The following is a 72,089-nucleotide window of genomic DNA, read 5'->3' as shown; positions in this document are numbered from 1 at the left end:
ATTTCATATGGACGCAAATCGTGTGTTAACTCGGCAATGTGAGGGAGCGAGGGATGCAGTAAAGGAGGATTAATACATCGGAAAAGAGATACTCGGAACCCCAAAAAAATCCTATCGTTTCCGTAGAAACGTATCTCGATTTAGAGGGACAATGCAAGGAGTCCAGTGTATTTCATATGGACGCAAATTCTGTGTTAATTCGTCAGTGTGAGGGAGCGAGGGATGCAGTAAAGGAGGAATAATGCATCGGAAAAGAGATACTCGGAACCCCAAAGAAAATCCTATCGTTTCTGTAGAAACGTATTTCGATTTAGAAGGACAATGCAGGGAATCCAGTGTATTTCATATGGACGCAAATTGTGTGTTAATTCGTCAATGTGAGGGAGCGAGGGATGCAGTAAAGGAGGAATAATGCATCGGAAAAGAGATACTCGGACCCCAAAGAAAATCCTATAGTTTCCGTAGAAACGTATCTCGATTTAGAAGGACAATGCAGGGAATCCAGAGTATTTCATATGGACGCAAATTGTGTGTTAATTCATCAATGTGAGGGAGCGAGGGATGCAGTAAAGGAGGAATAATGCATCGGAAAAGAGATACGCGGAACCCCAAAGAAAATCCTATCGTTTCCGTAGAAACGTATCTCGATTTAGAAGGACAATGCAGGGAATTTAGAGTATTTCATATGGACGCAAATTGTGTGTTAAATCGTCAATGTGAGGGAGCGAGGGATGCAGTAAAGGAGGAATAATACATCGGAAAAGAGATACTCGGAACCATAAAGAAAATCCTATCGTTTCCGTAGAAATGTATCTTGATTTAGAAGGACAATGCAGGGAATCCAGAGTATTTCATATGGACGCAAATTGTGTGTTAATTCATCAATGTGAGGGAGCGAGGGATGCAGTAAAGGAGGAATAATGCATCGGAAAAGAGATACTCGGAACCCCAAAGAAAATCCTATCGTTTCCGTAGAAACGTATCTCGTTTTAGAAAGGGAATGCAGGCAACCCAGAGTATTTCATATGGACGCAAATCGTGTGTTATTTCGGCAATGTGAGGGAGCGAGGGATGCAGTAAAGGAGGAATAATACATCGGAAAAGAGATACTCGGAACCCCAAAGAAAATCCTATAGTTTCCGTAGAAACGTATCTCGATTTAGAAGGACAATGCAGGTAATCCAGAGTATTTAATATGGACGCATATTGTGTGTTAATTCGTCAATGTGAGGGAGCGAGGAATGCAGAAAAGTGGGAATAATGCATCGGAAAAGAGATACTCGGAACCCCAAAGAAAATCCTATCGTGTCCGTAGAAACGTATCTCGATTTAGAAGGACAATGCCAGGAATTCAGAGTATTCCATATAGACGCAAATGGTGTGTTAATTCGTCAATGTGAGGGAGCGAGGGATGCAGTAAAGGAGGAATAATGCATCGGATAAGCGATACACGGAACCCCAAAGAAAATCCTATCGTATCCGTAGAAACGTATCTCGATTTAGAAGGACAATGCAGGGAATCCAGAGTATTTCATATGGACGCAAATTGTGTGTTAATTCGTCAATGTGAGGGAGCGAGAAATGAAGTAAAGAAGGAATAATGCATTGCAAAAGAGATACTCGGAACCCCAAAGAAAATCCTATCGTTTCCGTAGAAACGTATCTCGATTTAGGACAATGCAGGGAATCCAGAGTATATCATATGGACGCAAATTGTGTGTTAATTCGTCAATGTGAGGGAACGAGGGATGCAGTAAAGGAGGAATAATGCATCGGAAAAGAGATACTCGACTCCCAAACGAAAATACTATCGTTTCCGTAGAAATGTATCTCGTTTTAGAAAGATAATGCAGGGAACCCAGAGTATTTCATATGGACGCAAATCGTGTGTTAACTCGGCAATGTGAGGGAGCGAGGGATGCAGTAAAGGAGGAATAATACATCGGAAAAGAGATACTCGGTACCCCAAAGAAAATCCTATCGTTTCCGTAGAAACGTATCTCGATTTAGAAGGACAATGCAAGGAGTCCAGAGTATTTCATATGGACGCAAATTCTGTGTTAATTCGTCAGTGTGAGGGAGCGAGGGATGCAGTAAAGGAGGAATAATGCATCGGAAAAGAGATACTCGGAACCCCAAAGAAAATCCTATCGTTTCTGTAGAAACGTATCTCGATTTAGAAGGACAATGCAGGGAATTCAGAGTAATTCATATGGACGCAAATTGTGTGTTAATTCGTCAATGTGAGGGAGCGAGGGATGCAGTAAAGGAGGAATAATGCATCGGAAAAGAGATACTCGGAACCCCAAAGAAAATCCTATAGTTTCCGTAGAAACGTATCTCGATTTAGAAGGACAATGCAGGGAATCCAGAGTATTTCATATGGACGCAAATTGTGTGTTAATTCATCAATGTGAGGGAGCGACTGATGCAGTAAAGGAGGAATAATGCATCGGAAAAGAGATACGCGGAACCCCAAAGAAAATCCTATCGTTTCTGTAGAAACGTATCTTGATTTAGAAGGACAATGCAGGGAATTTAGAGTCTTTCATATGGACGCAAATTGTGTGTTAATTCGTCAATGGGAGGGAGCGAGGGATGCAGTAAAGGAGGAATAATGCATCGGAAAAGAGATACTCGGAACCATAAAGAAAATCCTATCGTTTCCGTAGAAACGTATCTTGATTTAGAAGGACAATGCAGGGAATCCAGAGTATTTCATATGGATGCAAATTGTGTGTTCATTCGTCAATGTGAGGGAGCGAGGGATGCAGTAAAGGAGGAATAATGCATCGGAAAAGAGATACTCGGAACCCCAAAGAAAATCCTATCGTTTCCGTAGAAACGTATCTCGATTTAGAAGGACAATGCAGGGAATCCAGAGTATTTCATATGGACGCAAATTGTGTGTTAATTGGTCAATGTGAGGGAGCGAGGGATGCAGTAAAGGAGGAATAATGCATCGGAAAAGAGATACTCGACTTCCAAAAGAAAATACTATCGTTTCCGTAGAAACGTATCTCGTTTTAGAAAGATAATGCAGGGAACCCAGAGTATTTCATATGGACGCAAATCGTGTGTTATTTCGGCAATGTGAGGGAGCGAGGGATGCAGTAAAGGAGGAATAATGCATCGGAAAAGAGATACGCGGAACCCCAAAGAAAATCCTATCGTTTCTGTAGAAACGTATCTCGATTTAGAAGGACAATGCAGGGAATCCAGAGTATTTCATATGGACGCAAATTGTGTGTTAATTCGTCAATGTGAGGGAGCGAGAAATGCAGTAAAGGAGGAATAATGCATTGGAAAAGAGATACTCGGAACCCCAAAGAAAATCCTATCGTTTCCGTAGAAACGTATCTCGATTTAGAAGGACAATGCAAGGAGTCCAGAGTATTTCATATGGACGCAAATTCTGTGTTAATTCGTCAGTGTGAGGGAGCGAGGGATGCAGTAAAGGAGGAATAATGCATCGGAAAAGAGATACTCGGAACCCCAAAGAAAATCCTATCGTTTCTGTAGAAACGTATCTCGATTTAGAAGGACAATGCAGGGAATCCAGAGTATTTCATATGGACGCAAATCGTGTGTTAACTCGGCAATGTGAGGGAGCGAGGGATGCAGTAAAGGAGGAATAATACATCGGAAAAGAGATACTCGGAACCCCAAAGAAAATCCTATCGTTCCCGTAGAAACGTATCTCGATTTAGAAGGACAATGCAAGGAGTCCAGAGTATTTCATATGGACGCAAATTCTGTGTTAATTCGTCAGTGTGAGGGAGCGAGGGATGCAGTAAAGGAGGAATAATGCATCGGAAAAGAGATACTCGGAACCCCAAAGAAAATCCTATCGTTTCTGTAGAAACGTATCTCGATTTAGAAGGACAATGCAGGGAATCCAGAGTATTTCATATGGACGCAAATTGTGTGTTAATTCGTCAATGTGAGGGAGCGAGGGATGCAGTAAAGGAGGAATAATGCATCGGAAAAGAGATACTCGACTCCCAAACGAAAATACTATCGTTTCCGTAGAAACGTATCTCGTTTTAGAAAGATAATGCAGGGAACCCAGAGTATTTCATATGGACGCAAATCGTGTGTTAACTCGGCAATGTGAGGGAGCGAGGGATGCAGTAAAGGAGGATTAATACATCGGAAAAGAGATACTCGGAACCCCAAAAAAATCCTATCGTTTCCGTAGAAACGTATCTCGATTTAGAGGGACAATGCAAGGAGTCCAGTGTATTTCATATGGACGCAAATTCTGTGTTAATTCGTCAGTGTGAGGGAGCGAGGGATGCAGTAAAGGAGGAATAATGCATCGGAAAAGAGATACTCGGAACCCCAAAGAAAATCCTATCGTTTCTGTAGAAACGTATTTCGATTTAGAAGGACAATGCAGGGAATCCAGTGTATTTCATATGGACGCAAATTGTGTGTTAATTCGTCAATGTGAGGGAGCGAGGGATGCAGTAAAGGAGGAATAATGCATCGGAAAAGAGATACTCGGACCCCAAAGAAAATCCTATAGTTTCCGTAGAAACGTATCTCGATTTAGAAGGACAATGCAGGGAATCCAGAGTATTTCATATGGACGCAAATTGTGTGTTAATTCATCAATGTGAGGGAGCGAGGGATGCAGTAAAGGAGGAATAATGCATCGGAAAAGAGATACGCGGAACCCCAAAGAAAATCCTATCGTTTCCGTAGAAACGTATCTCGATTTAGAAGGACAATGCAGGGAATTTAGAGTATTTCATATGGACGCAAATTGTGTGTTAAATCGTCAATGTGAGGGAGCGAGGGATGCAGTAAAGGAGGAATAATACATCGGAAAAGAGATACTCGGAACCATAAAGAAAATCCTATCGTTTCCGTAGAAATGTATCTTGATTTAGAAGGACAATGCAGGGAATCCAGAGTATTTCATATGGACGCAAATTGTGTGTTAATTCATCAATGTGAGGGAGCGAGGGATGCAGTAAAGGAGGAATAATGCATCGGAAAAGAGATACTCGGAACCCCAAAGAAAATCCTATCGTTTCCGTAGAAACGTATCTCGTTTTAGAAAGGGAATGCAGGCAACCCAGAGTATTTCATATGGACGCAAATCGTGTGTTATTTCGGCAATGTGAGGGAGCGAGGGATGCAGTAAAGGAGGAATAATACATCGGAAAAGAGATACTCGGAACCCCAAAGAAAATCCTATAGTTTCCGTAGAAACGTATCTCGATTTAGAAGGACAATGCAGGTAATCCAGAGTATTTAATATGGACGCATATTGTGTGTTAATTCGTCAATGTGAGGGAGCGAGGAATGCAGAAAAGTGGGAATAATGCATCGGAAAAGAGATACTCGGAACCCCAAAGAAAATCCTATCGTGTCCGTAGAAACGTATCTCGATTTAGAAGGACAATGCCAGGAATTCAGAGTATTCCATATAGACGCAAATGGTGTGTTAATTCGTCAATGTGAGGGAGCGAGGGATGCAGTAAAGGAGGAATAATGCATCGGATAAGCGATACACGGAACCCCAAAGAAAATCCTATCGTATCCGTAGAAACGTATCTCGATTTAGAAGGACAATGCAGGGAATCCAGAGTATTTCATATGGACGCAAATTGTGTGTTAATTCGTCAATGTGAGGGAGCGAGAAATGAAGTAAAGAAGGAATAATGCATTGCAAAAGAGATACTCGGAACCCCAAAGAAAATCCTATCGTTTCCGTAGAAACGTATCTCGATTTAGGACAATGCAGGGAATCCAGAGTATATCATATGGACGCAAATTGTGTGTTAATTCGTCAATGTGAGGGAACGAGGGATGCAGTAAAGGAGGAATAATGCATCGGAAAAGAGATACTCGACTCCCAAACGAAAATACTATCGTTTCCGTAGAAATGTATCTCGTTTTAGAAAGATAATGCAGGGAACCCAGAGTATTTCATATGGACGCAAATCGTGTGTTAACTCGGCAATGTGAGGGAGCGAGGGATGCAGTAAAGGAGGAATAATACATCGGAAAAGAGATACTCGGTACCCCAAAGAAAATCCTATCGTTTCCGTAGAAACGTATCTCGATTTAGAAGGACAATGCAAGGAGTCCAGAGTATTTCATATGGACGCAAATTCTGTGTTAATTCGTCAGTGTGAGGGAGCGAGGGATGCAGTAAAGGAGGAATAATGCATCGGAAAAGAGATACTCGGAACCCCAAAGAAAATCGTATCGTTTCTGTAGAAACGTATCTCGATTTAGAAGGACAATGCAGGGAATTCAGAGTAATTCATATGGACGCAAATTGTGTGTTAATTCGTCAATGTGAGGGAGCGAGGGATGCAGTAAAGGAGGAATAATGCATCGGAAAAGAGATACTCGGAACCCCAAAGAAAATCCTATAGTTTCCGTAGAAACGTATCTCGATTTAGAAGGACAATGCAGGGAATCCAGAGTATTTCATATGGACGCAAATTGTGTGTTAATTCATCAATGTGAGGGAGCGACTGATGCAGTAAAGGAGGAATAATGCATCGGAAAAGAGATACGCGGAACCCCAAAGAAAATCCTATCGTTTCTGTAGAAACGTATCTTGATTTAGAAGGACAATGCAGGGAATTTAGAGTCTTTCATATGGACGCAAATTGTGTGTTAATTCGTCAATGGGAGGGAGCGAGGGATGCAGTAAAGGAGGAATAATGCATCGGAAAAGAGATACTCGGAACCATAAAGAAAATCCTATCGTTTCCGTAGAAACGTATCTTGATTTAGAAGGACAATGCAGGGAATCCAGAGTATTTCATATGGATGCAAATTGTGTGTTCATTCGTCAATGTGAGGGAGCGAGGGATGCAGTAAAGGAGGAATAATGCATCGGAAAAGAGATACTCGGAACCCCAAAGAAAATCCTATCGTTTCCGTAGAAACGTATCTCGATTTAGAAGGACAATGCAGGGAATCCAGAGTATTTCATATGGACGCAAATTGTGTGTTAATTGGTCAATGTGAGGGAGCGAGGGATGCAGTAAAGGAGGAATAATGCATCGGAAAAGAGATACTCGACTTCCAAAAGAAAATACTATCGTTTCCGTAGAAACGTATCTCGTTTTAGAAAGATAATGCAGGGAACCCAGAGTATTTCATATGGACGCAAATCGTGTGTTATTTCGGCAATGTGAGGGAGCGAGGGATGCAGTAAAGGAGGAATAATGCATCGGAAAAGAGATACGCGGAACCCCAAAGAAAATCCTATCGTTTCTGTAGAAACGTATCTCGATTTAGAAGGACAATGCAGGGAATTTAGAGTATTTCATATGGACGCAAATTGTGTGTTAATTCGTCAATGTGAGGGAGCGAGGGATGCAGTAAAGGAGGAATAATGCATCGGAAAAGAGATACTCGGAACCATAAAGAAAATCCTATCGTTTCCGTAGAAACGTATCTTGATTTAGAAGGACAATGCAGGGAATCCAGAGTATTTCATATGGACGCAAATTGTGTGTTCATTCGTCAATGTGAGGGAGCGAGGGATGCAGTAAAGGAGGAATAATGCATCGGAAAAGAGATACTCGGAACCCCAAAGAAAATCCTATCGTTTCCGTAGAAACGTATCTCGATTTAGAAGGACAATGCAGGGAATCCAGAGTATTTCATATGGACGGAAATTGTGTGTTAATTGGTCAATGTGAGGGAGCGAGGGATGCAGTAAAGGAGGAATAATGCATCGGAAAAGAGATACTCGACTCCCAAAAGAAAATACTATCGTTTCCGTAGAAACGTATCTCGTTTTAGAAAGATAATGCAGGGAACCCAGAGTATTTCATATGGACGCAAATCGTGTGTTATTTCGGAAATGTGAGGGAGCGAGGGATGCAGTAAAGGAGGAATAATACATCGGAAAAGAGATACTCGGAACCCCAAAGAAAATCCTCTCGTTTCCGTAGAAACGTATCTCGATTTAGAAGGACAATGCAGGGAATCCAGAGTATTTCATATGGACGCAAATTGTGTGTTAATTCGTCAATGTGAGGGAGCGAGGGATGCAGTGAAGGAGGAATAATGCATCGGAAAGGAGATACTCGGAACCCCAAAGAAAATCCTATCGTTACCGTAGAAACGTATCTCGATTTAGAAGGACAATGCAGGGAATCCAGAGTATTTCATATGGACGCAAATTGTGTGTTAATTCGTCAATGTGAGGGAGCGAGGGATGCAGTAAAGGAGGAATAATGCATCGGAAAAGAGATACTCGGAACCCCAAAGAAAATCCTATCGTTTCCGTAGAAACGTATCTCGATTTAGAAGGACAATGCAGGGAATCCAGAGTATTTCATATGGACGCAAATTGTGTGTTAATTCGTCAATGTGAGGGAGCGAGGGATGCAGTAAAGGAGCAATAATGCATCGGAAAAGAGATACTCGGAACCATAAAGAAAATCCTATCGTTTTCGTAGAAACGTACCTCGATTTAGAAGGACAATGCCGGGAATCCAGAGTATTTAATATGGACGCAAATTGTGTGTTAATTCGTCAATGTGAGGGAGCGAGGAATGCAGTAAAGGGCGAATAATGCATCGGAAAAGAGATACTCGGAACCCCAAAGAAAATCCTATCGTGTCCGTAGAAACGTATCTCGATTTAGAAGGACAATGACGGGAATCTAGAGTATTCCATATGGACGCAAATTGTGTGTTAATTCGTCAATGTGAGGGAGCGAGGGATGCAGTAAAGGAGGAATAATGCATCGGATAAGCGATACACGGAACCCCAAAGAAAATCCTATCGTTTCCGTAGAAATGTATCTCGATTTAGAAGGACAATGCAGGGAATCCAGAGTATTTCATATGGACGCAAATTGTGTGTTAATTCGTCAATGTGAGGGAGCGAGAAATGCAGTAAAGGAGGAATAATGCATTGGAAAAGAGGTACTCGGAACCCCAAAGAAAATCCTATCGTTTCCGTAGAAACGTATCTCGATTTAGGACAATGCAGGGAATCCAGAGTATATCATATGGACGCAAATTGTGTGTTAATTCGTCAATGTGAGGGAGCGAGGGATGCAGTAAAGGAGGAATAATGCATCGGAAAAGAGATACTCGACTCCCAAACGAAAATACTATCGTTTCCGTAGAAACGTATCTCGTTTTAGAATGATAATGCAGGGAACCCAGAGTATTTCATATGGACGCAAATCGTGTGTTAATTCGGCAATGTGAGGGAGCGAGGGATGCAGTAAAGGAGGAATAATACATCGGAAAAGAGATACTCGGAACCCCAAAGAAAATCCTATCGTTTCCGTAGAAACGTATCTCGATTTAGAAGGACAATGCAAGGAGTCCAGAGCATTTCATATGAACGCAAATTCTGTGGTAATTCGTCAATGTGAGGGAGCGAGGGATGCAGTAAAGGAGGAATAATGCATCGGAAAAGAGATACTCGGAACCCCAAAGGAAAAACCTATCGTTTCCGCAGAAACGTATCTCGATTTAGAAGGACAATGCAGGGAATCCAGAGTATTTCATATGGACGCAAATTGTGTGTTAATTCATCAATGTGAGGGAGCGAGGGATGCGGTAAAGGAGGAATAATGCATCGGAAAAGAGATACGCGGAATCCCAAAGAAAATCCTATCGTTTCCGTAGAAACGTATCTCGATTTAGAAGGACAATGCAGGGAATTTAGAGTATTTCATATGGACGCAAATTGTGTATTAATTCGTCAATGTGAGGGAGCGAGGGATGCAGTAAAGGAGGAATAATGCATCGGAAAAGAGATACTCGGAACCATAAAGAAAATCCTATCGTTTCCGTAGAAACGTATCTTGATTTAGAAGGACAATGCAGGGAATCCAGAGTATTTCATATGGACGCTAATTGTGTGTTCATTCGTCAATGTGAGGGAGCGAGGGATGCAGTAAAGGAGGAATAATGCATCGGAAAAGAGATACTCGGATCCCCAAAGAAAATCCTATAGTTTCCGTAGAAACGTATCTCGATTTAGAAGGACAATGCAGGTAATCCAGAGTATTTAATATGGACGCAAATTGTGTGTTAATTCGTCAATGTGAGGGAGCGAGAAAAGCAGTAAAGTGGGAATAATGCATCGGAAAAGAGATACTCGGAACCCCAAAGAAAATCCTATCGTGTCCGTAGAAACATTTCTCGATTTAGAAGGACAATGCCAGGAATCCAGAGTATTCCATATGGACGCAAATTGTGTGTTAATTCGTCAATGTGAGGGAGCGAGGGATGCAGTAAAGGAGGAATAATGCATCGGATTAGCGATACACGGAACCCCAAAGAAAATCCTATCGTTTCCGTAGAAACGTATCTCGATTTAGAAGGACAATGCAGGGAATCCAGAGTATTTCATATGGACGCAAATTGTGTGTTAATTCGTCAATGTGAGGGAGCGAGAAATGAGGTAAAGAAGGAATAATGCATTGGAAAAGAGATACTCGGAACCCCAAAGAAAATCCTATCGTTTCCGTAGAAACGTATCTCGAATTAGGACAATGCAGGGAATCCAGAGTATATCATATGGACGCAAATTGTGTGTTAATTCGTCAGTGTGAGGGAGCGAGGGATGCAGTAAAGGAGGAATAATGCATCGGAAAAGAGATACTCGACTCCCAAACGAAAATACTATCGTTTCCGTAGAAACGTATCTCGTTTTAGAAGGATAATGCAGGGAACCCAGAGTATTTCATATGGACGCAAATCGTGTGTTAACTCGGCAATGTGAGGGAGCGAGGGATGCAGTAAAGGAGGAATAATACATCGGAAAAGAGATACTCGGTACCCCAAAGAAAATCCTATCGTTTCCGTAGAAACGTATCTCGATTTAGAAGGACAATGCAAGGAGTCCAGAGTATTTCATATGGACGCAAATTCTGTGTAAATTCGTCAGTGTGAGGGAGTGAGGGATGCAGTAAAGGAGGAATAATGCATCGGAAAAGACATACTCGGAACCCCAAAGAAAATCCTATCGTTTCTGTAGAAACGTATCTCGATTTAGAAGGACAATGCAGGGAATTCAGAGTATTTCATATGGACGCAAATTGTGTGTTAATTCGTCAATGTGAGGGAGCGAGGGATGCAGTAAAGGAGGAATAATGCATCGGAAAAGAGATACTCGGAACCCCAAAGAAAATCCTATAGTTTCCGTAGAAACGTATCTCGATTTAGAAGGACAATGCAGGGAAATTAGAGTAATTCATATGGACGCAAATTGTGTGTTAATTCGTCAATGTGAGGGAGCGAGGGATGCAGTAAAGGAGGAATAATGCATCGGAAAAGAGATACTCGAAACCATAAAGAAAATCCTATCGTTTCCGTAGAAACGTATCTTGATTTAGAAGGACAATGCAGGGAATCCAGAGTATTTCATATGTACGCAAATTGTGTGTTCATTCGTCAATGTGAGGGAGCGAGGGATGCAGTAAAGGAGGAATAATGCATCGGAAAAGAGATACTCGGAACCCCAAAGAAAATCCTATCGTTTCCGTAGAAACGTATCTCGATTTAGAAGGACAATGCAGGGAATCCAGAGTATTTCATATGGACGCAAATTGTGTGTTAATTGGTCAATGTGAGGGAGCGAGGGATGCAGTAAAGGAGGAATAATGCATCGGAAAAGAGATACTCGACTCCCAAAAGAAAATACTATCGTTTCCGTAGAAACGTATCTCGTTTTAGAAAGATAATGCAGGGAACCCAGAGTATTTCATATGGACGCAAATCGTGTGTTATTTCGGCAATGTGAGGGAGCGAGGGATGCAGTAAAGGAGGATTAATACATCGGAAAAGAGATACTCGGAACCCCAAAGAAAATCCTATCGTTTCCGTAGAAACGTATCTCGATTTAGAAGGACAATGCAAGGAATCCAGGGTATTTCATATGGACGCAAATTGTGTGTTAATTCGTCAATGTGAGGGAGCGAGGGATGCAGTAAAGGAGGAATAATACATCGGAAATGAGATACTCGGAACCCCAAAGAAAATCCTATCGTTTCCGTAGAAACGTATCTCGATTTAGAAGGACATTGCAGGGAATCCAGAGTATTTCATATGGACGCAAATTGTGTGTTAATTCGTAATGTGAGGGAGCGAGGGATGCAGTAAAGGAGGAATAATGCATCGGAAAAGAGATACTCGGAACCCCAAAGAAAATCCTATCGTTTCCGTAGAAACGTATCTCGATTTAGAAGGACAATGCAGGGAATCCAGAGTATTTCATATGGACGCAAATTGTGTGTTAATTCGTCAATGTGAGGGAGCGAGGGATGCAGTAAAGGAGGAATAGTGCTTCGGAAAAGAGATACTCGACTCCCAAAAGAAAATCCTGTCATTTCCGTAGAAACGTATCTCGTTTTAGAAAGATAATGCAGGGAACCCAGAGTATTTCATATGGACGCAAATTGTGTGTTAATTCGTCAATGTGATGGAGCGAGGGATGCAGTAAAGGAGGAATAATGCATCGGAAAAGAGATACTCGGAACCCCAAAGAAAATACTATCGTTTCCGTAGAAACGAATCCCGATTTAGAAGGCCAATGCAGGGAACCCAGAGTATTTCATATGGACGCAAATTGTGTGTTAATTCATCAATGTGAGGGAGCGAGGGATGCAGTAAAGGAGGAATAATACATCGGAAAAGAGATACTCGGAACCCCAAAGAAAATACTATCGTTTCCGTAGAAACGAATCCCGATTTAGAAGGCCAATGCAGGGAACACAGAGTATTTCATATGGACGAAATTTGTGTGTTAATTCTTCAATGTGAGGGAGCGAGGGATGCAGTAAAGGAGGAATAATGCATCGGAAAAGAGATACTCGGAACCCCAAAGAAAATCCTTTCGTTTCCATAGAAACGTATCTCGATTTAGAAGGACAATGCAGGGAATCCAGAGTATTTCATATGGACGTAAATTGTGTGTTAATTCGTCAATGTGAGGGAGCGAGGGATGCAGTAAAGGAGGAATAATGCATCGGAAAAGAGATACTCGGAACCCCAAAGAAAATCCTATCGTTTCCGTAGAAACGTATCTCGATTTAGAAGGACAATGCAGGGAATCCAGAGTATTTCATATGGACGCAAATTGTGTGTTAATTCGTCAATGTGAGGGAGCGAGGGATGCAGTAAAGGAGGAATAATGCATCGGAAAGGAGATACTCGGAACCCCAAAGAAAATCCTATCGTTTCCGTAGAAACGTATCTCGATTTAGAAGGACAATGCAGGGAATCCAGAGTATTTCATATGGACGCAAATTGTGTGTTAATTCGTCAATGTGAGGGAGCGAGGGATGCAGTGAAGGAGGAATAATGCATCGGAAAGGAGATACTCGGAACCCCAAAGAAAATCCTATCGTTTCCGTAGAAACGTATCTCGATTTAGAAGGACAATGCAGGGAATCCAGAGTATTTCATATGGACGCAAATTGTGTGTTAATTCGTCAATGTGAGGGAGCGAGGGATGCAGTAAAGGAGCAATAATGCATCGGAAAAGAGATACTCAAAACCATAAAGAAAATCCTATCGTTTCCGTAGAAACGTACCACGATTTAGAAGGACAATGCCGGGAATCCAGAGTATTTAATATGGACGCAAATTGTGTGTTAATTCGTCAATGTGAGGGAGCGAGGAATGCAGTAAAGGGCGAATAATGCATCGGAAAAGAGATACTCGGAACCCCAAAGAAAATCCTATCGTGTCCGTAGAAACGTATCTCGATTTAGAAGGACAATGACGGGAATCTAGAGTATTCCATATGGACGCAAATTGTGTGTTAATTCGTCAATGTGAGGGAGCGAGGGATGCAGTAAAGGAGGAATAATGCATCGGATAAGCGATACACGGAACCCCAAAGAAAATCCTATCGTTTCCGTAGAAATGTATCTCGATTTAGAAGGACAATGCAGGGAATCCAGAGTATTTCATATGGACGCAAATTGTGTGTTAATTCGTCAATGTGAGGGAGCGAGAAATGCAGTAAAGGAGGAATAATGCATTGGAAAAGAGGTACTCGGAACCCCAAAGAAAATCCTATCGTTTCCGTAGAAACGTATCTCGATTTAGGACAATGCAGGGAATTCAGAGTATATCATATGGACGCAAATTGTGTGTTAATTCGTCAATGTGAGGGAGCGAGGGATGCAGTAAAGGAGGAATAATGCATCGGAAAAGAGATACTCGACTCCCAAACGAAAATCCTATCGTTTCCGTAGAAACGTATCTCGTTTTAGAATGATAATGCAGGGAACCCAGAGTATTTCATATGGACGCAAATCGTGTGTTAATTCGGCAATGTGAGGGAGCGAGGGATGCAGTAAAGGAGGAATAATACATCGGAAAAGAGATACTCGGAACCCCAAAGAAAATCCTATCGTTTCCGTAGAAACGTATCTCGATTTAGAAGGACAATGCAAGGAGTCCAGAGCATTTCATATGGACGCAAATTCTGTGTTAATTCGTCAACGTGAGGGAGCGAGGGATGCAGTAAAGGAGGAATAATGCATCGGAAAAGAGATACTCGGAACCCCAAAGGAAATCCTATCGTTTCCGTAGAAACGTATCTCGATTTAGAAGGACAATGCAGGGAATCCAGAGTATTTCATATGGACGCAAATTCTGTGTTAATTCATCAATGTGAGGGAGCGAGGGATGCAGTAAAGGAGGAATAATGCATCGGAAAAGAGATACGCGGAACCCCAAAGAAAATCCTATCGTTTCCGTAGAAACGTATCTCGATTTAGAAGGACAATGCAGGGAATTTAGAGTATTTCATATGGACGCAAATTGTGTATTAATTCGTCAATGTGAGGGAGCGAGGGATGCAGTAAAGGAGGAATAATGCATCGGAAAAGAGATACTCGGAACCATAAAGAAAATCCTATCGTTTCCGTAGAAACGTATCTTGATTTAGAAGGACAATGCAGGGAATCCAGAGTATTTCATATGGACGCAAATTGTGTGTTCATTCGTCAATGTGAGGGAGCGAGGGATGCAGTAAAGGAGGAATAATGCATCGGAAAAGAGATACTCGGAACCCCAAAGAAAATCCTATCGTTTCCGTAGAAACGTATCTCGATTTAGAAGGACAATGCAGGGAATCCAGAGTATTTCATATGGACGCAAATTGTGTGTTAATTCGTCAATGTGAGGGAGCGAGGGATGCAGTAAAGGAGGAATAATGCATCGGAAAAGAGATACTCGACTCCCAAAAGAAAATACTATCGTTTCCGTAGAAACGTATCTCGTTTTAGAAAGATAATGCAGGGAACCCAGAGTATTTCATATGGACGCAAATCGTGTGTTAATTCGGCAATGTGAGGGAGCGATGGATGCAGTAAAGGAGGAATAATACATCGGAAAAGAGATACTCGGAACCCCAAAGAAAATCCTATCGTTTCCGTAGAAACGTATCTCGATTTAGAAGGACAATGCAAGGAATCCAGAGTATTTCATATGGACGCAAATTGTGCGTTAATTCGTCAATGTGAGGGAGCGAGGGATGCAGTAAAGGAGGAATAATACATCGGAAAAGAGATACTCGGAACCCCAAAGAAAATCCTATCGTTTCCGTAGAAACGTATCTCGATTTAGAAGGACAATGCAGGGAATCCAGAGTATTTCATATGGACGCAAATTGTGTGTTAATTCGTCAATGTGAGGGAGCGAGGGATGCAGTAAAGGAGTAATAATGCATCGGAAAAGAGATACTCGGAACCCCAAAGAAAATCCTATCGTTAGCGTAGAAACGTATCTCGATTTAGAAGGACAATGCAGGGAATCCAGAGTATTTCATATGGACGCAAATTGTGTGTTAATTCGTCTATGTGAGGGAGCGAGGGATGCAGTAAAGGAGGAATAATGCATCGGAAAAGAGATACTCGACTCCCAAAAGAAAATCCTATCATTTCCGTAGAAACGTATCTCGTTTTAGAAAGATAATGCAGGGAACCCAGAGTATTTCATATGGACGCAAATTGTGTGTTAATTCGTCAATGTGATGGAGCGAGGGATGCAGTAAAGGAGGAATAATGCATCGGAAAAGAGATAGTCGGAACCCCAAAGAAAATACTATCGTTTCCGTAGAAACGAATCCCGATTTAGAAGGCCAATGCAGGGAACACAGAGTATTTCATATGGACGCAAATTGTGTGTTAATTCATCAATGTGAGGGAGCGAGGGATGCAGTAAAGGAGGAATAATGCATCGGAAAAGAGATACACGGAACCCCAAAGAAAATACTATCGTTTCCGTAGAAACGAATCCCGATTTTGAAGGCCAATGCAGGGAACCCAGAGTATTTCATATGGACAAAATTTGTGTGTTAATTCTTCAATGTGAGGGAGCGAGGGATGCAGTAAAGGAGGAATAATGCATCGGAAAAGAGATACTCGGAACCCCAAAGAAAATCCTATCGTTTCCGTGGAAACGTATCTCGATTTAGAAGGACAATGCAGGGAATCCAGAGTATTTCATATGGACGCAAATTGTGTGTTAATTCGTCAATGTGAGGGAGCGAGGGATGCAGTAAAGGAGGAATAATTCATCGGAAAGGAGATACTCGGAACCCCAAAGAAAATCCTCTCGTTTCCATAGAAACGTATCTCGATTTAGAAGGACAATCCAGGGAATCCAGAGTATTTCATATGGACGCAAATTCTGTGTTAATTCGTCAATGTGAGGGAGCGAGGGATGCAGTGAAGGAGGAATAATGCATCGGAAAAGAAATACTCGGAACCCCAAAGAAAATCCTATCATTACCGTAGAAACGTATCTCGATTTAGAAGGACAATGCAGGGAATCCAGAGTATTTCATATGGACGCAAATTGTGTGTTAATTCGTCAATGTGAGGGAGCGAGGAATGCAGTAAAGGAGGAATAATGCATCGGAAAAGAGATACTCGGAACCCCAAAGAAAATCCTATCGTTTCCGTAGAAACGTATCTCGATTTAGAAGGACAATGCAGGGAATCCAGAGTATTTCATATGGACGCAAATTGTGTGTTAATTCGTCAATGTGATGGAGCGAGGGATGCAGTAAAGGAGCAATAATGCATCGGAAAAGAGATACTCGGAACCATAAAGAAAATCCTATCGTTTCCGTAGAAACGTACCTCGATTTAGAAGGACAATGCAGGGAATCCAGAGTATTTAATATGGACGCAAATTGTGTGTTAATTCGTCAATGTGAGGGAGCGAGGAATGCAGTAAAGTGCGAATAATGCATCGGAAAAGAGATACTCGGAACCCTAAAGAAAATCCTATCGTTTCCGTAGAAACGTATCTCGATTTAGAAGGACAATGACGGGAATCTAGAGTATTCCATATGGACGCAAATTGTGTGTTAATTCGTCAATGTGAGGGAGCGAGGGATGCAGTAAAGGAGGAATAATGCATCGGATAAGCGATACACGGAACCCCAAAGAAAATCCTATCGTTTCCGTAGAAACGTATCTCGATTTAGAAGGACAATGCAGGGAATCCAGAGTATTTCATATGGACGCAAATTGTGTGTTAATTCGTCAATGTGAGGGAGCGAGGGATGCAGTAAAGGAGGAATAATGCATCGGAAAAGAGATACACGACTCCCAAAAGAAAATACTATCGTTTCCGTAGAAACGTATCTCGTTTTAGAAAGATAATGCAGGGAACCCAGAGTATTTCATATGGACGCAAATCGTGTGTTAATTCGGCAATGTGAGGGAGCGATGGATGCAGTAAAGGAGGAATAATACATCGGAAAAGAGATACTCGGAACCCCAAAGAAAATCCTATCGTTTCCGTAGAAACGTATCTCGATTTAGAAGGACAATGCAAGGAATCCAGAGTATTTCATATGGACGCAAATTGTGTGTTAATTCGTCAATGTGAGGGAGCGAGGGATGCAGTAAAGGAGGAATAATACATCGGAAAAGAGATACTCGGAACCCCAAAGAAAATCCTATCGTTTCCGTAGAAACGTATCTCGATTTAGAAGGACAATGCAGGGAATCCAGAGTATTTCATATGGACGCAAATTGTGTGTTAATTCGTCAATGTGAGGGAGCGAGGGATGCAGTAAAGGAGTAATAATGCATCGGAAAAGAGATACTCGGAACCCCAAAGAAAATCCTATCGTTAGCGTAGAAACGTATCTCGATTTAGAAGGACAATGCAGGGAATCCAGAGTATTTCATATGGACGCAAAATGTGTGTTAATTCGTCTATGTGAGGGAGCGAGGGATGCAGTAAAGGAGGAATAATGCATCGGAAAAGAGATACTCGACTCCCAAAAGAAAATCCTATCATTTCCGTAGAAACGTATCTCGTTTTAGAAAGATAATGCAGGGAACCCAGAGTATTTCATATGGACGCAAATTGTGTGTTAATTCGTCAATGTGATGGAGCGAGGGATGCAGTAAAGGAGGAATAATGCATCGGAAAAGAGATAGTCGGAACCCCAAAGAAAATACTATCGTTTCCGTAGAAACGAATCCCGATTTAGAAGGCCAATGCAGGGAACACAGAGTATTTCATATGGACGCAAATTGTGTGTTAATTCATCAATGTGAGGGAGCGAGGGATGCAGTAAAGGAGGAATAATGCATCGGAAAAGAGATACACGGAACCCCAAAGAAAATACTATCGTTTCCGTAGAAACGAATCCCGATTTAGAAGGCCAATGCAGGGAACCCAGAGTATTTCATATGGACGAAATTTGTGTGTTAATTCTTCAATGTGAGGGAGCGAGGGATGCAGTAAAGGAGGAATAATGCATCGGAAAAGAGATACTCGGAACCCCAAAGAAAATCCTATCGTTTCCGTAGAAACGTATCTCGATTTAGAAGGACAATGCAGGGAATCCAGAGTATTTCATATGGACGCAAATTGTGTGTTAATTCGTCAATGTGAGGGAGCGAGGGATGCAGTAAAGGAGGAATAATTCATCGGAAAGGAGATACTCAGAACCCCAAAGAAAATCCTCTCGTTTCCATAGAAACGTATCTCGATTTAGAAGGACAATGCAGGGAATCCAGAGTATTTCATATGGACGCAAATTGTGTGTTAATTCGTCAATGTGAGGGAGCGAGGGATGCAGTGAAGGAGGAATAATGCATCGGAAAAGAAATACTCGGAACCCCAAAGAAAATCCTATCATTACCGTAGAAACGTATCTCGATTTAGAAGGACAATGCAGGGAATCCAGAGTATTTCATATGGACGCAAATTGTGTGTTAATTCGTCAATGTGAGGGAGCGAGGAATGCAGTAAAGGAGGAATAATGCATCGGAAAAGAGATACTCGGAACCCCAAAGAAAATCCTATCGTTTCCGTAGAAACGTATCTCGATTTAGAAGGACAATGCAGGGAATCCAGAGTATTTCATATGGACGCAAATTGTGTGTTAATTCGTCAATGTGATGGAGCGAGGGATGCAGTAAAGGAGCAATAATGCATCGGAAAAGAGATACTCGGAACCATAAAGAAAATCCTATCGTTTCCGTAGAAACGTACCTCGATTTAGAAGGACAATGCAGGGAATCCAGAGTATTTAATATGGACGCAAATTGTGTGTTAATTCGTCAATGTGAGGGAGCGAGGAATGCAGTAAAGTGCGAATAATGCATCGGAAAAGAGATACTCGGAACCCTAAAGAAAATCCTATCGTTTCCGTAGAAACGTATCTCGATTTAGAAGGACAATGACGGGAATCTAGAGTATTCCATATGGACGCAAATTGTGTGTTAATTCGTCAATGTGAGGGAGCGAGGGATGCAGTAAAGGAGGAATAATGCATCGGATAAGCGATACACGGAACCCCAAAGAAAATCCTATCGTTTCCGTAGAAACGTATCTCGATTTAGAAGGACAATGCAGGGAATCGAGAGTATTTCATATGGACGCAAATTGTGTGTTAATTCGTCAATGTGAGGGAGCGAGAAATGCAGTAAAGGAGGAATAATGCATTGGAAAAGAGATACTCTTAACCCCAAAGAAAATCCTATCGTTTCCGTAGAAACGTATCTCGATTTAGAAGGACAATGCAAGGAGTCCAGAGCATTTCATATGGACGCAAATTCTGTGTTAATTCGTCAATATGAGGGAGCGAGGGATGCAGTAAAGGAGGAATAATGCATCGGAAAAGAGATACTCGGAACCCCAAAGAAAATCCTATCGTTTCTGTAGAAACATATCTCGATTTAGAAGGACAATGCAGGGAATCCAGAGTATTTCATATGGACGCAAATTGTGTGTTAATTCGTCAATGTGAGGGAGCGAGGGATGCAGTAAAGGAGGAATAATGCATCGGAAAAGAGATACTCGGAACCCCAAAGAAAATCCTATAGTTTCCGTAGAAACGTATCTCGATTTAGAAGGACAATGCAGGGAATCCAGAGTATTTCATATGGACGAAAATTGTGTGTTAATTCATCAATGTGAGGGAGCGAGGGATGCAGTAAAGGAGGAATAATGCATCGGAAAAGAGATACGCGGAACCCCAAAGGAAATCCTATCGTTTCCGTAGAAACGTATCTCGATTTAGAAGGACAATGCAGGGAATTTAGAGTATTTCATATGGACGCAAATTGTGTGTTAATTCGTCAATGTGAGGGAGCGAGGGATGCAGTAAAGGAGGAATAATGCATCGGAAAAGAGATACTCGGAACCATAAAGAAAATCCTATCGTTTCCGTAGAAACGTATCTTGATTTAGAAGGACAATGCAGGGAATCCAGAGTATTTCATATGACCGCAAATTGTGTGTTCATTCGTCAATGTGAGCGAGCGAGGGATGCAGTAAAGGAGGAATAATGCATCGGAAATGAGATACTCGGAACCCCAAAGAAAATCCTATCGTTTCCGTAGAAACGTATCTCGATTTAGAAGGACAATGCAGGGAATCCAGAGTATTTCATATGGACGCAAATTGTGTGTTAATTCGTCAATGTGAGGGAGCGAGGGATGCAGTAAAGGAGTAATAATGCATCGGAAAAGAGATACTCGACTCCCAAAAGAAAATACTATCGTTTCCGTAGAAACGTTTCTCGTTTTAGAAAGATAATGCAGGGAACCCAGAGTATTTCATATGGACGCAAATCGTGTGTTAATTCGGCTATGTGAGGGAGCGAGGGATGCAGTAAAGGAGGAATAATACATCAGAAAAGAGATACCCGGAACCCCAAAGAAAATCCTATCGTTTCCGTAGAAACGTATCTCGATTTAGAAGGACAATGCAGGGAATCCAGAGTATTTCATATGGACGCAAATTGTGTGTTAATTCGTCAATGTGATGGGGCGAGGGATGCAGTAAAGGAGCAATAATGCATCGGAAAAGAGATACTCGGAATCATAAAGAAAATCCTATCGTTTCCGTAGAAACGTACCTCGATTTAGAAGGACAATGCAGGGAATCCAGAGTATTTAATATGGACGCAAATTGTGTGTTAATTCGTCAATGTGAGGGAGAGAGGAATGCAGTAAAGTGCGAATAATGCATCGGAAAAGAGATACTCGGAACCCCAAAGAAAATCCTATCGTGTCCGTAGAAACGTATCTCGATTTAGAAGGACAATGACGGGATTCTAGAGTATTCCATATGGACGCAAATTGTGTGTTAATTCGTCAATGTGAGGGAGCGAGGGATGCAGTAAAGGAGGAATAATGCATCGGATAAGCGATACACGGAACCCCAAAGAAAATCCTATCGTTTCCGTAGAAACGTATCTCGATTTAGAAGGACAATGCAGGGAATCCAGAGTATTTCATATGGACGCAAATTGTGTGTTAATTCGTCAATGTGAGGGAGCGAGAAATGCAGTAAAGGAGGAATAATGCATTGGAAAAGAGATACTCGGAACCCCAAAGAAAATCCTATCGTTTCCGTAGAAACGTATCTCGATTTAGGACAATGCAGGGAATCCAGAGTATATCATATGGACGCAAATTGTGTGTTAATTCGTCAATGTGAGGGAGCGAGGGATGCAGTAAAGGAGGAATAATGCATCGGAAAAGAGATACTCGACTCCCAAACGAAAATACTATCGTTTCCGTAGAAACGTATCTCGTTTTAGAAAGATAATGCAGGGAACCCAGAGTATTTCATATGGACGCAAATCGTGTGTTAATTCGGCAATGTGAGGGAGCGAGGGATGCAGTAAAGGAGGAATAATACATCGGAAAAGAGATACTCGGAACCCCAAAGAAAATCCTTTCGTTTCCGTAGAAACGTATCTCGATTTAGAAGGACAATGCAAGGAGTCCAGAGCATTTCATATGGACGCAAATTCTGTGTTAATTCGTCAATGTGAGGGAGCGAGGGATGCAGTAAAGGAGGAATAATGCATCGGAAAAGAGATACTCGGAACCCCAAAGAAAATCCTATCGTTTCTGTAGAAACGTATCTCGATTTAGAAGGACAATGCAGGGAATCCAGAGTATTTCATATGGACGCAAATTGTGTGTTAATTCGTCAATGTGAGGGAGCGAGGGATGCAGTAAAGGAGGAATAATGCATCGGAAAAGAGATACTCGGAACCCCAAAGAAAATCCTATAGTTTCCGTAGAAACGTATCTCGATTTAGAAGGACAATGCAGGGAATCCAGAGTATTTCATATGGACGCAAATTGTGTGTTAATTCATCAATGTGAGGGAGCGAGGGATGCAGTAAAGGAGGAATAATGCATCGGAAAAGAGATACGCGGAACCCCAAAGGAAATCCTATCGTTTCCGTAGAAACGTATCTCGATTTAGAAGGACAAGGCAGGGAATTTAGAGTATTTCATATGGACGCAAATTGTGTGTTAATTCGTCAATGTGAGGGAGCGAGGGATGCAGTAAAGGAGGAATAATGCATCGGAAAAGAGATACTCGGAACCATAAAGAATATCCTATCGTTTCCGTAGAAACGTATCTTGATTTAGAAGGACAATGCAGGGAATCCAGAGTATTTCATATGACCGCCAATTGTGTGTTCATTCGTCAATGTGAGGGAGCGAGGGATGCAGTAAAGGAGGAATAATGCATCGGAAATGAGATACTCAGAACCCCAAAGAAAATCCTATCGTTTCCGTAGAAACGTATCTCGATTTAGAAGGACAATGCAGGGAATCCAGAGTATTTCATATGGACTCAAATTGTGTGTTAATTCGTCAATGTGAGGGAGCGAGGGATGCAGTAAAGGAGTAATAATGCATTGGAAAAGAGATACTCGACTCCCAAAAGAAAATACTATCGTTTCCGTAGAAACGTATCTCGTTTTAGAAAGATAATGCAGGGAACCCAGAGTATTTCATATGGACGCTAATCGTGTGTTAATTCGGCAATGTGAGGGAGCGAGGGATGCAGTAAAGGAGGAATAATACATCGGAAAAGAGATACTCGGAACCCCAAAGAAAATCCTATCGTTTCCGTAGAAACGTATCTCGATTTAGAAGGACAATGCAAGGAATCCAGAGTATTTCATATGGACGCAAATTGTGTGTTAATTCGTCAATGTGAGGGAGCGAGGGATGCAGTAAAGGAGGAATAATACATCGGAAAAGAGATACTCAGAACCCCAAAGAAAATCCTATCGTTTCCGTAGAAACGTATCTCGATGTAGAAGGACAATGCAGGGAATCCAGAGTATTTCATATGGACGCAAATTGTGTGTTAATTCGTCAATGTGAGGGAGCGAGGGATGCAGTAAAGGAGGAATAATTCATCGGAAAGGAGATACTCGGAACCCCAAAGAAAATCCTCTCGTTTCCGTAGAAACGTATCTCGATTTAGAAGGACAATGCAGGGAATCCAGAGTATTTCATATGGACGCAAATTGTGTGTTAATTCATCAATGTGAGGGAGAGGGATGCAGTAAAGGAGGAATAATGCATCGGAAAAGAGATACTCGGAACCCAAAAGAAAATCCTATCGTTTCCGTAGAAACGTATCTTGATTTAGAAGGACAATGCAGGGAATCCAGAGTATTTCATATCTACGAAAATTGTGTGTTAATTCGTCAATGTGAGGGAGCGAGGGATGCAGTAAAGGAGGAATAATGCATTGGAAAAGAGATACTCGGAACCCCAAAGGAAATCCTATCGTTTCCGTAGAAACGTATCTCGATTTAGAAGGACAATGCAGGGAATCCAGAGTATTTCATATGGACGCAAATTGTGTGTTAATTCGTCAATGTGAGGGAGCGAGGGATGCAGTAAAGGAGCAATAATGCATCGGAAAAGAGATAATCGGAACCCCAAAGAAAATCCTATCGTTTCCGTAGAAACGTATCTCGATTTAGAAGGACAATGCAGGGAATCCAGAGTATTTCATATGGACGCAAATTGTGTGTTAATTCGTCACTGTGAGGGAGCGAGAAATGCAGTAAAGGAGGAATAATGCATTGGAAAAGAGATACTCGGAACCCCAAAGAAAATCCTATCGTTTCCGTAGAAACGTATCTCGATTTAGGACATTGCAGGGAATCCAGAGTATATCATATGGACGCAAATTGTGTGTTAATTCGTCAATGTGAGGGAGCGAGGGATGCAGTAAAGGAGGAATAATGCATCGGAAAAGAGATACTCGACTCCCAAACGAAAATACTATCGTTTCCGTAGAAACGTATCTCGTTTTAGAAAGATAATGCAGGGAACCCAGAGTATTTCATATGGACGCAAATCGTGTGTTAATTCGGCAATGTGAGGGAGCGAGGGATGCAGTAAAGGAGGAATAAAACATCGGAAAAGAGATACTCGGAACGCCAAAGAAAATCCTATCGTTTCCGTAGAAACGTATCTCGATTTAGAAGGACAATGCAAGGAGTCCTGAGTATTTCATATGGACGCAAATTCTGTGTTAATTCGTCAATGTGAGGGAGCGAGGGATGCAGTAAAGGAGGAATAATGCATCGGAAAAGAGATACTCGACTCCCAAAAGAAAATACTATCGTTTCCGTAGAAACGTATCTCGTTTTAGAAAGATAATGCAGGGAACCCAGAGTATTTCATATGGACGCAAATCGTGTGTTAATTCGGCAATGTGAGGGAGCGAGGGATGCAGTAAAGGAGGAATAATACATCGGAAAAGAGATACTCGGAACCCCAAAGAAAATCCTTTCGTTTCCGTAGAAACGTATCTCGATTTAGAAGGACAATGCAAGGAGTCCAGAGCATTTCATATGGACGCAAATTCTGTGTTAATTCGTCAATGTGAGGGAGCGAGGGATGCAGTAAAGGAGGAATAATGCATCGGAAAAGAGATACTCGGAACCCCAAAGAAAATCCTATCGTTTCTGTAGAAACGTATCTCGATTTAGAAGGACAATGCAGGGAATCCAGAGTATTTCATATGGACGCAAATTGTGTGTTAATTCGTCAATGTGAGGGAGCGAGGGATGCAGTAAAGGAGGAATAATGCATCGGAAAAGAGATACTCGGAACCCCAAAGAAAATCCTATAGTTTCCGTAGAAACGTATCTCGATTTAGAAGGACAATGCAGGGAATCCAGAGTATTTCATATGGACGCAAATTGTGTGTTAATTCATCAATGTGAGGGAGCGAGGGATGCAGTAAAGGAGGAATAATGCATCGGAAAAGAGATACGCGGAACCCCAAAGGAAATCCTATCGTTTCCGTAGAAACGTATCTCGATTTAGAAGGACAAGGCAGGGAATTTAGAGTATTTCATATGGACGCAAATTGTGTGTTAATTCGTCAATGTGAGGGAGCGAGGGATGCAGTAAAGGAGGAATAATGCATCGGAAAAGAGATACTCGGAACCATAAAGAATATCCTATCGTTTCCGTAGAAACGTATCTTGATTTAGAAGGACAATGCAGGGAATCCAGAGTATTTCATATGACCGCCAATTGTGTGTTCATTCGTCAATGTGAGGGAGCGAGGGATGCAGTAAAGGAGGAATAATGCATCGGAAATGAGATACTCAGAACCCCAAAGAAAATCCTATCGTTTCCGTAGAAACGTATCTCGATTTAGAAGGACAATGCAGGGAATCCAGAGTATTTCATATGGACTCAAATTGTGTGTTAATTCGTCAATGTGAGGGAGCGAGGGATGCAGTAAAGGAGTAATAATGCATTGGAAAAGAGATACTCGACTCCCAAAAGAAAATACTATCGTTTCCGTAGAAACGTATCTCGTTTTAGAAAGATAATGCAGGGAACCCAGAGTATTTCATATGGACGCTAATCGTGTGTTAATTCGGCAATGTGAGGGAGCGAGGGATGCAGTAAAGGAGGAATAATACATCGGAAAAGAGATACTCGGAACCCCAAAGAAAATCCTATCGTTTCCGTAGAAACGTATCTCGATTTAGAAGGACAATGCAAGGAATCCAGAGTATTTCATATGGACGCAAATTGTGTGTTAATTCGTCAATGTGAGGGAGCGAGGGATGCAGTAAAGGAGGAATAATACATCGGAAAAGAGATACTCAGAACCCCAAAGAAAATCCTATCGTTTCCGTAGAAACGTATCTCGATGTAGAAGGACAATGCAGGGAATCCAGAGTATTTCATATGGACGCAAATTGTGTGTTAATTCGTCAATGTGAGGGAGCGAGGGATGCAGTAAAGGAGGAATAATTCATCGGAAAGGAGATACTCGGAACCCCAAAGAAAATCCTCTCGTTTCCGTAGAAACGTATCTCGATTTAGAAGGACAATGCAGGGAATCCAGAGTATTTCATATGGACTCAAATTGTGTGTTAATTCGTCAATGTGAGGGAGCGAGGGATGCAGTAAAGGAGGAATAATGCATCGGAAAAGAGATACTCGACTCCCAAAAGAAAATACTATCGTTTCCGTAGAAACGTATCTCGTTTTAGAAAGATAATGCAGGGAACCCAGAGTATTTCATATGGACGCAAATCGTGTGTTAATTCGGCAATGTGAGGGAGCGAGGGATGCAGTAAAGGAGGAATAATACATCGGAAAAGAGATACTCGGAACCCCAAAGAAAATCCTTTCGTTTCCGTAGAAACGTATCTCGATTTAGAAGGACAATGCAAGGAGTCCAGAGCATTTCATATGGACGCAAATTCTGTGTTAATTCGTCAATGTGAGGGAGCGAGGGATGCAGTAAAGGAGGAATAATGCATCGGAAAAGAGATACTCGGAACCCCAAAGAAAATCCTATCGTTTCTGTAGAAACGTATCTCGATTTAGAAGGACAATGCAGGGAATCCAGAGTATTTCATATGGACGCAAATTGTGTGTTAATTCGTCAATGTGAGGGAGCGAGGGATGCAGTAAAGGAGGAATAATGCATCGGAAAAGAGATACTCGGAACCCCAAAGAAAATCCTATAGTTTCCGTAGAAACGTATCTCGATTTAGAAGGACAATGCAGGGAATCCAGAGTATTTCATATGGACGCAAATTGTGTGTTAATTCATCAATGTGAGGGAGCGAGGGATGCAGTAAAGGAGGAATAATGCATCGGAAAAGAGATACGCGGAACCCCAAAGGAAATCCTATCGTTTCCGTAGAAACGTATCTCGATTTAGAAGGACAAGGCAGGGAATTTAGAGTATTTCATATGGACTCAAATTGTGTGTTAATTCGTCAATGTGAGGGAGCGAGGGATGCAGTAAAGGAGTAATAATGCATTGGAAAAGAGATACTCGACTCCCAAAAGAAAATACTATCGTTTCCGTAGAAACGTATCTCGTTTTAGAAAGATAATGCAGGGAACCCAGAGTATTTCATATGGACGCTAATCGTGTGTTAATTCGGCAATGTGAGGGAGCGAGGGATGCAGTAAAGGAGGAATAATACATCGGAAAAGAGATACTCGGAACCCCAAAGAAAATCCTATCGTTTCCGTAGAAACGTATCTCGATTTAGAAGGACAATGCAAGGAATCCAGAGTATTTCATATGGACGCAAATTGTGTGTTAATTCGTCAATGTGAGGGAGCGAGGGATGCAGTAAAGGAGGAATAATACATCGGAAAAGAGATACTCAGAACCCCAAAGAAAATCCTATCGTTTCCGTAGAAACGTATCTCGATGTAGAAGGACAATGCAGGGAATCCAGAGTATTTCATATGGACGCAAATTGTGTGTTAATTCGTCAATGTGAGGGAGCGAGGGATGCAGTAAAGGAGGAATAATTCATCGGAAAGGAGATACTCGGAACCCCAAAGAAAATCCTCTCGTTTCCGTAGAAACGTATCTCGATTTAGAAGGACAATGCAGGGAATCCAGAGTATTTCATATGGACGCAAATTGTGTGTTAATTCATCAATGTGAGGGAGAGGGATGCAGTAAAGGAGGAATAATGCATCGGAAAAGAGATACTCGGAACCCAAAAGAAAATCCTATCGTTTCCGTAGAAACGTATCTTGATTTAGAAGGACAATGCAGGGAATCCAGAGTATTTCATATCTACGAAAATTGTGTGTTAATTCGTCAATGTGAGGGAGCGAGGGATGCAGTAAAGGAGGAATAATGCATTGGAAAAGAGATACTCGGAACCCCAAAGGAAATCCTATCGTTTCCGTAGAAACGTATCTCGATTTAGAAGGACAATGCAGGGAATCCAGAGTATTTCATATGGACGCAAATTGTGTGTTAATTCGTCAATGTGAGGGAGCGAGGGATGCAGTAAAGGAGCAATAATGCATCGGAAAAGAGATAATCGGAACCCCAAAGAAAATCCTATCGTTTCCGTAGAAACGTATCTCGATTTAGAAGGACAATGCAGGGAATCCAGAGTATTTCATATGGACGCAAATTGTGTGTTAATTCGTCACTGTGAGGGAGCGAGAAATGCAGTAAAGGAGGAATAATGCATTGGAAAAGAGATACTCGGAACCCCAAAGAAAATCCTATCGTTTCCGTAGAAACGTATCTCGATTTAGGACATTGCAGGGAATCCAGAGTATATCATATGGACGCAAATTGTGTGTTAATTCGTCAATGTGAGGGAGCGAGGGATGCAGTAAAGGAGGAATAATGCATCGGAAAAGAGATACTCGACTCCCAAACGAAAATACTATCGTTTCCGTAGAAACGTATCTCGTTTTAGAAAGATAATGCAGGGAACCCAGAGTATTTCATATGGACGCAAATCGTGTGTTAATTCGGCAATGTGAGGGAGCGAGGGATGCAGTAAAGGAGGAATAAAACATCGGAAAAGAGATACTCGGAACGCCAAAGAAAATCCTATCGTTTCCGTAGAAACGTATCTCGATTTAGAAGGACAATGCAAGGAGTACTGAGTATTTCATATGGACGCAAATTCTGTGTTAATTCGTCAATGTGAGGGAGCGAGGGATGCAGTAAAGGAGGAATAATGCATCGGAAAAGAGATACTCGGAACTCCAAAGAAAATCCTATCGTTTCTGTAGAAACGTATCTCGATTTAGAAGGACAATGCAGGGAATCCAGAGTATTTCATATGGACGCAAATTGTGTGTTAATTCGTCAATGTGAGGGAGCGAGGGATGCAGTAAAGGAGGAATAATGCATCGGAAAAGAGATTCTCGGAACCCCAAAGAAGATCCTATAGTTTCCGTAGAAACGTATCTCGATTTAGAAGGACAATGCTGGGAATCCAGAGTATTTCATATGGACGCAAATTGTGTGTTAATTCGTCAATGTGAGGGAGCGAGGGATGCAGTAAAGGAGGAATAATGCATCGGAAAAGAGATACTCGGAACCATAAAGAAAATCCTATCGTTTCCATAGAAACGTATCTTGATTTATAAGGACAATGCAGGGAATCCAGAGTATTTCATATGGACGCAAATTGTGTGTTAATTCGTCAATGTGAGGGAGCGAGGGATGCAGTAAAGGAGGAATAATGCATCGGAAAAGAGATACTCGGAACCCCAAAGAAAATCCTATCGTTTCCGTAGAAACGTATCTCGATTTAGAAGGACAATGCAGGGAATCCAGAGTATTTCATATGGACGCAAATTGTGTGTTAATTCGTCAATGTGAGGGAGCGAGGGATGCAGTAAAGGAAGAATAATGCATCGGAAAAGAGATACTCGACTCCCAAAAGAAAATACTATCGTTTCTGTAGAAACGTATCTCGTTTTAGAAAGATAATGCAGGGAACCCAGAGTATTTCATATGGAAGCAAATCGTGTGTTAATTCGGCAATGTGAGGGAGCGAGGGATGCAGTAAAGGAGGAATAATACATCGGAAAAGAGATACTCGGAACCCCAAAGAAAATACTATCGTTTCCGTAGAAACGTATCTCGATTTAGAAGGACAATGCAAGGAATCCAGAGTATTTCATATGGACGCAAATTGTGTGTTAATTCGTCAATGTGAGGGAGCGAGGGAAGCAGTAAAGGAGGAATAATACATCGGAAAAGAGATACTCGGAACCCCAAAGAAAATCCTATCGTTTCCGTAGAAACGAATCTCGATTTAGAAGGACAATGCAGGGAATCCAGAGTATTTCATATGGACGCAAATTGTGTGTTAATTCGTCAATGTGAGGGAGCGAGGGATGCAGTAAAGGAGGAATAATGCATCGGAAAAGAGATACTCGGAACCCCAAAGAATATCCTATAGTTTCCGTAGAAACGTATCTCGATTTACAAGGACAATGCAGGGAATCCAGAGTATTTCATATGGACGCAAATTGTGTGTTAATTCATCAATGTGAGGGAGCGAGGGATGCAGTAAAGGAGGAATAATGCATCGGAAAAGAGATACTCGACTCCCAAAAGAAAATCCTATCGTTTCCGTAGAAACGTATCTCGTTTTAGAAAGATAATGCAGGGAACCCAGAGTATTTCATATGGACGCAAATTGTGTGTTAATTCGTCAATGTGATGGAGCGAGGGATGCAGTAAATGAGGAATAATGCATCGGAAAAGAGATACTCGGAACCCCAAAGGAAATCCTATCGTTTCCGTAGAAACGTATCTCGATTTAGAAGGACAATGCAGGGAATCCAGAGTATTTCATATGGACGCAAATTGTGTGTTAATTCGTCAATGTGAGGGAGCGAGGGATGCAGTAAAGGAGCAATAATGTATCGGAAAAGAGATACTCGGAACCCCAAAGAAAATCCTATCGTTTCCGTAGAAACGTATCTCGATTTAGAAGGACAATGCAGGGAATCCAGAGTATTTAATATGGACGCAAATTGTGTGTTAATTCGTCAATGTGAGAGAGCGAGGGATGCAGTAAAGGGGGAATAATGCATCGGAAATGAGATACTCGGAACCCCAAAGAAAATCCTATCGTGTCCGTAGAAACGTATCTCGATTTAGAAGGACAACGCCGCGAATCCAGAGTATTCCATATGGACGCAAATTGTGTGTTAATTCGTCAATGTGAGTGAGCGAGGGATGCAGTAAAGGAGGAATAATGCATCGGATAAGCGATACACGGAACCCCAAAGAAAATCCTATCGTTTCCGTAGAAACGTATCTCGATTTAGAAGGACAATGCAGGGAATCCAGAGTATTTCATATGGACGCAAATTGTGTGTTAATTCGTCAATGTGAGGGAGCGAGAAATGCAGTAAAGGAGGAATAATGCATTGGAAAAGAGATACTCGGAACCCCAAAGAAAATCCTATCGTTTCCGTAGAAACGTATCTCGATTTAGAAGGACAATGCAGGGAATTCAGAGTATATCATATGGACGCAAATTTTGTGTTAATTCGTCAATGTGAGGGAGCGAGGGATGCAGTAAAGGAGGAATAATGCATCGGAAAAGAGATACTCGACTCCCAAAAGAAAATACTATCGTTTCCGTAGAAACGTATCTCGTTTTAGAAAGATAATGCAGGGAACCCAGAGTATTTCATATGGACGCAAATCGTGTGTTAATTCGGCAATGTGAGGGAGCGAGGGATGCAGTAATGGAGGAATAATACATCGGAAAAGGGATACTCGGAACCCCAAAGAAAATCCTATGGTTTCCGTAGAAACGTATCTCGATTTAGAAGGACAATGCAAGGAATCCAGAGTATCTCATATGGACGCAAATTGTGTGTTAATTCGTCAATGTGAGGGAGCGAGGGATGCAGTAAAGGAGGAATAATGCATCGGAAAAGAGATACTCGGAACCCCAAAGAAAATCCTATCGTTTCCGTAGAAACATATCTCGATTTAGAAGGACAATGCAGGGAATCCAGAGTATTTCATATGGACGCAAATTGTGTGTTAATTCGTCTATGTGAGGGAGCGAGGGATGCAGTAAAGGAGGAATAATGCATCGGAAAAGAGATACTCGGAACCCCAAGAAAATCCTATAGTTTCCGTAGAAACGTATCTCGATTTAGAAGGACAATGCAGGGAATCCAGAGTATTTCATATGGACGCAAATTGTGTGTTAATTAATCAATGTGAGGGAGCGAGGGATGCAGTAAAGGAGGAATAATGCATCGGAAAAGAGATACGCGGAACCCCAAAGAAAATCCTATAGTTTCCGTAGAAACGTATCTCGTTTTAGAAAGATAATGCAGGGAACCCAGAGTATTTCATATGGACGCAAATCGTGTGTTAATTCGGCAATGTGAGGGAGCGAGGGATGCAGTAAAGGAGGAATAATACATCGGAAAAGAGATACTCGGAACCCCAAAGAAAATCCTATCGTTTCCGTAGAAACGTATCTCGATTTAGAAGGACAATGCAAGGAATCCAGAGTATTTCATATGGACGCAAATTGTGTGTTAATTCGTTAATGTGAGGGAGCGAGGGATGCAGTAAAGGAGGAATAATGCATCGGAAAAGAGATACTCGGAACCCCAAAGAAAATCCTATCGTTTCCGTAGAACCGTATCTCGATTTAGAATGACAATGCAGGGAATCCAGAGTATTTCATATGGACGCAAATTGTGTGTTAATTCGTCAATGTGAGGGAGCGAGGGATGCAGTAAAGGAGGAATAATGCATCGGAAAAGAGATACACGCTCCCAAAAGAAAATCCTATCGTTTCCGTAGAAACGTATCTCGTTTTAGAAAGATAATGCAGGGAACCCAGAGTATTTCATATGGACGCAATTTGTGTGTTAATTCGGCAATGTGAGGGAGCGAGGGATGCAGTAAAGGAGGAATAATGCATCGGAAAAGAGATACTCGGAACCCCTAAGAAAATCCTATCGTTTCCGTAGAAACGAATCCCGATTTAGAAGGACAATGCAGGGTATCCAGAGTATTTCATATGGACGCAAATTGTGTGTTAATTCGTCAATGTGAGGGAGAGGGATGCAGTAAAGGAGGAATAATGCATCGGAAAAGAGATACTCGGAACCCCAAAGAAAATCCTATCTTTTCCGTAGAAACATATCTCGATTTAGAAGGACAATGCAGGGAATTCAGAGTAATTCATATGGACGCAAATTGTGTGTTAATTCGTCAATGTGAGTTAGCGAGGGATGCAGTATAGGAGGATTAATGCATCGGAAAAGAGTTACTCGGAACACCAAAGAAAATCGTGTCGTTTCCCAAGAAACGTATCTCGGTTTAGAAGGACAATGCAGGGAATCCAGAGTATTTCATATGGATGCAAATTGTGTGTTAATTCGTCAATGTGAGGGAGCGAGGGATGCAGTAAAGGAGGAATAATGCATCGGAAAAGAGATACTCGACTCCCAAAAGAAAATCCTATCGTTTCCGTAGAAACGTATCTCGTTTTAGAAAGATAATGCAGGGAACCCAGAGTATTTCATATGGACGCAACTTGTGTGTTAATTCGGCAATGTGGGGGGCGAGGGATGCAGTAAAGGAGGAATAATGCATCGGAAAAGAGATACTCGGAACCCCAAAGAAAATCCTATCGTTTCCGAAGAAACGTATCTCGATTTAGAAGGACAATGCAAGGATTCCAGAGTATTTCATATGGACGCAAATTGTGTGTTAATTCGTCAATGTGAGGGAGCGAGGGATGCAGTAAAGGAGGAATAATGCATCGGAAAAGAGAAACTCGGAACCCCAAAGAAAATCCTCTCGTTTCCGTAGAAACGTATCTCGATTTAGAAGGACAATGCAGGGAATGCAGAGTATTTCATATGGACGCAAATTGTGTGTTAATTCGTCAATGTGAGGAGGCGAGGGATGCAGTAAAGGAGGAATAATGCATCGGAAAAGAGATACTCGGAACCCCGAAGAAAATCCTATCGTTTCTGTAGAAACGTATCTCGATTTAGAAGGACAATGCAGGGAATCCAGAGTATTTCATATGGACGCAAATTGTGTGTTAATTCTTCAATGTGAGGGAGCGAGGGATGCAGTAAAGGAGGAATAATGCATCGGAAAAGAGATACTCGGAACCCCAAAGAAAATCCAATAGTTTCCGTAGAAACGTATCTCGATTTAGAAGGACAATGCAGGGAATCCAGAGTATTTCATATGGACGCAAATTGTGTGTTAATTCATCAATGTGAGGGAGCCAGGGATGCAGTAAAGGAGGAATAATGCATCGGAAAAGATATACGCGGAACCCCAAAGAAAATCCTATCGTTTCCGTAGAAACGTATCTCGATTTAGAAGGACAATGCAGGGAATGCAGAGTATTTCATATGGACGCAACTTGTGTGTTAATTCGTCAATGTGAGGGAGCGAGAAATGCAGTAAAGGAGGAATAATGCATCGGAAAAGAGATACTCGGAACCCCAAAGAAAATCCTATCGTTTCCGTAGAAACGTATCTTGATTTAGAAGGACAATGCAGGGAATCCAGAGTATTACATATGGACGCAAATTGTGTGTTAATTCGTCAATGTGAGGGAGCGAGGGATGCAGTAAAGGAGGAATAATGCACCGGAAAAGAGATACTCGGAACCCCAAAGAAAATCCTATCGTTTCCGTAGAAACGTATCTCGATTTACAAGGACAATGCAGGGAATCCCGAGTATTTCATATGGACTCAAATTGTGTGTTAATTCGTCAATGTCAGGGAGCGAGGGATGCAGTAAAGGAGGAATAATGCATCGGAAAAGAGATCCTCGACTCCCAAAAGAAAATACTAGCGTTTCCGTAGAAACGTATCTCGTTTTAGAAAGATAATGCAGGGAACCCAGAGTATTTCATATGGACGCAAATCGTGTGTTAATTCGTCAATGTGAGGGAGCGAGGGATGCAGTAAAGGAGGAATAATACATCGGAAAAGGGATACTCGGAACCCCAAAGAAAATCCTATGGTTTCCGTAGAAACGTATCTCGATTTAGAAGAACAATTCAAGGAATCCAGAGTATTTCATATGGACGCAAATTGTGTGTTAATTCGTCAATGTGAGGGAGCGAGGGATGCAGTAAAGGAGGAATAATGCATCGGAAAAGAGATACTCGGAACCCCAAAGAAAATCCTATAGTTTCCGTAGAAACGTATCTCGATTTAGAAGGACAATGCAGGGAATCCAGAGTATTTCATATGGACGCAAGTTGTGTGTTAATTAATCAATGTGAGGGAGCGAGGCATGCAGTAAAGCAGGAATAATGCACCGGAAAAGAGATACGCGGAACCCCAAAGAAAATCCTATAGTTTCCGTAGAAACGTATCTCGTTTTAGAAAGATAATGCAGGGAACCCAGAGTATTTCATATGGACGCAAATCGTGTGTTAATTCGGCAATGTGAGGGAGCGAGGGATGCAGTAAAGGAGCAATAATGCATCGGAAAAGAGATACTCGGAACCCCAAAGAAAATCATATTGTTTCCATAGAAACGTATCTCGATTTAGAAGGACAATGCAGGGAATCCAGAGTATTTCATATGGACGCAAATTGTGTGTTAATTCATCAATGTGAGGAAGCCAGGGATGCAGTAAAGGAGGAATAATACATCGGAAAAGATATACGCGGAACCCCAAAGAAAATCCTATCGTTTCCGTAGAAACGTATCTCGAGTTAGAAGGACAATGCAGGGAATCCAGAGTATTTCATATGGACGCAACTTGTGTGTTAATTCGTCAATGTGAGGGAGCGAGATATGCAGTAAAGGAGGAATAATGCATCGGAAAAGAGATACTCGGAACCCCAAAGAAAATCCTATCGTTTCCGTAGAAACGTATCTTGATTTAGAAGGACAATGCAGGGAATCCAGAGTATTACATATGGACGCAAATTGTGTGTTAATTCGTCAATGTGAGGGAGCGAGGGATGCAGTAAAGGAGGAATAATGCATCGGAAAAGAGATACTCGGAACCCCAAAGAAAATCCTATCGTTTCCGTAGAAACGTATCTCGATTTACAAGGACAATGCAGGGAATCCAGAGTATATCATATGGACGCAAATTGTGTGTTAATTCGTCAATGTGAGGGAGCGAGGGATGCAGTAAAGGAGGAATAATGCATCGGAAAAGAGATACTCGACTCCCAAAAGAAAATACTATCGTTTCCGTAGAAACGTATCTCGTTTTACAAAGATAATGCAGGGAACCCAGAGTATTTCATATGAACGCAAATCGTGTGTTAATTCGGCAATGTGAGGGAGCGAGGGATGCAGTAAAGGAGGAATAATACATCGGAAAAGAGATACTCGGAGCCCCAAAGAAAATCCTATCGTTTCCGTAGAAACGTATCTCGATTTAGAAGGACAATGCAAGGAATCCAGAGTATTTCATATGGACGCAAATTGTGTGTCAATTCGTCAATGTGAGGGAGCGAGGGATGCAGTAAAGGAGGAATAATGCATCGGAAAAGAGATACTCGGAACCCCAAAGAAAATCCTCTCGTTTCCATAGAAACGTATCTCGGTTTAGAAGGACAATGCAGGGAATCCAGAGTATTTCATATGGACGCAAATTGTGTGTTAATTCGTCAATGTGAGGGAGCGAGGGATGCAGTGAAGGAGGAATAATGCATCGGAAAAGAAATACTCGGAACCCCAAAGAAAATCCTATCATTACCGTAGAAACGTATCTCGATTTAGAAGGACAATGCAGGGAATCCAGAGTATTTCATATGGACGCAAATTGTGTGTTAATTCGTCAATGTGAGGGAGCGAGGAATGCAGTAAAGGAGGAATAATGCATCGGAAAAGAGATACTCGGAACCCCAAAGAAAATCCTATCGTTTCCGTAGAAACGTATCTTGATTTAGAAGGACAATGCAGGGAATCCAGAGTATTTCATATGGACGCAAATTGTGTGTTAATTCGTCAATGTGATGGAGCGAGGGATGCAGTAAAGGAGCAATAATGCATCGGAAAAGAGATACTCGGAACCATAAAGAAAATCCTATCGTTTCCGTAGAAACGTACCTCGATTTAGAAGGACAATGCAGGGAATCCAGAGTATTTAATATGGACGCAAATTGTGTGTTAATTCGTCAATGTGAGGGAGCGAGGAATGCAGTAAAGTGCGAATAATGCATCGGAAAAGAGATACTCGGAACCCTAAAGAAAATCCTATCGTTTCCGTAGAAACGTATCTCGATTTAGAAGGACAATGACGGGAATCTAGAGTATTCCATATGGACGCAAATTGTGTGTTAATTCGTCAATGTGAGGGAGCGAGGGATGCAGTAAAGGAGGAATAATGCATCGGATAAGCGATACACGGAACCCCAAAGAAAATCCTATCGTTTCCGTAGAAACGTATCTCGATTTAGAAGGACAATGCAGGGAATCCAGAGTATTTCATATGGACGCAAATTGTGTGTTAATTCGTCAATGTGAGGGAGCGATGGATGCAGTAAAGGAGGAATAATACATCGGAAAAGAGATACTCGGAACCCCAAAGAAAATCCTATCGTTTCCGTAGAAACGTATCTCGATTTAGAAGGACAATGCAAGGAATCCAGAGTATTTCATATGGACGCAAATTGTGTGTTAATTCGTCAATGTGAGGGAGCGAGGGATGCAGTAAAGGAGGAATAATACATCGGAAAAGAGATACTCGGAACCCCAAAGAAAATCCTATCGTTTCCGTAGAAACGTATCTCGATTTAGAAGGACAATGCAGGGAATCCAGAGTATTTCATATGGACGCAAATTGTGTGTTAATTCGTCAATGTGAGGGAGCGAGGGATGCAGTAAAGGAGGAATAATGCATCGGATAAGCGATACTCGGAACCCCAAAGAAAATCCTATAGTTTCCGTAGAAACGTATCTCGATTTAGAAGGACAATGCAGGGAATCCAGAGTATTTCATATGGACGAAAATTGTGTGTTAATTCATCAATGTGAGGGAGCGAGGGATGCAGTAAAGGAGGAATAATGCATCGGAAAAGAGATACGCGGAACCCCAAAGGAAATCCTATCGTTTCCGTAGAAACGTATCTCGATTTAGAAGGACAATGCAGGGAATTTTGAGTATTTCATATGGACGCAAATTGTGTGTTAATTCGTCAATGTGAGGGAGCGAGGGATGCAGTAAAGGAGGAATAATGCATCGGAAAAGAGATACTCGGAACCATAAAGAAAATCCTATCGTTTCCGTAGAAACGTATCTTGATTTAGAAGAACAATGCAGGGAATCCAGAGTATTTCATATGACCGCAAATTGTGTGTTCATTCGTCAATGTGAGGGAGCGAGGGATGCAGTAAAGGAGGAATAATGCATCGGAAATGAGATACTCGGAACCCCAAAGAAAATCCTATCGTTTCCGTAGAAACGTATCTCGATTTAGAAGGACAATGCAGGGAATCCAGAGTATTTCATATGGACGCAAATTGTGTGTTAATTCGTCAATGTGAGGGAGCGAGGGATGCAGTAAAGGAGTAATAATGCATCGGAAAAGAGATACTCGACTCCCAAAAGAAAATACTATCGTTTCCGTAGAAACGTATCTCGTTTTAGAAAGATAATGCAGGGAACCCAGAGTATTTCATATGGACGCAAATCGTGTGTTAATTCGGCTATGTGAGGGAGCGAGGCATGCAGTAAAGGAGGAATAATACATCGGAAAAGAGATACTCGGAACCCCAAAGAAAATCCTATCGTTTCCGTAGAAACGTATCTCGATTTAGAAGGACAATGCAGGGAATCCAGAGTATTTCATATGGACGCAAATTGTGTGTTAATTCGTCAATGTGATGGAGCGAGGGATGCAGTAAAGGAGCAATAATGCATCGGAAAAGAGATACTCGGAATCATAAAGAAAATCCTATCGTTTCCGTAGAAACGTACCTCGATTTAGAAGGACAATGCAGGGAATCCAGAGTATTTAATATGGACGCAAATTGTGTGTTAATTCGTCAATGTGAGGGAGCGAGGAATGCAGTAAAGTGCGAATAATGCATCGGAAAAGAGATACTCGGAACCCCAAAGAAAATCCTATCGTGTCCGTAGAAACGTATCTCGATTTAGAAGGACAATGACGGGATTCTAGAGTATTCCATATGGACGCAAATTGTGTGTTAATTCGTCAATGTGAGGGAGCGAGGGATGCAGTAAAGGATGAATAATGCATCGGATAAGCGATACACGGAACCCCAAAGAAAATCCTATCGTTTCCGTAGAAACGTATCTCGATTTAGAAGGACAATGCAGGGAATCCAGAGTATTTCATATGGACGCAAATTGTGTGTTAATTCGTCAATGTGAGGGAGCGAGAAATGCAGTAAAGGAGGAATAATGCATTGGAAAAGAGATACTCGGAACCCCAAAGAAAATCCTATCGTTTCCGTAGAAACGTATCTCGATTTAGGACAATGCAGGGAATCCAGAGTATATCATATGGACGCAAATTGTGTGTTAATTCGTCAATGTGAGGGAGCGAGGGATGCAGTAAAGGAGGAATAATGCATCGGAAAAGAGATACTCGACTCCCAAACGAAAATACTATCGTTTCCGTAGAAACGTATCTCGTTTTAGAAAGATAATGCAGGGAACCCAGAGTATTTCATATGGACGCAAATCGTGTGTTAATTCGGCAATGTGAGGGAGCGAGGGATGCAGTAAAGGAGGAATAATACATCGGAAAAGAGATACTCGGAACCCCAAAGAAAATCCTTTCGTTTCCGTAGAAACGTATCTCGATTTAGAAGGACAATGCAAGGAGTCCAGAGCATTTCATATGGACGCAAATTCTGTGTTAATTCGTCAATGTGAGGGAGCGAGGGATGCAGTAAAGGAGGAATAATGCATCGGAAAAGAGATACTCGGAACCCCAAAGAAAATCTTATCGTTTCTGTAGAAACGTATCTCGATGTAGAAGGACAATGCAGGGAATCCAGAGTATTTCATATGGACGCAAATTGTGTGTTAATTCGTCAATGTGAGGGAGCGAGGGATGCAGTAAAGGAGGAATAATGCATCGGAAAAGGGTTACTCGGAACCCCAAAGAAAATCCTATAGTTTCCGTAGAAACGTATCTCGATTTAGAAGGACAATGCAGGGAATCCAGAATATTTCATATGGACGCAAATTGTGTGTTAATTCATCAATGTGAGGGAGCGAGGGATGCAGTAAAGGAGGAATAATGCATCGGAAAAGAGATACGCGGAACCCCAAAGGAAATCCTATCGTTTCCGTAGAAACGTATCTCGATTTAGAAGGACAAGGCAGGGAATTTAGAGTATTTCATATGGACGCAAATTGTGTGTTAATTCGTCAATGTGAGGGAGCGAGGGATGCAGTAAAGGAGGAATAATGCATCGGAAAAGAGATACTCGGAACCATCAAGAAAATCCTATCGTTTCCGTAGAAACGTATCTTGATTTAGAAGGACAATGCAGGGAATCCAGAGTATTTCATATGACCGCAAATTGTGTGTTCATTCGTCAATGTGAGGGAGCGAGGGATGCAGTAAAGGAGGAATAATGCATCGGAAATGAGATACTCAGAACCCCAAAGAAAATCCTATCGTTTCCGTAGAAACGTATCTCGATTTAGAAGGACAATGCAGGGAATCCAGAGTATTTCATATGGACTCAAATTGTGTGTTAATTCGTCAATGTGAGGGAGCGAGGGATGCAGTAAAGGAGTAATAATGCATCGGAAAAGAGATACTCGACTCCCAAAAGAAAATACTATCGTTTCCGTAGAAACGTATCTCGTTTTAGAAAGATAATGCAGGGAACCCAGAGTATTTCATATGGACGCTAATCGTGTGTTAATTCGGCAATGTGAGGGAGCGAGGGATGCAGTAAAGGAGGAATAATACATCGGAAAAGAGATACTCGGAACCCCAAAGAAAATCCTCTCGTTTCCGTAGAAACGTATCTCGATTTAGAAGGACAATGCAAGGAATCCAGAGTATTTCATATGGACGCAAATTGTGTGTTAATTCGTCAATGTGAGGGAGCGAGGGATGCAGTAAAGGAGGAATAATACATCGGAAAAGAGATACTCAGAACCCCAAAGAAAATCCTATCGTTTCCGTAGAAACGTATCTCGATGTAGAAGGACAATGCAGGGAATCCAGAGTATTTCATATGGACGCAAATTGTGTGTTAATTCGTCAATGTGAGGGAGCGAGGGATGCAGTAAAGGAGGAATAATGCATCGGAAAAGAGATACTCGGAACCCCAAAGAAAATCCTATAGTTTCCGTAGAAACGTATCTCGATTTAGAAGGACAATGCAGGGAATCCAGAGTATTTCATATGGACGCAAATTGTGTGTTAATTCATCAATGTGAGGGAGAGGGATGCAGTAAAGGAGGAATAATGCATCGGAAAAGAGATACTCGGAACCCAAAAGAAAATCCTATCGTTTCCGTAGAAACGTATCTTGATTTAGAAGGACAATGCAGGGAATCCAGAGTATTTCATATCTACGCAAATTGTGTGTTAATTCGTCAATGTGAGGGAGCGAGGGATGCAGTAAAGGAGGAATAATGCATTGGAAAAGAGATACTCGGAACCCCAAAGAAAATCCTATCGTTTCCGTAGAAACGTATCTCGATGTAGGACATTGCAGGGAATCCAGAGTATATCGTATGGACGCAAATTGTGTGTTAATTCGTCAATGTGAGGGAGCGAGGGATGCAGAAAAGGAGGAATAATGCATCGGAAAAGAGATACTCGACTCCCAAACGAAAATACTATCGTTTCCGTAGAAACGTATCTCGTTTTAGAAAGATAATGCAGGGAACCCAGAGTATTTCATATGGACGCAAATCGTGTGTTAATTCGGCAATGTGAGGGAGCGAGGGATGCAGTAAAGGAGGAATAAAACACCGGAAAAGAGATACTCGGAACGCCAAAGAAAATCCTATCGTTTCCGTAGAAACGTATCTCGATTTAGAAGGACAATGCAAGGAGTCCTGAGTATTTCATATGGACGCAAATTCTGTGTTCATTCGTCAATGTGAGGGAGCGAGGGATGCAGTAAAGGAGGAATAATGCATCGGAAAAGAGATACTCGGAACCCCAAAGAAAATCCTATCGTTTCTGTAGAAACGTATCTCGATTTAGAAGGACAATGCAGGGAATCCAGAGTATTTCATATGGACGCAAATTGTGTGTTAATTCGTCAATGTGAGGGAGCGAGGGATGCAGTAAAGGAGGAATAATGCATCGGAAAAGAGATACTCGGAACCCCAAAGAAGATCCTATAGTTTCCGTAGAAACGTATCTCGATTTAGAAGGACAATGCTGGGAATCCAGAGTATTTCATATGGACGCAAATTGTGTGTTAATTCGTCAATGTGAGGGAGCGAGGGATGCAGTAAAGGAGGAATAATGCATCGGAAAAGAGATACTCGGAACCATAAAGAAAATCCTATCGTTTCCATAGAAACGTATCTTGATTTATAAGGACAATGCAGGGAATCCAGAGTATTTCATATGGACGCAAATTGTGTGTTAATTCGTCAATGTGAGGGAGCGAGGGATGCAGTAAAGGAGGAATAATGCATCGGAAAAGAGATACTCGGAACCCCAAAGAAAATCCTATCGTTTCCGTAGAAACGTATCTCGATTTAGAAGGACAATGCAGGGAATCCAGAGTATTTCATATGGACGCAAATTGTGTGTTAATTCGTCAATGTGAGGGAGCGAGGGATGCAGTAAAGGAAGAATAATGCATCGGAAAAGAGATACTCGACTCCCAAAAGAAAATACTATCGTTTCTGTAGAAACGTATCTCGTTTTAGAAAGATAATGCAGGGAACCCAGAGTATTTCATATGGAAGCAAATCGTGTGTTAATTCGGCAATGTGAGGGAGCGAGGGATGCAGTAAAGGAGGAATAATACATCGGAAAAGAGATACTCGGAACCCCAAAGAAAATACTATCGTTTCCGTAGAAACGTATCTCGATTTAGAAGGACAATGCAAGGAATCCAGAGTATTTCATATGGACGCAAATTGTGTGTTAATTCGTCAATGTTAGGGAGCGAGGGAAGCAGTAAAGGAGGAATAATACATCGGAAAAGAGATACTCGGAACCCCAAAGAAAATCCTATCGTTTCCGTAGAAACGTATCTCGATTTAGAAGGACAATGCAGGGAATCCAGAGTATTTCATATGGACGCAAATTGTGTGTTAATTCGTCAATGTGAGGGAGCGAGGGATGCAGTAAAGGAGGAATAATGCATCGGAAAAGAGATACTCGGAACCCCAAAGAATATCCTATAGTTTCCGTAGAAACGTATCTCGATTTACAAGGACAATGCAGGGAATCCAGAGTATTTCATATGGACGCAAATTGTGTGTTAATTCATCAATGTGAGGGAGCGAGGGATGCAGTAAAGGAGGAATAATGCATCGGAAAAGAGATACTCGACTCCCAAAAGAAAATCCTATCGTTTCCGTAGAAACGTATCTCGTTTTAGAAAGATAATGCAGGGAACCCAGAGTATTTCATATGGACGCAAATTGTGTGTTAATTCGTCAATGTGATGGAGCGAGGGATGCAGTAAATGAGGAATAATGCATCGGAAAAGAGATACTCGGAACCCCAAAGGAAATCCTATCGTTTCCGTAGAAACGTATCTCGATTTAGAAGGACAATGCAGGGAATCCAGAGTATTTCATATGGACGCAAATTGTGTGTTAATTCGTCAATGTGAGGGAGCGAGGGATGCAGTAAAGGAGCAATAATGTATCGGAAAAGAGATACTCGGAACCCCAAAGAAAATCCTATCGTTTCCGTAGAAACGTATCTCGATTTAGAAGGACAATGCAAGGAATCCAGAGTATTTAATATGGACGCAAATTGTGTGTTAATTCGTCAATGTGAGAGAGCGAGGGATGCAGTAAAGGGGGAATAATGCATCGGAAATGAGATACTCGGAACCCCAAAGAAAATCCTATCGTGTCCGTAGAAACGTATCTCGATTTAGAAGGACAACGCCGCGAATCCAGAGTATTCCATATGGACGCAAATTGTGTGTTAATTCGTCAATGTGAATGAGCGAGGAATGCAGTAAAGGAGGAATAATGCATCGGATAAGCGATACACGGAACCCCAAAGAAAATCCTATCGTTTCCGTAGAAACGTATCTCGATTTAGAAGGACAATGCAGGGAATCCAGAGTATTTCATATGGACGCAAATTGTGTGTTAATTCGTCAATGTGAGGGAGCGAGAAATGCAGTAAAGGAGGAATAATGCATTGGAAAAGAGATACTCGGAACCCCAAAGAAAATCCTATCGTTTCCGTAGAAACGTATCTCGATTTAGAAGGACAATGCAGGGAATTCAGAGTATATCATATGGACGCAAATTTTGTGTTAATTCGTCAATGTGAGGGAGCGAGGGATGCAGTAAAGGAGGAATAATGCATCGGAAAAGAGATACTCGACTCCCAAAAGAAAATACTATCGTTTCCGTAGAAACGTATCTTGTTTTAGAAAGATAATGCAGGGAACCCAGAGTATTTCATATGGACGCAAATCGTGTGTTAATTCGGCAATGTGAGGGAGCGAGGGATGCAGTAAAGGAGGAATAATACATCGGAAAAGGGATACTCGGAACCCCAAAGAAAATCCTATGGTTTCCGTAGAAACGTATCTCGATTTAGAAGAACAATGCAAGGAATCCAGAGTATTTCATATGGACGCAAATTGTGTGTTAATTCGTCAATGTGAGGGAGCGAGGGATGCAGTAAAGGAGGAATAATGCATCGGAAAAGAGATACTCGTAACCCCCAAGAAAATCCTATCGTTTCCGTAGAAACATATCTCGATTTAGAAGGACAATGCAGGGAATCCAGAGTATTTCATATGGACGCAAATTGTGTGTTAATTCGTCTATGTGAGGGAGCGAGGGATGCAGTAAAGGAGGAATAATGCATCGGAAAAGAGATACTCGGAACCCCAAGAAAATCCTATAGTTTCCGTAGAAACGTATCTCGATTTAGAAGGACAATGCAGGGAATCCAGAGTATTTCATATGGACGCAAATTGTGTGTTAATTAATCAATGTGAGGGAGCGAGGGATGCAGTAAAGGAGGAATAATGCATCGGAAAAGAGATACGCGGAACCCCAAAGAAAATCCTATAGTTTCCGTAGAAACGTATCTCGTTTTAGAAAGATAATGCAGGGAACCCAGAGTATTTCATATGGACGCAAATCGTGTGTTAATTCGGCAATGTGAGGGAGCGAGGGATGCAGTAAAGGAGGAATAATACATCGGAAAAGAGATACTCGGAACCCCAAAGAAATTCCTATCGTTTCCGTAGAAACGTATCTCGATTTAGAAGGACAATGCAAGGAATCCAGAGTATTTCATATGGACGCAAATTGTGTGTTAATTCGTTAATGTGAGGGAGCGAGGGATGCAGTAAAGGAGGAATAATGCATCGGAAAAGAGATACTCGGAACCCCAAAGAAAATCCTATCGTTTCCGTAGAACCGTATCTCGATTTAGAATGACAATGCAGGGAATCCAGAGTATTTCATATGGACGCAAATTGTGTGTTAATTCGTCAATGTGAGGGAGCGAGGGATGCAGTAAAGGAGGAATAATGCATCGGAAAAGAGATACACGCTCCCAAAAGAAAATCCTATCGTTTCCGTAGAAACGTATCTCGTTTTAGAAAGATAATGCAGGGAACCCAGAGTATTTCATATGGACGCAATTTGTGTGTTAATTCGGCAATGTGAGGGAGCGAGGGATGCAGTAAAGGAGGAATAATGCATCGGAAAAGAGATACTCGGAACCCCTAAGAAAATCCTATCGTTTCCGTAGAAACGAATCCCGATTTAGAAGGACAATGCAGGGTATCCAGAGTATTTCATATGGACGCAAATTGTGTGTTAATTCGTCAATGTGAGGGAGAGGGATGCAGTAAAGGAGGAATAATGCATCGGAAAAGAGATACTCGGAACCCCAAAGAAAATCCTATCTTTTCCGTAGAAACATATCTCGATTTAGAAGGACAATGCAGGGAATCCAGAGTAATTCATATGGACGCAAATTGTGTGTTAATTCGTCAATGTGAGTTAGCGAGGGATGCAGTATAGGAGGATTAATGCATCGGAAAAGAGTTACTCGGAACACCAAAGAAAATCGTGTCGTTTCCCAAGAAACGTATCTCGGTTTAGAAGGACAATGCAGGGAATCCAGAGTATTTCATATGGATGCAAATTGTGTGTTAATTCGTCAATGTGAGGGAGCGAGGGATGCAGTAAAGGAGGAATAATGCATCGGAAAAGAGATACTCGACTCCCAAAAGAAAATCCTATCGTTTCCGTAGAAACGTATCTCGTTTTAGAAAGATAATGCAGGGAACCCAGAGTATTTCATATGGACGCAACTTGTGTGTTAATTCGGCAATGTGGGGGGCGAGGGATGCAGTAAAGGAGGAATAATGCATCGGAAAAGAGATACTCGGAACCCCAAAGAAAATCCTATCGTTTCCGAAGAAACGTATCTCGATTTAGAAGGACAATGCAAGGATTCCAGAGTATTTCATATGGACGCAAATTGTGTGTTAATTCGTCAATGTGAGGGAGCGAGGGATGCAGTAAAGGAGGAATAATGCATCGGAAAAGAGAAACTCGGCACCCCAAAGAAAATCCTCTCGTTTCCGTAGAAACGTATCTCGATTTAGAAGGACAATGCAGGGAATCCAGAGTATTTCATATGGACGCAAATTGTGTGTTAATTCGGCAATGTGAGGGAGCGATGGATGGAGTAAAGGAGGAATAATACATCGGAAAAGAGATACTCGGAACCCCAAAGAAAATCCTATCGTTTCCGTAGAAACGTATCTCGATTTAGAAGGACAATGCAAGGAATCCAGAGTATTTCATATGGACGCAAATTGTGTGTTAATTCGTCAATGTGAGGGAGCGAGGGATGCAGTAAAGGAGGAATAATACATCGGAAAAGAGATACTCGGAACCCCAAAGAAAATCCTATCGTTTCCGTAGAAACGTATCTCGATTTAGAAGGACAATGCAGGGAATCCAGAGTATTTCATATGGACGCAAATTGTGTGTTAATTCGTCAATGTGAGGGAGCGAGGGATGCAGTAAAGGAGTAATAATGCATCGGAAAAGAGATACTCGGAACCCCAAAGAAAATCCTATCGTTAGCGTAGAAACGTATCTCGATTTAGAAGGACAATGCAGGGAATCCAGAGTATTTCATATGGACGCAACTTGTGTGTTAATTCGTCAATGTGAGGGAGCGAGAAATGCAGTAAAGGAGGAATAATGCATCGGAAAAGAGATACTCGGAACCCCAAAGAAAATCCTATCGTTTCCGTAGAAACGTATCTTGATTTAGAAGGACAATGCAGGGAATCCAGAGTATTACATATGGACGCAAATTGTGTGTTAATTCGTCAATGTGAGGGAGCGAGGGATGCAGTAAAGGAGGAATAATGCACCGGAAAAGAGATACTCGGAACCCCAAAGAAAATCCTATCGTTTCCGTAGAAACGTATCTCGATTTACAAGGACAATGCAGGGAATCCAGAGTATTTCATATGGACGCAAATTGTGTGTTAATTCGTCAATGTCAGGGAGCGAGGGATGCAGTAAAGGAGGAATAATGCATCGGAAAAGAGATCCTCGACTCCCAAAAGAAAATACTAGCGTTTCCGTAGAAACGTATCTCGTTTTAGAAAGATAATGCAGGGAACCCAGAGTATTTCATATGGACGCAAATCGTGTGTTAATTCGTCAATGTGAGGGAGCGAGGGATGCAGTAAAGGAGGAATAATACATCGGAAAAGGGATACTCGGAACCCCAAAGAAAATCCTATGGTTTCCGTAGAAACGTATCTCGATTTAGAAGAACAATTCAAGGAATCCAGAGTATTTCATATGGACGCAAATTGTGTGTTAATTCGTCAATGTGAGGGAGCGAGGGATGCAGTAAAGGAGGAATAATGCATCGGAAAAGAGATACTCGGAACCCCAAAGAAAATCCTATCGTTTCCGTAGAAACGTATCTCGATTTAGAAGGACAATGCAGGGAATCCAGAGTATTTCATATGGACGCAACTTGTGTGTTAATTCGTCAATGTGAGGGAGCGAGAAATGCAGTAAAGGAGGAATAATGCATCGGAAAAGAGATACTCGGAACCCCAAAGAAAATCCTATCGTTTCCGTAGAAACGTATCTTGATTTTGAAGAACAATGCAGGGAATCCAGAGTATTACATATGGACGCAAATTGTGTGTTAATTCGTCAATGTGAGGGAGCGAGGGATGCAGTAAAGGAGGAATAATGCATCGGAAAAGAGATACTCGTAACCCCCAAGAAAATCCTATCGTTTCCGTAGAAACATATCTCGATTTAGAAGGACAATGCAGGGAATCCAGAGTATTTCATATGGACGCAAATTGTGTGTTAATTCGTCTATGTGAGGGAGCGAGGGATGCAGTAAAGGAGGAATAATGCATCGGAAAAGAGATACTCGGAACCCCAAGAAAATCCTATAGTTTCCGTAGAAACGTATCTCGATTTAGAAGGACAATGCAGGGAATCCAGAGTATTTCATATGGACGCAAATTGTGTGTTAATTAATCAATGTGAGGGAGCGAGGGATGCAGTAAAGGAGGAATAATGCATCGGAAAAGAGATACGCGGAACCCCAAAGAAAATCCTATAGTTTCCGTAGAAACGTATCTCGTTTTAGAAAGATAATGCAGGGAACCCAGAGTATTTCATATGGACGCAAATCGTGTGTTAATTCGGCAATGTGAGGGAGCGAGGGATGCAGTAAAGGAGGAATAATACATCGGAAAAGAGATACTCGGAACCCCAAAGAAAATCCTATCGATTCCGTAGAAACGTATCTCGATTTAGAAGGACAATGCAGGGAATCCAGAGTATTTCATATGGACGCAAATTGTGTGTTAATTCGTTAATGTGAGGGAGCGAGGGATGCAGTAAAGGAGGAATAATGCATCGGAAAAGAGATACTCGGAACCCCAAAGAAAATCCTATCGTTTCCGTAGAACCGTATCTCGATTTAGAATGACAATGCAGGGAATCCAGAGTATTTCATATGGACGCAAATTGTGTGTTAATTCGTCAATGTGAGGGAGCGAGGGATGCAGTAAAGGAGGAATAATGCATCGGAAAAGAGATACACGCTCCCAAAAGAAAATCCTATCGTTTCCGTAGAAACGTATCTCGTTTTAGAAAGATAATGCAGGGAACCCAGAGTATTTCATATGGACGCAATTTGTGTGTTAATTCGGCAATGTGAGGGAGCGAGGGATGCAGTAAAGGAGGAATAATGCATCGGAAAAGAGATACTCGGAACCCCTAAGAAAATCCTATCGTTTCCGTAGAAACGAATCCCGATTTAGAAGGACAATGCAGGGTATCCAGAGTATTTCATATGGACGCAAATTGTGTGTTAATTCGTCAATGTGAGGGAGAGGGATGCAGTAAAGGAGGAATAATGCATCGGAAAAGAGATACTCGGAACCCCAAAGAAAATCCTATCTTTTCCGTAGAAACATATCTCGATTTAGAAGGACAATGCAGGGAATCCAGAGTAATTCATATGGACGCAAATTGTGTGTTAATTCGTCAATGTGAGTTAGCGAGGGATGCAGTATAGGAGGATTAGTGCATCGGAAAAGAGTTACTCGGAACACCAAAGAAAATCGTGTCGTTTCCCAAGAAACGTATCTCGGTTTAAAAGGACAATGCAGGGAATCCAGAGTATTTCATATGGATGCAAATTGTGTGTTAATTCGTCAATGTGAGGGAGCGAGGGATGCAGTAAAGGAGGAATAATGCATCGGAAAAGAGATACTCGACTCCCAAAAGAAAATCCTATCGTTTCCGTAGAAACGTATCTCGTTTTAGAAAGATAATGCAGGGAACCCAGAGTATTTCATATGGACGCAACTTGTGTGTTAATTCGGCAATGTGGGATGCGAGGGATGCAGTAAAGGAGGAATAATGCATCGGAAAAGAGATACTCGGAACCCCAAAGAAAATCCTATCGTTTCCGAAGAAACGTATCTCGATTTAGAAGGACAATGCAAGGATTCCAGAGTATTTCATATGGACGCAAATTGGGTGTTAATTCGTCAATGTGAGGGAGCGAGGGATGCAGTAAAGGAGGAATAATGCATCGGAAAAGAGAAACTCGGAACCCCAAAGAAAATCCTCTCGTTTCCATAGAAACGTATCTCGATTTAGAAGGACAATGCAGGGAATCCAGAGTATTTCATATGGACGCAAATAGTGTGTTAATTCGTCAATGTGAGGAGGCGAGGGATGCAGTAAAGGAGGAATAATGCATCGGAAAAGAGATACTCGGAACCCCGAAGAAAATCCTATCGTTTCTGTAGAAACGTATCTCGATTTAGAAGGACAATGCAGGGAATCCAGAGTATTTCATATGGACGCAAATTGTGTGTTAATTCTTCAATGTGAGGGAGCGAGGGATGCAGTAAAGGAGGAATAATGCATCGGAAAAGAGATACTCGGAACCCCAAAGAAAATCCTATAGTTTCCGTAGAAACGTATCTCGATTTAGAAGGACAATGCAGGGAATCCAGAGTATTTCATATGGACGCAAATTGTGTGTTAATTCATCAATGTGAGGGAGCCAGGGATGCAGTAAAGGAGGAATAATGCATCGGAAAAGATATACGCGGAACCCCGAAGAAAATCCTATCGTTTCCGTAGAAACGTATCTCGATTTAGAAGGACAATGCAGGGAATCCAGAGTATTTCATATGGACGCAACTTGTGTGTTAATTCGTCAATGTGAGGGAGCGAGAAATGCAGTAAAGGAGGAATAATGCATCGGAAAAGAGATACTCGGAACCCCATAGAAAATCCTATCGTTTCCGTAGAAACGTATCTTGATTTAGAAGGACAATGCAGGGAATCCAGAGTATTACATATGGACGCAAATTGTGTGTTAATTCGTCAATGTGAGGGAGCGAGGGATGCAGTAAAGGAGGAATAATGCACCGGAAAAGAGATACTCGGAACCCCAAAGAAAATCCTATCGTTTCCGTAGAAACGTATCTCGATTTACAAGGACAATGCAGGGAATCCAGAGTATTTCATATGGACGCAAATTGTGTGTTAATTCGTCTATGTGAGGGAGCGAGGGATGCAGTAAAGGAGGAATAATGCATCGTAAAAGAGATACTCGGAACCCCAAGAAAATCCTATAGTTTCCGTAGAAACGTATCTCGATTTAGAAGGACAATGCAGGGAATCCAGAGTATTTCATATGGACGCAACTTGTGTGTTAATTCGTCAATGTGAGGGAGCGAGAAATGCAGTAAAGGAGGAATAATGCATCGGAAAAGAGATACTCGGAACCCCAAAGAAAATCCTATCGTTTCCGTAGAAACGTATCTTGATTTAGAAGGACAATGCAGGGAATCCAGAGTATTACATATGGACGCAAATTGTGTGTTAATTCGTCAATGTGAGGGAGAGAGGGATGCAGTAAAGGAGGAATAATGCACCGGAAAAGAGATACTCGGAACCCCAAAGAAAATCCTATCGTTTCCGTAGAAACGTATCTCGATTTACAAGGACAATGCAGGGAATCCAGAGTATTTCATATGGACGCAAATTGTGTGTTAATTCGTCAATGTCAGGGAGCGAGGGATGCAGTAAAGGAGGAATAATGCATCGGAAAAGAGATCCTCGACTCCCAAAAGAAAATACTAGCGTTTCCGTAGAAACGTATCTCGTTTTAGAAAGATAATGCAGGGAACCCAGAGTATTTCATATGGACTCAAATCGTGTGTTAATTCGTCAATGTGAGGGAGCGAGGGATGCAGTAAAGGAGGAATAATACATCGGAAAAGGGATACTCGGAACCCCAAAGAAAATCCTATGGTTTCCGTAGAAACGTATCTCGATTTAGAAGAACAATTCAAGGAATCCAGAGTATTTCATATGGACGCTAATTGTGTGTTAATTCGTCAATGTGAGGGAGCGAGGGATGCAGTAAAGGAGGAATAATGCATCGGAAAAGAGATACTCGGAACCCCAAAGAAAATCCTATCGTTTCCGTAGAAACGTATCTCGATTTAGAAGGACAATGCAGGGAATCCAGAGTATTTCATATGGACGCAACTTGTGTGTTAATTCGTCAATGTGAGGGAGCGAGAAATGCAGTAAAGGAGGAATAATGCATCGGAAAAGAGATACTCGGAACCCCAAAGAAAATCCTATCGTTTCCGTAGAAACGTATCTTGATTTAGAAGAACAATGCAGGGAATCCAGAGTATTACATATGGACGCAAATTGTGTGTTAATTCGTCAATGTGAGGGAGCGAGGGATGCAGTAAAGGAGGAATAATGCATCGGAAAAGAGATACTCGTAACCCCCAAGAAAATCCTATCGTTTCCGTAGAAACATATCTCGATTTAGAAGGACAATGCAGGGAATCCAGAGTATTTCATATGGACGCAAATTGTGTGTTAATTCGTCTATGTGAGGGAGCGAGGGATGCAGTAAAGGAGGAATAATGCATCGGAAAAGAGATACTCGGAACCCCAAGAAAATCCTATAGTTTCCGTAGAAACGTATCTCGATTTAGAAGGACAATGCAGGGAATCCAGAGTATTTCATATGGACGCAAATTGTGTGTTAATTAATCAATGTGAGGGAGCGAGGGATGCAGTAAAGGAGGAATAATGCATCGGAAAAGAGATACGCGGAACCCCAAAGAAAATCCTATAGTTTCCGTAGAAACGTATCTCGTTTTAGAAAGATAATGCAGGGAACCCAGAGTATTTCATATGGACGCAAATCGTGTGTTAATTCGGCAATGTGAGGGAGCGAGGGATGCAGTAAAGGAGGAATAATACATCGGAAAAGAGATACTCGGAACCCCAAAGAAAATCCTATAGTTTCCGTAGAAACGTATCTCGATTTAGAAGGACAATGCAGGGAATCCAGAGTATTTCATATGGACGCAAATTGTGTGTTAATTCATCAATGTGAGGGAGCCAGGGATGCAGTAAAGGAGGAATAATGCATCGGAAAAGATATACGCGGAACCCCAAAGAAAATCCTATCGTTTCCGTAGAAACGTATCTCGATTTAGAAGGACAATGCAGGGAATCCAGAGTATTTCATATGGACGCAAATTGTGTGTTAATTCGTCAATGTGAGTTAGCGAGGGATGCAGTATAGGAGGATTAATGCATCGGAAAAGAGTTACTCGGAACACCAAAGAAAATCGTGTCGTTTCCCAAGAAACGTATCTCGGTTTAGAAGGACAATGCAGGGAATCCAGAGTATTTCATATGGACGCAACTTGTGTGTTAATTCGTCAATGTGAGGGAGCGAGGGATGCAGTAAAGGAGGAATAATGCATCGGAAAAGAGATACTCGACTCCCAAAAGAAAATCCTATCGTTCCCGCAGAAACGTATCTCGTTTTAGAAAGATAATGCAGGGAACCCAGAGTATTTCATATGGACGCAACTTGTGTGTTAATTCGGCAATGTGGGGGGCGAGGGATGCAGTAAAGGAGGAATAATGCATCGGAAAAGAGATACTCGGAACCCCAAAGAAAATCCTATCGTTTCCGAAGAAACGTATCTCGATTTAGAAGGACAATGCAAGGATTCCAGAGTATTTCATATGGACGCAAATTGTGTGTTAATTCGTCAATGTGAGGGAGCGAGGGATGCAGTAAAGGAGGAATAATGCATCGGAAAAGAGAAACTCGGAACCCCAAAGAAAATCCTCTCGTTTCCGTAGAAACGTATCTCGATTTAGAAGGACAATGCAGGGAATCCAGAGTATTTCATATGGACGCAAATTGTGTGTTAATTCGTCAATGTGAGGAGGCGAGGGATGCAGTAAAGGAGGAATAATGCATCGGAAAAGAGATACTCGGAACCCCAAAGAAAATCCTATAGTTTCCGTAGAAACGTATCTCGATTTAGAAGGACAATGCAGGGAATCCAGAGTATTTCATATGGACGCAAATTGTGTGTTAATTCATCAATGTGAGGGAGCCAGGGATGCAGTAAAGGAGGAATAATGCATCGGAAAAGATATACGCTGAACCCCAAAGAAAATCCTATCGTTTCCGTAGAAACGTATCTCGATTTAGAAGGACAATGCAGGGAATCCAGAGTATTTCATATGGACGCAACTTGTGTGTTAATTCGTCAATGTGAGGGAGCGAGAAATGCAGTAAAGGAGGAATAATGCATCGGAAAAGAGATACTCGGAACCCCAAAGAAAATCCTATCGTTTCCGTAGAAACGTATCTTGATTTAGAAGGACAATGCAGGGAATCCAGAGTATTTCATATGGACGCAAATTGAGTGTTAACTCGTAAATGTCAGGGAGCGAGGGATGCAGTAAAGGAGGAATAATGCATCGGAAAAGAGATACTCGGAACCCCAAAGAAAATCCTATCGTTTCCGTAGAAACGTATCTCGCTTTAGGAGGACAATACACGGAATCCAGAGTATTTCATATGGACGCAAATTGTGTGTTAATTCGTCAATGTGAGTTAGCGAGGGATGCAGTATAGGAGGATTAATGCATCGGAAAAGAGTTACTCGGAACACCAAAGAAAATCCTATCGTTTCCGTAGAAACGTATCTCGATTTACAAGGACAATGCAGGGAATCCAGAGTATTTCATATGGACGCAAATTGTGTGTTAATTCGTCTATGTGAGGGAGCGAGGGATGCAGTAAAGGAGGAATAATGCATCGGAAAAGAGATACTCGGAACCCCAAGAAAATCCCATAGTTTCCGTAGAAACGTATCTCGATTTAGAAGGACAATGCAGGGAATCCAGAGTATTTCATATGGACGCAAATTGTGTGTTAATTAATCAATGTGAGGGAGCGAGGGATGCAGTAAAGGAGGAATAATGCATCGGAAAAGAGATACGCGGAACCCCAAAGAAAATCCTATAGTTTCCGTAGAAACGTATCTCGTTTTAGAAAGATAACGCAGGGAACCCAGAGTATTTCATATGGACGCAAATCGTGTGTTAATTCGGCAATGTGAGGGAGCGAGGGATGCAGTAAAGGAGGAATAATACATCGGAAAAGAGATACTCGGAACCCCAAAGAAAATCCTATCGTTTCCGTAGAAACGTATCTCGATTTAGAAGGACAATGCAAGGAATCCAGAGTATTTCATATGGACGCAAATTGTGTGTTAATTCGTTAATGTGAGGGAGCGAGGGATGCAGTAAAGGAGGAATAATGCATCGGAAAAGAGATACTCGGAACCCCAAAGAAAATCCTATCGTTTCCGTAGAACCGTATCTCGATTTAGAATGACAATGCAGGGAATCCAGAGTATTTCATATGGACGCAAATTGTGTGTTTATTCGTCAATGTGAGGGAGCGAGGGATGCAGTAAAGGAGGAATAATGCATCGGAAAAAAGATACACGCTCCCAAAAGAAAATCCTATCGTTTCCGTAGAAACGTATCTCGTTTTAGAAAGATAATGCAGGGAACCCAGAGTATTTCATATGGACGCAATTTGTGTGTTAATTCGGCAATGTGAGGGAGCGAGGGATGCAGTAAAGGAGGAATAATGCATCGGAAAAGAGATACTCGGAACCCCTAAGAAAATCCTATCGTTTCCGTAGAAACGAATCCCGATTTAGAAGGACAATGCAGGGTATCCAGAGTATTTCATATGGACGCAAATTGTGTGTTAATTCGTCAATGTGAGGGAGAGGGATGCAGTAAAGGAGGAATAATGCATCGGAAAAGAGATACTCGGAACCCCAAAGAAAATCCTATCTTTTCCGTAGAAACATATCTCGATTTAGAAGGACAATGCAGGGAATCCAGAGTAATTCATATGGACGCAAATTGTGTGTTAATTCGTCAATGTGAGTTAGCGAGGGATGCAGTATAGGAGGATTAATGCATCGGAAAAGAGTTACTCGGAACACCAAAGAAAATCGTGTCGTTTCCCAAGAAACGTATCTCGGTTTAGAAGGACAATGCAGGGAATCCAGAGTATTTCATATGGATGCAAATTGTGTGTTAATTCGTCAATGTGAGGGAGCGAGGGATGCAGTAAAGGAGGAATAATGCATCGGAAAAGAGATACTCGACTCCCAAAAGAAAATCCTATCGTTTCCGTAGAAACGTATCTCGTTTTAGAAAGATAATGCAGGGAACCCAGAGTATTTCATATGGACGCAACTTGTGTGTTAATTCGGCAATGTGGGGGGCGAGGGATGCAGTAAAGGAGGAATAATGCATCGGAAAAGAGATACTCGGAACCCCAAAGAAAATCCTATCGTTTCCGAAGAAACGTATCTCGATTTAGAAGGACAATGCAAGGATTCCAGAGTATTTCATATGGACGCAAATTGTGTGTTAATTCGTCAATGTGAGGGAGCGAGGGATGCAGTAAAGGAGGAATAATGCATCGGAAAAGAGAAACTCGGAACCCCAAAGAAAATCCTCTCGTTTCCGTAGAAACGTATCTCGATTTAGAAGGACAATGCAGGGAATCCAGAGTATTTCATATGGACGCAAATTGTGTGTTAATTCGTCAATGTGAGGAGGCGAGGGATGCAGTAAAGGAGGAATAATGCATCGGAAAAGAGATACTCGGAACCCCGAAGAAAATCCTATCGTTTCTGTAGAAACGTATCTCGATTTAGAAGGACAATGCAGGGAATCCAGAGTATTTCATATGGACGCAAATTGTGTGTTAATTCTTCAATGTGAGGGAGCGAGGGATGCAGTAAAGGAGGAATAATGCATCGGAAAAGAGATACTCGGAACCCCAAAGAAAATCCTATAGTTTCCGTAGAAACGTATCTCGATTTAGAAGGACAATGCAGGGAATCCAGAGTATTTCATATGGACGCAAATTGTGTGTTAATTCATCAATGTGAGGGAGCCAGGGATGCAGTAAAGGAGGAATAATGCATCGGAAAAGATATACGCGGAACCCCAAAGAAAATCCTATCGTTTCCGTAGAAACGTATCTCGATTTAGAAGGACAATGCAGGGAATCCAGAGTATTTCATATGGACGCAACTTGTTTGTTAGTTCGTCAATGTGAGGGAGCGAGAAATGCAGTAAAGGAGGAATAATGCATCGGAAAAGAGATACTCGGAACCCCAAAGAAAATCCTATCGTTTCCGTAGAAACGTATCTTGATTTAGAAGGACAATGCAGGGAATCCAGAGTATTACATATGGACGCAAATTGTGTGTTAATTCGTCAATGTGAGGGAGCGAGGGATGCAGTAAAGGAGGAATAATGCACCGGAAAAGAGATACTCGGAACCCCAAAGAAAATCCTATCGTTTCCGTAGAAACGTATCTCGATTTACAAGGACAATGCAGGGAATCCAGAGTATTTCATATGGACGCAAATTGTGTGTTAATTCGTCAATGTCAGGGAGCGAGGGATGCAGTAAAGGAGGAATAATGCATCGGAAAAGAGATCCTCGACTCCCAAAAGAAAATACTAGCGTTTCCGTAGAAACGTATCTCGTTTTAGAAAGATAATGCAGGGAACCCACAGTATTTCATATGGACGCAAATCGTGTGTTAATTCGTCAATGTGAGGGAGCGAGGGATGCAGTAAAGGAGGAATAATACATCGGAAAAGGGATACTCGGAACCCCAAAGAAAATCCTATCGTTTCCGTAGAAACGTATCTCGATTTAGAAGGACAATGCAGGGAATCCAGAGTATTTCATATGGACGCAAATTGTGTGTTAATTCGTCAATGTGAGGGAGCGAGGGATGCAGTAAAGGAGGAATAATGCATTGGAAAAGAGATACTCGGAACCCCAAAGAAAAGCCTATAGTTTCCGTAGAAACGTATCTCGATTTAGAAGGACAATGCAGGGAATCCAGAGTATTTCATATGGACGCAAGTTGTGTGTTAATTAATCAATGTGAGGGAGCGAGGCATGCAGTAAAGCAGGAATAATGCACCGGAAAAGAGATACGCGGAACCCCAAAGAAAATCCTATAGTTTCCGTAGAAACGTATCTCGTTTTAGAAAGATAATGCAGGGAACCCAGAGTATTTCATATGGACGCAAATCGTGTGTTAATTCGGCAATGTGAGGGAGCGAGGGATGCAGTAAAGGAGCAATAATGCATCGGAAAAGAGATACTCGGAACCCAAAAGAAAATCATATTGTTTCCATAGAAACGTATCTCGATTTAGAAGGACAATGCAGGGAATCCAGAGTATTTCATATGGACGCAAATTGTGTGTTAATTCATCAATGTGAGGAAGCCAGGGATGCAGTAAAGGAGGAATAATACATCGGAAAAGATATACGCGGAACCCCAAAGAAAATCCTATCGTTTCCGTAGAAACGTATCTCGAGTTAGAAGGACAATGCAGGGAATCCAGAGTATTTCATATGGACGCAACTTGTGTGTTAATTCGTCAATGTGAGGGAGCGAGATATGCAGTAAAGAAGGAATAATGCATCGGAAAAGAGATACTCGGAACCCCAAAGAAAATCCTATCGTTTCCGTAGAAACGTATCTTGATTTAGAAGGACAATGCAGGGAATCCAGAGTATTACATATGGACGCAAATTGTGTGTTAATTCGTCAATGTGAGGGAGCGAGGGATGCAGTAAAGGAGGAATAATGCATCGGAAAAGGAGATACTCGGAACCCCAAAGAAAATCCTATCGTTTCCGTCGAAACGTATCTCGATTTACAAGGACAATGCAGGGAATCCAGAGTATATCATATGGACGCAAATTGTGTGTTAATTCGTCAATGTGAGGGAGCGAGGGATGCAGTAAAGGAGGAATAATGCATCGGAAAAGAGATACTCGACTCCCAAAAGAAAATACTATCGTTTCCGTAGAAACGTATCTCGTTTTACAAAGATAATGCAGGGAACACAGAGTATTTCATATGAACGCAAATCGTGTGTTAATTCGGCAATGTGAGGGAGCGAGGGATGCAGTAAAGGAGGAATAATACATCGGAAAAGAGATACTCGGAGCCCCAAAGAAAATCCTATCGTTTCCGTAGAAACGTATCTCGATTTAGAAGGACAATGCAAGGAATCCAGAGTATTTCATATGGACGCAAATTGTGTGTCAATTCGTCAATGTGAGGGAGCGAGGGATGCAGTAAAGGAGGAGTAGATGCAGTAAAGGAGGAATAATGCATCGGAAAAGAGATACACGACTCCCAAAAGAAAATCCTATTGTTTCCGTATAAACGTATCTCGTTTTAGAAAGATAATGCAGGGAACCCAGAGTATTTCATATGGACGCAAATTGTGTGTTAATTCGGCAATGTGGGGGGCGAGGGATGCAGTAAAGGAGGAATAATGCATCGGAAAAGAGATACTCGGAACCCCAAAGAAAATCCTATCGTTTCCGAAGAAACGTATCTCGATTTAGAAGGACAATGCAAGGATTGCAGAGTATTTCATATGGACGCAAATTGTGTGTTATATCGTCAATGTGAGGGAGCGAGGGATGCAGTAAAGGAGGAATAATGCATCGGAAAAGAGAAACTCGGAACCCCAAAGAAAATCCTATAGTTTCCGTAGAAACGTACCTCGATTTAGAAGGACAATGCAGGGAATCCAGAGTATTTCATATGGACGCAAATTGTGTGTTAATTCATCAATGTGAGGGAGCCAGGGATGCAGTAAAGGAGGAATAATACATCGGAAAAGATACACGCGGAACCCCAAAGAAAATCCTATCGTTTCCGTAGAAACGTATCTCGAGTTAGAAGGACAATGCAGGGAATCCAGAGTATTTCATATGGACGCAACTTGTGTGTTAATTCGTCAATGTGAGGGAGCGAGAAATGCAGTAAAGGAGGAATAATGCATCGGAAAAGAGATACTCGGAACCCCAAAGAAAATCCTATGGTTTCCGTAGAAACGTATCTTGATTTAGAAGGACAATGCAGGGAATCCAGAGTATTACATATGGACGCAAATTGTGTGTTAATTCGTCAATGTGAGGGAGCGAGGGATGCAGTAAAGGAGGAATAATGCATCGGAAAAGAGATACTCGGAACCCCAAAGAAAATCCTATCGTTTCCGTAGAAACGTATCTCGATTTACAAGGACAATGCAGGGAATCCAGAGTATATCATATGGACGCAAATTGTGTGTTAATTCGTCAATGTGAGGGAGCGAGGGATGCAGTAAAGGAGGAATAATGCATCGGAAAAGAGATACTCGACTCCCAAAAGAAAATACTATCGTTTCCGTAGAAACGTATCTCGTTTTACAAAGATAATGCAGGGAACCCAGAGTATTTCATATGGACGCAAATCGTGTGTTAATTCGGCAATGTGAGGGAGCGAGGGATGCAGTAAAGGAGGAATAATACATCGGAAAAGAGATACTCGGAACCCCAAAGAAAATCCTATCGTTTCCGTAGAAACGTATCTCGATTTAGAAGGACAATGCAAGGAATCCAGAGTATTTCATATGGACGCAAATTGTGTTTTATTTCGTCAATGTGAGGGAGCGAGGGATGCAGTAAAGGAGGAATAATGCATCGGAAAAGAGATACTCGGAACCCCACAGAAAATCCTATCGTTTCCGTAGAAACGTTCTCGATTTAGAAGGACAATGCAGGGAATCCAGAGTATTTCAAATGGACGCAAATTGTGTGTTAATTCGTCAATGAGAGGGAGCGAGGGATGCAGTAAAGGAGGAATAATGCACCGGAAAAGAGATACTAGCTCCCAAAAGTAAATCCTATCGTTTCCGTAGAAACGTATCTCGTTTTAGAAAGATTATGCAGGGAACCCAGAGTATTTCATATGGACGCAATTTGTGTGTTAATTCGGCAATGTGAGGGAGCGAGGGATGCATTAAAGGAGGAATAATGCATCGGAAAAGAGATACTCGGAACCCCTAAGAAAATCCTATCGTTTCCGTAGAAACGAATCCTGATGTAGAAGGACAATGCAGGGAATCCAGAGTATTTCATATGGACGCAAATTGTGTGTTAATTCGTCAATGTGAGGGAACGACGGATGCAGTAAAGGAGGAATAATGCATCGGAAAAGAGATACTCGGAACCCCAAAGAAAATCCCGTCGTTTCCCAAGAAACGTATCTCGATTTAGAAGGACAATGTAGGGAATCCAGAGTATTTCATATGGACGCAAATTGTGTGTTAATTCGTCAATGTGAGGGAGCGAGGGATGCAGTAAAAGAGGAATAATGCATCGGAAAAGAGATACTCGGAACCCCAAAGAAAATCCTATCTTTTCCGTAGAAACGTATCTCGATATAGAAGGACAATGCAGGGAATCCGGAGTATATCATATGGACGCAAATTGTGTGTTAATTCGTCAATGTGAGGGAGCGAGGGATGCAGTAAAGGAGGAATAGATGCAGTAAAGGAGGAATAATGCATCGGAAAAGAGATACTCGACTCCCAAAAGAAAATCCTATCGTTTCCGTATAAACGTATCTCGTTTTAGAAAGATAATGCAGGGAACCCAGAGTATTTTATATGGACGCAAATTGTGTGTTAATTCGGCAATGTGGGGGGCGAGGGATGCAGTAAAGGAGGAAGAATGCATCGGAAAAGAGATACTCGGAACCCCAAAGAAAATCCTATCGTTTCCGAAGAAACGTATCTCGATTTAGAAGGACAATGCAAGGATTCCAGAGTATTTCATATGGACGCAAATTGTGTGTTAACTCGTCAATGTGAGGGAGCGAGGGATGCAGTAAAGGAGGAAAAATGCATCGGAAAAGAGAAACTCGGAACCCCAAAGAAAATCCTTTCGTTTCCGTAGAAATGTATCTCGATTTAGAAGGACAATGCAGGGATTCCAGAGTATTTCATATGGACGCAAATTGCGTGTTAATTCGTCAATGTGAGGAGGCGAGGGATGCAGTAAAGGAGGAATAATGCATCGGAAAAGAGATACTCGGAACCCCGAAGAAAATCCTATCGTTTCCGTAGAAACGTATCTCGATTTAGAAGGACAATGCAGGAAATCCAGAGTATTTCATATGGACGCAAATTGTGTGTTAATTCGTCAATGTGAGGGAGCGAGGGATGCAGTAAAGGAGGAATAATGCATCGGAAAAGAGATACTCGGAACCCCAAAGAAAATCCTGTAGTTTCCGTAGAAACGTATCTCGATTTAGAAGGACAATGCAGGGAATCCAGAGTATTTCATATGGACGCAAATTGTGTGTTAATTCATCAATAAGAGGGAGCCAGGGATGCAGTAAAGGAGGAATAATGCATCGGAAAAGATATACGCGGAACCCCAAAGAAAATCCTATCGTTTCCGCAGAAACGTATCTCGATTTAGAAGGACAATGCAGGGAATCCAGAGTATTTCATATGGACGCAACTTGTGTGTTAATTCGTCAATGTGAGGGAGCGAGAAATGCAGTAAAGGAGGAATAATGCATCGGAAAAGAGATACTCGGAACCCCAAAGAAAATCCTATCGTTTCCGTAGAAACATATCTTCATTTATAAGGACAATGCAGGGAATCCATAGTATTACATATGGACGCAAATTGTGTGTTAATTCGTCAATGTGAGGGAGCGAGGGATGCAGTAAAGGAGGAATAATGCATCGGAAAAGAGATACTCGGAACCCCAAAGAAAATCCTATCGTTTCCGTAGAAACGTATCTCGATTTACAAGGACAATGCAGGGAATCCAGAGTATTTCATATGGACGCAAATTGTGTGTTAATTCGTCAATGTCAGGGAGCGAGGGATGCAGTAAAGGAGGAATAATGCATCGGAAAAGAGATACTCGACTCCCAAAAGAAAATCCTATCATTTCCGTAGAAACGTATCTCGTTTTAGAAAGATAATGCAGGGAACCCAGAGTATTTCATATGGACGCAAATTGAGTGTTAATTCGTCAATGTGATGGAGCGAGGGATGCAGTAAATGAGGAATAATGCATCGGAAAAGAGATACTCGGAACCCCAAAGGAAATCCTATCGTTTCCGTAGAAACGTATCTCGATTTACAAGGACAATACAGGGAATCCAGAGTATTTCATATGGACGCAAATTGTGTGTTAATTCGTCAATGTGAGGGAGCGAGGGATGCAGTAAAGGAGGAATAATGCATCGGAAAAGAGATACTCGGAACCCCAAAGAAAATCCTATCGTTTCCGTAGAAACGTATCTCGATTTAGAAGGACAATGCAGGGAATCCAGAGTATTTCATATGGACGCAAATTGTGTGTTAATTCGTCAATGTGAGGGAGCGAGGGATGCAGTAAAGGAGGAATAATGCATCGGAAAGAGATACTCGACTCCCAAAAGAATATACTATCGTTTCCGTAGAAACGTATCTCGTTTCAGAAAGATAATGCAGGGAACCCAGAGTATTTCATATGGACTCAAATTGTGTGTTAATTCGTCAATGTGATGGAGCGAGGGATGCAGTAAATGAGGAATAATGCATCGGAAAAGAGATACTCGGAACCCCAAAGAAAATCCTATAGTTTCCGTAGAAACGTATCTCGATTTAGAAGGACAATGCAGGGAATCCAGAGTATTTCATATGGACGCAAATTGTGTGTTAATTCGTCAATGTGAGGGAGCGAGGGATGCAGTAAAGGAGCAATAACGCATCGGAAAAGAGATAATCGGAACCCCAAAGAAAATCCTATCGTTTCTGTAGAAACGTATCTCGATTTAGAAGGACAATGCAGGGAATCCAGAGTATTTAATATTGACGCAAATTGTGTGTTAATTCGTCAATGTGAGGGAGCGAGGGATGCAGTGAAGGAGGAATAATGCATCGGAAAAGAGATACTCGGAACCCCAAAGAAAATCCAATAGTTTCCGTAGAAACGTATCTCGATTTAGAAGGACAATGCAGGGAATCCAGAGTATTTCATATGGACGCAAATTGTGTGTTAATTCATCAATGTGAGGGAGCGAGGGATGCAGTAATGGAGGAATAATGCATCGGAAAAGAGATACGCGGAACCCCAAAGAAAATCCTATCGTTTCCGTAGAAACGTATCTCGATTTAGAAGGACAATGCAGGGAATTTAGAGTATTTCATATGGACGCAAATTGTGTGTTAATTCGTCAATGTGAGGGAGCGAGGGATGCAGTAAAGGAGGAATAATGCATCGGAAAAGAGATACTCGGAACCATAAAGAAAATCCTATCGTTTCCGTAGAAACGTATCTTGATTTAGAAGGACAATGCAGGGAATCCAGAGTATTTCATATGGACACAAATTGTGTGTTAATTCGTCAATGTGAGGGAGCGAGGGATGCAGTAAAGGAGGAATAATGCATCGGAAAAGAGATACTCGGAAACCCAAAGAAAATCCTATCGTTTCCGTAGAAACGTATCTCGATTTAGAAGGACAATGCAGGGAATCCAGAGTATTTCATATGGACGCAAATTGTGTGTTAATTCGTCAATGTGAGGGAGCGAGGGATGCAGTAAAGGAGGAATAATGCATCGGAAAAGAGATACTCGACTCCCAAAAGAATATACTATCGTTTCCGTAGAAACGTATCTCGTTTTAGAAAGATAATGCAGGGAACCCAGAGTATTTCATATGGACTCAAATTGTGTGTTAATTCGTCAATGTGATGGAGCGAGGGATGCAGTAAATGAGGAATAATGCATCGGAAAAGAGATACTCGGAACCCCAAAGGAAATCCTATCGTTTCCGTAGAAACGTATCTCGATTTAGAAGGACAATGCAGGGAATCCAGAGTATTTCATATGGACGCAAATTGTGTGTTAATTCGTCAATGTGAGGGAGCGAGAGATGCAGTAAAGGAGCAATAATGCATCGGAAAAGAGATACTCGGAACCCCAAAGAAAATCCTATCGTTTCCGTAGAAACATATCTCGATTTAGAAGGACAATGCAGGGAATCCAGAGTATTTAATATGGACGCAAATTGTGTGTTAATTCGTCAATGTGAGGGAGCGAGGGATGCAGTAAAGGGGGAATAATGCATCGGAAAAGAGATACTCGGAACCCCAAAGAAAATCCTATCGTGTCCGTAGAAACGTATCTCGATTTAGAAGGACAATGCCGGGAATACAGAGTATTCCATATGGACGCAAATTGTGTGTTAATTCGTCAATGTGAGGGAGCGAGGGTTGCAGTAAAGGAGGAATAATGCATCGGATAAGCGATACACGGAACCCCAAAGAAAATCCTATCGTTTCCGTAGAAACGTATCTCGATTTAGAAGGACAATGCAGGGAATCCAGAGTATTTCATATGGACGCAAATTGTGTGTTAATTCGTCAATGTGAGGGAGCGAGAAATGCAGTAAAGAGGAATAATGCATTGGAAAAGAGATACTCGGAACCCCAAAGAAAATCCTATCGTTTCCGTAGAAACGTATCTCGATTTAGAAGGACAATGCAGGGAATCCAGAGTATATCATATGGACGCAAATTGTGTGTTAATTCGTCAATGTGAGGGAGCGAGGGATGCAGTAAAGGAGGAATAATGCATCGGAAAAGAGATACTCGGAACCCCAAAGAAAATCCTATCGTTTCCGTAGAAACGTATCTCGATTTAGAAGGACAATGCAGGGAATCCAGAGTATTTCATATGGACGCAAATTGTGTGTTAATTCGTCAATGTGAGGGAGCGAGGGATGCAATAAAGGAGGAGTAATGCATCGTAAAAGAGATACTCGGAACCCCAAAGAAAATCCTATCGTTTCCGTAGAAACGTATCTCGATATAGAAGGACAATGCAGGGAATCCGGAGTATATCATATGGACGCAAATTGTGTGTTAATTCGTCAATTAGAGGGAGCGAGGGATGCAGTAAAGGAGGAATAGATGCAGTAAAGGAGGAATAATGCATCGGAAAAGAGATACTCGACTCCCAAAAGAAAATCCTATCGTTTCCGTATAAACGTATCTCGTTTTAGAAAGATAATGCAGGGAACCCAGAGTATTTCATATGGACGCAAATTGTGTGTTAATTCGGCAATGTGGGGGGCGAGGGATGCAGTAAAGGAGGAATAATGCATCGGAAAAGAGATACTCGGAACCCCAAAGAAAATCCTATCGTTTCCGAAGAAACGTATCTCGATTTAGAAGGACAATGCAAGGATTGCAGAGTATTTCATATGGACGCAAATTGTGTGTTAATTCGTCAATGTGAGGGAGCGAGGGATGCAGTAAAGGAGGAATAATGCATCGAAAAAGAGAAACTCGGAACCCCAAAGAAAATCCTATAGTTTCCGTAGAAACGTACCTCGATTTAGAAGGACAATGCAGGGAATCCAGAGTATTTCATATGGACGCAAATTGTGTGTTAATTCGTCAATGTGAGGGAGCGAGGGATGCAGTAAAGGAGGAATAATGCATCGGAAAAGAGATACTCGGAACCCCAAAGAAAATCCTATAGTTTCCGTAGAAACGTATCTCGATTTAGAAGGACAATGCAGGGAATCCAGAGTATTTCATATGGACGCAAATTGTGTGTTAATTCATCAATGTGAGGGAGCCAGGGATGCAGTAAAGGAGGAATAATACATCGGAAAAGATATACGCGGAACCCCAAAGAAAATCCTATCGTTTCCGTAGAAACGTATCTCGAGTTAGAAGGACAATGCAGGGAATCCAGAGTATTTCATATGGAAGCAACTTGTGTGTTAATTCGTCAATGTGAGGGAGCGAGAAATGCAGTAAAGGAGGAATAATGCATCGGAAAAGAGATACTCGGAACCCCAAAGAAAATCCTATCGTTTCCGTAGAAACGTATCTTGATTTAGAAGGACAATGCAGGGAATCCAGAGTATTACATATGGACGCAAATTGTGTGTTAATTCGTCAATGTGAGGGAGCGAGGGATGCAGTAAAGGAGGAATAATGCATCGGAAAAGAGATACTCGGAACCCCAAAGAAAATCCTATCGTTTCCGTAGAAACGTATCTCGATTTACAAGGACAATGCAGGGAATCCAGAGTATATCATATGGACGCAAATTGTGTGTTAATTCGTCAATGTGAGGGAGCGAGGGATGCAGTAAAGGAGGAATAATGCATCGGAAAAGAGATACTCGACTCCCAGAAGAAAATACTATCGTTTCCGTAGAAACGTATCTCGTTTTAGAAAGATAATGCAGGGAACCCAGAGTATTTCATATGGACGCAAATCGTGTGTTAATTCGGCAATGTGAGGGAGCGAGGGATGCAGTAAAGGAGGAATAATACATCGGAAAAGAGATACTCGGAACCCCAAAGAAAATCCTATCGTTTCCGTAGAAACGTATCTCGATTTAGAAGGTCAATGCAAGGAATCCAGAGTATTTCATATGGACGCAAATTGTGTGTTAATTCGTCAATGTGAGGGAGCGAGGGATGCAGTAAAGGAGGAATAATGCATCGGAAAAGAGATACTCGGAACCCCAAAGAAAATCCTATCGTTTCCGTAGAAACGTATCTCGATTTAGAAGGACAATGCAGGGAATCCAGAGTATTTCATATGGACGCAAATTGTGTGTTAATTCGTCAATGTGAGGGAGCGAGGGATGCAGTAAAGGAGGAATAATGCACCGGAAAAGAGATACTCGCTCCCAAAAGTAAATCCTATCGTTTCCGTAGAAACGTATCTCGTTTTAGAACGATAATGCAGGGAACCCAGAGTATTTCATATGGACGCAATTTGTGTGTTAATTCGGCAATGTGAGGGAGCGAGGGATGCATTAAAGGAGGAATAATGCATCGGAAAAGACATACTCGGAACCCCTAAGAAAATCCTATCGTTTCCGTAGAAACGAATCCCGATTTAGAAGGACAATGCAGGGAATCCAGAGTATTTCATATGGACGCAAATTGTGTGTTAATTCGTCAATATGAGGGAACGACGGATGCAGTAAAGGAGGAATAATGCATCGGAAAAGAGATACTCGGAAACCCAAAGAAAATCCTATCGTTTCCGTAGAAACGTATCTCGATTTAGAAGGACAATGCAGGGAATCCAGAGTAATTCATATGGACGCAAATTGTGTGTTAATTCGTCAATTGAGTTAGCGAGGGATGCAGTATAGGAGGATTAATGCATCGGAAAAGAGATACTCGGAACCCCAAAGAAAATCCCGTCGTTTCGCATGAAACGTATCTCGATTTAGAAGGACAATGTAGGGAATCCAGAGTATTTCATATGGACGCAAATTGTGTGTTAATTCGTCAATGTGAGGTAGCGAGGGATGCAGTAAAGGAGGAATAATGCATCGGAAAAGAGATACTCGGAACCCCAAAGAAAATCCTATCGTTTCCGTAGAAACGTATCTCGATATAGAAGGACAATGCAGGGAATCCGGAGTATATCATATGGACGCAAATTGTGTGTTAATTCGTCAATTAGAGGGAGCGAGGGATGCAGTAAAGGAGGAATAGATGCAGTAAAGGAGGAATAATGCATCGGAAAAGAGATACTCGACTCCCAAAAGAAAATCCTATCGTTTCCGTATAAACGTATCTCGTTTTAGAAAGATAATGCAGGGAACCCAGAGTATTTCATATGGACGCAAATTGTGTGTTAATTCGGCAATGTGGGGGGCGAGGGATGCAGTAAAGGAGGAATAATGCATCGGAAAAGAGATACTCGGAACCCCAAAGAAAATCCTATCGTTTCCGAAGAAACGTATCTCGATTTAGAAGGACAATGCAAGGATTGCAGAGTATTTCATATGGACGCAAATTGTGTGTTAATTCGTCAATGTGAGGGAGCGAGGGATGCAGTAAAGGAGGAATAATGCATCGAAAAAGAGAAACTCGGAACCCCAAAGAAAATCCTATAGTTTCCGTAGAAACGTACCTCGATTTAGAAGGACAATGCAGGGAATCCAGAGTATTTCATATGGACGCAAATTGTGTGTTAATTCGTCAATGTGAGGGAGCGAGGGATGCAGTAAAGGAGGAATAATGCATCGGAAAAGAGATACTCGGAACCCCAAAGAAAATCCTATAGTTTCCGTAGAAACGTATCTCGATTTAGAAGGACAATGCAGGGAATCCAGAGTATTTCATATGGACGCAAATTGTGTGTTAATTCATCAATGTGAGGGAGCCAGGGATGCAGTAAAGGAGGAATAATACATCGGAAAAGATATACGCGGAACCCCAAAGAAAATCCTATCGTTTCCGTAGAAACGTATCTCGAGTTAGAAGGACAATGCAGGGAATCCAGAGTATTTCATATGGAAGCAACTTGTGTGTTAATTCGTCAATGTGAGGAAGCGAGAAATGCAGTAAAGGAGGAATAATGCATCGGAAAAGAGATACTCGGAACCCCAAAGAAAATCCTATCGTTTCCGTAGAAACGTATCTCGATATAGAAGGACAATGCAGGGAATCCGGAGTATATCATATGGACGCAAATTGTGTGTTAATTCGTCAATTAGAGGGAGCGAGGGATGCAGTAAAGGAGGAATAGATGCAGTAAAGGAGGAATAATGCATCGGAAAAGAGATACTCGACTCCCAAAAGAAAATCCTATCGTTTCCGTATAAACGTATCTCGTTTTAGAAAGATAATGCAGGGAACCCAGAGTATTTCATATGGACGCAAATTGTGTGTTAATTCGGCAATGTGGGGGGCGAGGGATGCAGTAAAGGAGGAATAATGCATCGGAAAAGAGATACTCGGAACCCCAAAGAAAATCCTATCGTTTCCGAAGAAACGTATCTCGATTTAGAAGGACAATGCAAGGATTGCAGAGTATTTCATATGGACGCAAATTGTGTGTTAATTCGTCAATGTGAGGGAGCGAGGGATGCAGTAAAGGAGGAATAATGCATCGAAAAAGAGAAACTCGGAACCCCAAAGAAAATCCTATAGTTTCCGTAGAAACGTACCTCGATTTAGAAGGACAATGCAGGGAATCCAGAGTATTTCATATGGACGAAAATTGTGTGTTAATTCGTCAATGTGAGGGAGCGAGGTATGCAGTAAAGGAGGAATAATGCATCGGAAAAGAGATACTCGGAACCCCAAAGAAAATCCTATAGTTTCCGTAGAAACGTATCTCGATTTAGAAGGACAATGCAGGGAATCCAGAGTATTTCATATGGACGCAAATTGTGTGTTAATTCATCAATGTGAGGGAGCCAGGGATGCAGTAAAGGAGGAATAATACATCGGAAAAGATATACGCGGAACCCCAAAGAAAATCCTATCGTTTCCGTAGAAACGTATCTCGAGTTAGAAGGACAATGCAGGGAATCCAGAGTATTTCATATGGAAGCAACTTGTGTGTTAATTCGTCAATGTGAGGAAGCGAGAAATGCAGTAAAGGAGGAATAATGCATCGGAAAAGAGATACTCGGAACCCCAAAGAAAATCCTATCGTTTCCGTAGAAACGTATCTTGATTTAGAAGGACAATGCAGGGAATCCAGAGTATTACATATGGACGCAAATTGTGTGTTAATTCGTCAATGTGAGGGAGCGAGGGATGCAGTAAAGGAGGAATAATGCATCGGAAAAGAGATACTCGGAACCCCAAAGAATATCCTATCGTTTCCGTAGAAACGTATCTCGATTTACAAGGACAATGCAGGGAATCCAGAGTATATCATATGGACGCAAATTGTGTGTCAATTCGTCAATGTGAGGGAGCGAGGGATGCAGTAAAGGAGGAATAATGCATCGGAAAAGAGATACTCGACTCCCAAAAGAAAATACTATCGTTTCCGTAGAAACGTATCTCGATTTAGAAAGATAATGCAGGGAACCCAGAGTATTTCATATGGACGCAAATCGTGTGTTAATTCGGCAATGTGAGGGAGCGAGGGATGCAGTAAAGGAGGAATAATACATCGGAAAAGAGATACTCGGAACCCCAAAGAAAATCCTATCGTTTCCGTCGAAACGTATCTCGATTTAGAAGGACAATGCAAGGAATCCAGAGTATTTCATATGGACGCAAATTGTGTGTTAATTCGTCAATGTGAGGGAGCGAGGGATGCAGTAAAGGAGGAATAATGCATCGGAAAAGAGATACTCGGAACCCCAAAGAAAATCCTATCGTTTCCGTAGAAACGTATCTCGATTTAGAAGGACAATGCAGGGAATCCAGAGTATTTCATATGGACGCAAATTGTGTGTTAATTCGTCAATGTGAGGGAGCGAGGGATGCAGTAAAGGAGGAATAATGCACCGGAAAAGAGATACTCGCTCCCAAAAGTAAATCCTATCGTTTCCGTAGAAACGTATCTCGTTTTAGAACGATAATGCAGTTAACCCAGAGTATTTCATATGGACGCAATTTGTGTGTTAATTCGGCAATGTGAGGGAGCGAGGGATGCATTAAAGGAGGAATAATGCATCGGAAAAGACATACTCGGAACCCCCAAGAAAATCCTATCGTTTCCGTAGAAACGAATCCCGATTTAGAAGGACAATGCAGGAAATCCAGAGTATTTCATATGGACGCAAATTGTGTGTTAATTCGTCAATATGAGGGAACGACGGATGCAGTAAAGGAGGAATAATGCATCGGAAAAGAGATACTCGGAAACCCAAAGAAAATCCTATCGTTTCCGTAGAAACGTATCTCGATTTAGAAGGACAATGCAGGGAATCCAGAGTAATTCATATGGACGCAAATTGTGTGTTAATTCGTCAATTGAGTTAGCGAGGGATGCAGTATAGGAGGATTAATGCATCGGAAAAGAGATACTCGCAACCCCAAAGAAAATACCGTCGTTTCCCAAGAAACGTATCTCGATTTAGAAGGACAATGTAGGGAATCCAGAGTATTTCATATGGACGCAAATTGTGTGTTAATTCGTCAATGTGAGGGAGCGAGGGATGCAGTAAAGGAGGAATAATGCATCGGAAAAGAGATACTCGGAACCCCAAAGAAAATCCTATCGTTTCCGTAGAAACGTATCTCGATATAGAAGGACAAA

This window comes from Schistocerca nitens, chromosome 2 (assembly GCF_023898315.1).
Source record: "Schistocerca nitens isolate TAMUIC-IGC-003100 chromosome 2, iqSchNite1.1, whole genome shotgun sequence".
NCBI classification, from domain to species: Eukaryota; Metazoa; Arthropoda; class Insecta; order Orthoptera; family Acrididae; genus Schistocerca; species Schistocerca nitens.
This window is presented reverse-complemented; position numbering follows the sequence as displayed.